The sequence below is a fragment of the Entelurus aequoreus genome, linkage group LG15 (assembly GCF_033978785.1).
Source record: "Entelurus aequoreus isolate RoL-2023_Sb linkage group LG15, RoL_Eaeq_v1.1, whole genome shotgun sequence".
Taxonomy (NCBI): domain Eukaryota; kingdom Metazoa; phylum Chordata; class Actinopteri; order Syngnathiformes; family Syngnathidae; genus Entelurus; species Entelurus aequoreus.
The window spans coordinates 2,995,758-3,067,846 of NC_084745.1; the positions used below are offsets into that span (position 1 = coordinate 2,995,758).

General features: G+C 38.7%; 2 protein-coding genes and 1 non-coding gene across 3 annotated transcripts in view; 1 reads left to right on the forward strand and 2 right to left on the reverse strand.

Annotated features, from left to right (window-relative positions):
- Positions 1-11,807: 11,807 nt before the first annotated feature.
- Positions 11,808-11,881, reverse strand: trnai-aau (transfer RNA isoleucine (anticodon AAU)). Its single transcript has one exon. It is a non-coding gene; the product is annotated as a tRNA-Ile (tRNA).
- Positions 11,882-13,037: 1,156 nt separating this feature from the next.
- On the reverse strand, positions 13,038-56,577 carry cul2 (cullin 2). The gene is made up of 21 exons (XM_062021905.1): positions 56,474-56,577; positions 47,873-48,011; positions 47,604-47,706; positions 47,433-47,527; positions 42,520-42,625; positions 42,357-42,439; positions 42,179-42,275; positions 38,540-38,650; positions 37,787-37,949; positions 37,551-37,675; positions 36,590-36,697; positions 36,433-36,492; positions 31,020-31,148; positions 30,789-30,875; positions 30,552-30,704; positions 24,912-24,989; positions 23,389-23,455; positions 17,529-17,731; positions 15,764-15,865; positions 13,795-13,911; positions 13,038-13,598 (listed from the first exon to the last, which is right to left on the reverse strand). The coding sequence occupies exons 2-21, from the start codon at positions 47,989-47,991 to the stop codon at positions 13,467-13,469; spliced, it is 2,238 nt and encodes a 745-aa protein (XP_061877889.1). The 5' UTR covers positions 47,992-48,011; positions 56,474-56,577; the 3' UTR covers positions 13,038-13,466.
- Positions 56,578-67,039: 10,462 nt separating this feature from the next.
- Positions 67,040-72,089, forward strand: part of LOC133630344 (cyclic AMP-responsive element-binding protein 1-like) — a 10,944-nt gene continuing 5,894 nt past the window's right edge. Inside the window, exon 1 of the mRNA XM_062021906.1 lies at positions 67,040-67,117. Coding sequence (XP_061877890.1) covers positions 67,087-67,117 — 31 coding nt within the window. The 5' untranslated portion in view covers positions 67,040-67,086. The remainder of the gene's footprint in view (positions 67,118-72,089) is intronic.

Sequence of the window (72,089 nt, forward strand, 5' to 3'; positions counted from 1 at the left end):
CAGTGTCAGAGCTTGGTCCGCATTGCCTGCAGTAAGTCGGACACGTTTCCAGTGAGCGTTGGACTCCGCCAAGGCTGCCCTTTGTCACCCATTCTGTTCATAACTTTTATGGACAGAATTTCCAGGCGCAGTCAAGGGGTTGAGGGGATCTGGTTTGGTGGCTGCAGGATTAGGTCTCTGCTTTTTGCAGATGAGGTGGTCCTGATGGCTTCATCCGGCCAGGATCTTCAGCTCTCACTGGATCGGTTCGCAGCTGAGTGTGAAGCGACTGGGATGAGAATCAGCACCTCCAAGTCCCAGTCCATGGTTCTCGCCCGGAAAAGGGTGGAGTGCCATCTCCGGGTTGCGGAGGAGATCTTGCCCCATGTGGAGGAGTTCAAGTACCTGGGAGTCTTGTTCACGAGTGAGGGAAGAGTGGATGGTGAGATCGACAGGCGGATCGGTGCGGCGTCTTCAGTAATGCGGACGCTGTATCGATCCGTTGTGGTGAAGAAGGAGCTGAGCCGGAAGGCAAAGCTCTCAATTTACCGCTCGATCTACGTTCCCATCCTCACCTATGGTCATGAGTTTTGGGTTATGACCGAAAGGATAAGATCACGGGTACAAGCGGCCCAAATGAGTTTCCTCCGCCGGGTGGCGGGTCTCTCCCTTAGAGATAGGGTGAGAAGCTCTGTCATCCGGGAGGAACTCAAAGTAAAGCCGCTGCTCCTCCACATGGAGAGGTGCCAGATGAGGTGGTTCGGGCATCTGGTCAGGATGCCACCCGAACACCTCCCTAGGGAGGTGTTTAGGGCACGTCCGACGGGTAGGAGGCCACAAGGAAGACCCAGGATACGTTGGCCTGGGAACGCCTCGGGATCCCCCGGGAAGAGCTGGACCAAGTGGCTGGGGAGAGGGAAGTCTGGGCTTCCCTGCTTAGGCTGCTTCCCCCGCGACCCGACCTCGGATAAGCGGAAGAAGATGGATGGATGGATGGATGGTATTTCAATTCAATTTTCTACAAAAGAGCTCTTAACTTAAAACCCTCCCGTTTTTAGCGGGAGACTCCCGGTATTCAGCGCCTCTCCCGATAACCTCCCGGCAGAAATTTTCTCCCAACAAACTCCCGGTATTCAGCCGGAGCTGGAGGCCACGCCCCCTCCAGCTCAATGTGGACCTGAGTGGGGACAGCCTGTTCTCACGTCCGCTTTCCCACAACATAAACAGCTTGCCTGCCCAATGACGTCATAACATCTACGGCTTTTAGAGAGTAGAGTGCACAACTGCGCACACAACAAGGAGACGAAGCAGAAGAACGGGGAAGTTACAGACATGGCGATGCCGTCGACGAGCAAGATGAAGAAATACGCTTGCAAGTTCCAAAACGAATGGAAACAATAATTTCAGTTCATCCAGGACAGTTCGAAGGGGAAGGGGTATGTAGTTATGTTGCCTGTACATTTAGTAGAACAGATTTCTCCATTGAACACGGTGGCCGAGTCATGAACGGAGGAGAAGTTAAACTGGACAATACTGCCATCTACTGGATAGCCGGAACACTGAAATTCAAGTATTTATTTTATTTATATGTATAATAATATATATATATATATATATATATATATATATATATATATATATATATATATATATATATATATATATATATATATATATATATATATATATATATATATAGCTAGAATTAACTGAAAGTCAAGTATTTCATACATATATGTATATATATATATATATATATATATATATATATATATATATATATATATATATATATATATATATATATATATATATATATATATATATATATATATATATATATATATATATATATATATGAAATACTTGAGTTGGTGAATTCTAGCTGTAAATATACTCCCCTATTAACCACGCCCTTAACCACGCCCCCCACCTCCCGGTATCGGAGGTCTCAAGGTTGGCAAGTATGTGTATCTCAAATCAACATCTCTCATTGAAATGAATTAAAACCATACTTGCCAACCCTCACGTTTTTAGCGGGAGAATCCCGGTATTCAGAGATTTTCTCCCGACAAACTCCCGGTATTCAGCCAGAGCTGGAGGCCACGCCCCCTCCAGCTCATTGCAGACCTGAGTGGGGACAGCCGTTCTCACGTCCGCTTTCTCAGCAGCTTGCCTGCCCAATGACGTCATAACATCTACGGCTTTTAGAGAGTAGAGTGCACAACAAGGAGAGAGAGTTCTTGGTTTCTTATGTGGGTTTATTGTTAGGCAGTTTCATTAACGTCCTCCCAGCGCGGTAACAACACACAACAACAGCAGTCACGTTTTCGTCTACCGTAAAGCAGTTCGTCTGCCGTAAACAGCAATGTTGTGACACTCTTAAACAGGACAATACTGCCACCTACTGGATAGCCTGCAGAACACTGAAATTCAAGTATGTCTTTTATTTATATGTATAATAAAATAAAAAATAAAATAAAATATAGCTAGAATTCACTGAAAGTCAAGTATTTCATACATATATATATATATATATATATATATATATATATATATACAAAACAAAACTTTTACATGTAACATGTTATAGGCTGACCATATTGTGAAATCCCCAAAAGAGGACACATACTGTATATGCGTGCCAAGGCGGGCAGCACACCAAGGCCAGGACTAGGTGAACATTTGCCAATGATACTCGAACTTGCTCTATAACAGTGGTTCTTAACCTTGTTGGAGGTACCGAACCCCACCAGTTTCATATGCGCATTCACCCAACCCTTCTTTAGTGAAAAATAAAATGTTGTTTTTTTTCAAATTCAAGACAAAGTTATATGTTTTTGGTAACACTTTAGTATGGGGAACATATTCTAAGTAACAAAGACTTAATTTGGAGTTATTTGGACACTAGGGGAACATATTCTAAGTAATAAAGACTTAATTTAGAGTTTTTTGGTTAGGGCCAGGCAGGGGCGCCGCTAGGGATTTTGGGCCCCATGAAAAGAATCTTTACAGGGCCCCCATTATTTTTTCTGTATTATAATTTCATCATCATTAGGGGCCTCTCTGGGCCCCCTTCCATCATGGGCCCCTAGAATCCGTCTCCTTTACCCCCCTCTTTTCGGCACCCCTGGGGCCAGGGTTAGAGGGTTAGGCTTATAATAAGGCCATGCCGAATAAGGCATTAATAAGTACTTAATAATGACTAGTTAAGAGCCAATATGTTACTATTTTGCAATATTTTCTCCTAAAATAATTACTTTTTCATGTAAAAGTGTTACTTTTTCATGTAAAATGGTGACATTTGTCATATAAAATTCAGACTTTTATCACAATATTGCAAATTTTTTTGGTGTTCTTGTAAAATAGTGAAATTTTGTGAGTAAAATTATGACCTTTGTCATAATTTTGCCAAGTGAAATTCCAATTATTATTATTATAATATTGCCAACATTTTTCAAGTTTTCTTATAAAATTGCAACTTTTGTCGAGTAAAATTACGACTCTTCATAAAATTGCCAAAATGTTAAGCTTTTCTTGTAAAATTGCGACTGTTATTGAGCAAAATTCCAACTTTTATCATAATATCGCACAAATGTTCCGTTTTTCTTGTAACATTTTGACTTGCGTTGAGTAAAATTACGACTTTTATTATAATACTGCCAAAATTGTAAGTTTTTCTTGTGAAATTCCAACTAATTCCAACTACCGCTTGTCCCTTTCGGGGTCACGGGGGGGCACTGGAGCCTATATCAGCTGCATTCGGACGGAAGGCGGGGTACACCCTGGACAAGTCGCCACCTCATCACAGGACCAACACAGATAGACAACATTCACACTCATATTCACACTTTAGGGACCATTTAGTGTTGCCAATCAACCTATTCCCAGGTGCATGTCTCTGGAGGTGGGAGGGGCCTATCCCCAGGTGCATGTCTTTGGAGGTGGGAGGGGCCTATCCCCAGGTGCATGTCTTTGGAGGTGGGAGGAAGCCGGAGTACCCGGAGGGAACCCACGCAGTCACGGGGAGAACATGCAAACTCCACACAGAAAGATCCTGAGCCCGGGATTAAACTCAGGACTACTCAGGACCTTCGTATTGTGAGGTGTGTCCATCCATCCATCCATTTTCTACCGCTTGTCCCTTTAATGGTTGCGGGGGGCAATGGAGCCTATCTCAGCTGCATTCGGACGGAAGGCGGGGTAAACCCTGGACAAGTCGCCACCTCATCACAGGGCCAACACAGATAGACAACATTCACACTCTAGGGCTAATTTAGTGTTGCCAATCAACCTATCCCCAGTGCATGTCTTTGGAGGTGGGAGGAAGCCGGCGTACCCGGAGGGAACCGGCACGGTCCCGGGGAGAACATGCAAACTCCACACAGAAAGATCCCGAGCGATATGCGTTACTAAAATGCTTTTTTCCCCAAGATGTCACCGCTGTAGTGGCTGCTGGTAGCTCTGTGCTCTTGTGTCATCCGTTTGTGTTCCTGATGTTTCCCTCTTGTTTTCATGTGGGTTTTTTTTTGCCTTTTGGTTGGGGGACCCTTTGGGACTGCGTGACAAGGGGTGGCACTTTCTTGACTTCTGCCATGCTTTTTTGTGGACTTCTGGATCTGCCTTCCGGGAGCCTTTTGGCCATGGAGAACAGCTGCTGGGTCTCTGCCACACCAGAGTCCATTTGGAGAGACTGGAGGAGATGCGGATGAAGAGACAGGGCTGCGGAGCTGGTGCCGAGCGCCGGGACGGACAAGCTTCACAGTGTCTTGGCTGAATGAGCAGGTATCGGACACCTCAGTCTCCTTAGACGTATCCTCGCTCATCCATGCGGACTGGACACTGGCCGAGAGTTGGTGGGCGGCCGAGGGGGGAGACGGATCTCTTGGTTGCTTTGTTGGATTTCTTGGTTGCTCCTGTCTCTGGCCATACAACCCCCACCCCAGCACACGATGGCGTGGAACACCGCAGAGGCCACCACAGTGTATATGTTTTTTGTTGTTTTACTTTTGTGACTGTGTGTAGAAGTGGCTGGTTGCATCCGCTCTGCTCTTTTAATGTCTTTAATGTCCTTTGTGTTCTTTGATGTTTCCCTCTCTTACACACATGTTTATGTGTGCTATGGCTATGAGGGTTTTTTTTCCCACGGCCTCAGTCTGGACCCCCTCTCCAGGGGCCCAGGCTTAGACAATGTTGTGATAATCCTGGTAGAGTGTGCATAAAGGACAACCCTTTGTTTCTTCCAAATACGTATTTAATATTTAACACAGAGCTGTGAACTCTATATGGCAATAGTGCTCATGTGAACATGAGAAATTAACCATGGAAGAAAATGTGTTTACATAAGATGTCTTTATCCTAAGAAATATCATGAATGATTACACATTTTTAGTAAAATCATTGTTTTGCTAAATGACAGATAGAATGTAATTTCTAGAAGGTCTGGAGGAAAGTCTGGTATCCATAATCCACTCTTACAACACTAATGTAATATTATTAAATTGTAACTTTGAATAAGCTCGGCTGCAGCTACAGTCTGAACCAGCTTGGAAGACGTAGAACATCAGCTTGCTGGTGTCACGGCGGGGTTTTCGCTTACTGCGGGGTCGTTCTCCCAGGAAGGCAAACGGACGACTCCGGACAGGACTTGCAGGTAGGAACATGATTTAATTTGAAGAAACAATCAACGAGATACAAAACAGAAAACAACCCGAAGACAAGTGTGCCTATCGCACGGGGAAGCTAAGGCAAAAACTTAGGACATGAAACTATAGACATCAACCTCACGAAACTGTGGCATGAAACAAACACGAAACTGTGGCATGAAACAACTAGCATTAACTATGGCATAGAACAAACACGAAACTGTGACATGAAACAACTAGCATTAACTATGGCATAGAACAAACACGAAACTGTGGCATGAAACAACTAGCATTAACTATGGCATAGAACAAACACGAAACTGTGGCATGAAACAACTAGCACTAACTATGGCATAGAACAAACACGAAACTGTGGCATGAAACAACTAGCATTAACTATGGCATAGAACAAACACGAAACTGTGGCATGAAACAACTAGCATTAACTATGGCATAGAACAAACATGAAACTGTGGCATAAAACAACTAGCATTAACTATGGCATAGAACAAACACGAAACTGTGGCATGAAACAACTAGCATTAACTATGGCATAGAACAAACACGAAACTGTGGCATGAAACAACTAGCATTAACTATGGCATAGAACAAACACGAAACTGTGGCATGAAACAACTAGCATTAACTATGGCATAGAACAAACACGAAACTGTGGCATGAAACAACTAGCATTAACTATGGCATAGAACAAACACGAAACTGTGGCATGAAACAACTAGCATTAACTATGGCATAGAACAAACATGAAACTGGCATGAAACAACTAGCATTAACTATGGCATAGAACAAACATGAAACAACTAGCATTAACTATGGCATAGAACAAACACAAAACTGTGGCATGAAACAACTAGCATTAACTATGGCATAGAACAAACATGAAACAACTAGCATTAACTATGGCATAGAACAAACACGAAACTGTGGCATGAAACAACTAGCATTAACTATGGCATAGAACAAACATGAAACAACTAGCATTAACTATGGCATAGAACAAACACGAAATTGTGGCATGAAACAACTAGCATTAAGTATGGCATAGAACAAACACGAAACTGGCATGAAACAACTAGCATTAACTATGGCATAGAACAAACACGAAACTGTGGCATGAAACCAATAATGACGCCAGGACGACTGACTGGCAAAGGCAGGCTTAAATAGTCCTCTGATTAGAAGCAGGTGCGCGTCCCGAACACCAGAGGCAGGTGAAAATCATAAGTAGCCATGGTAACTAAAACAAACTCAGGTATCAAACAGGAACTAAAAGAGTCCAAAACTAACAGAACATAACAAAAACATGATCCGGACCACGGATCATGACAACTGGGGAGCAAGGAGCCTGAGCTGGATCTAGTCCTCAAGAACCAGTCTTCTCCAGAAGAGCTTGACTCTGGTGGTGCGAGCAGTTATTACTTAGCCTGTACATCGGAGTTTAACCCTGTGGGTTATGACCGACAGGACGAGATCATGGGTGATCCAGGTGGTAATTTCACCACATATTAGTATAGTGTAGTACCAGGGTTTCCCTACATTAAATTGATGTAACAGCTTGGCACCGTGGCAAAATAAAAGCCGCCACACCTTACAAATGAGTGTCTTTTACGTAAAAACAGATTTAAGTAACACATTGCATAAATGCCATAGGTCAAGCGGCCGAAATGAGTTTCCTCCGTCGGGTGGTGGGTCTGTCCTGGGCATGACGTTAAAGTGCATCTGGCAGTGGAGGCTCCTCTATGGGGTCTTGGGGCAGGTGGGTCTGTCCTGGGCATGACGTTAAAGTGCATCTGGCAGTGGAGGCTCCTCTATGGGGTCTTGGGGCACTAGGAGGTTAACCCCTTTACTACTGTTACCCCAGGTGGCCCTTGGCAAAGGCCTAGTACCTGACTGCCCCCTAGCCAGGGATACGGTGAAAACCTCAACGGTGGAGCAGGCGGAAGACGGTAGATGGAAGAACTACCACAACGGCTGTGAGGATACATGCGGGCCCAGTTATGGGAAAATAACAACCCAAGACCTCAACGGTGGAATAGGCGGAGGATGATTGCTAACCCTATGGAGCGTCACAACGGCTGGTATGGCGGAAGAAGGCTGCAGCAGAAAAGGGTCACCAGTCGTCTTGGACTCCATGCCACTGGACCCTGACAAGGATTGTGTGGTGACTGTGCACCAGTCTCCCCACGTTAAATAAAGTCACGCACAGGCATCCTCCATAAAGGGATACCCCCCTACCAGGAGGACCGTCATACTCTCTTCGAGTGACCGCCAATGGTGTGTCTCTCCTTAGAGATAGGGTGAGAAGATCTGTCAATTGGGAGGAGCTCAGAGTAAACCTGCTGCTCCTCCACTTGGAGAGGAGCCAGATGAGGTGGTTCGGGCATCTGGTCAGGAAGCCCCCCCCCCCTCCGGACGCCTCGTTAGGGAGGTGTTTAGGGCACGTCTGACCGGTTAGAGGCAACGGGTAAGACCCAGGACATGTTGGTAAGACTATGTCTCCCGGCTGGCCTGGGAACGCCTCGGGATCCCCCGGGAGGAGCTGGACGAAGTGGCTGGGGAGAGGAAAGTCTGGGCTTCCCTGCTTAGGCTGCTGCCCCCGCAATCCCACCTCGGATAAGTGGAAGAGGATGGATGGATGGCATACACCAACGTTAACACTACACTTACCTTGAAAATGTCAACCTTGATGGGAACATTCCTCCAATGTGACAATATTTGTATTACATAAAGTTGATATCTCGTCATTAGTGCGAAATAATTCACAAAAACATAAAATTGCAGATTATGGTTGACATTATTTTCATCTCCAAACGTTAAATGCATCCATATGTCTACTCTTCTCGAACGTATCGCTTTTGGTATCAGGACGATCTCACTCATGGATGATGGGTATCAGAGTCTTTAGGACGATCCCTCATGAAAATCATGGAATCATTTGGTGAATTTTCCTCTCGTTGGTTGATTATGACTGTAATAACACCGGGAACATGTTGTATTCAAATAAACATGTTTATATAAGTCAATGCAACAATGTATCAAATTAATTACCATTATTTTTATAACGTTTAAAGAACATTCACACTTCTATTTGAGGCGTTATATCCCGCACTCTTACGGCTTCTAGGACGTAACGACGTAACTACGTACGTACGTAACATTACTCTCCTGCTGGCCCCACTGTGGACTGGACTCTCTCACTATTATGTTAGATCCACTATGGACTGGACTCTCACACTATTATGTTAGATCCACTATGGACTGGACTCTCACACTATTATGTTAGATCCACTATGGACTGGACTCTTACTATTATGTTAGATCCACTATGGACTGGACTCTCACACTATTATGTTAGATCCACTATGGACTGGACTCTCACACTATTATGTTAGATCCACTATGGACTGGACTCTCACACTATTATGTTAGATCCACTATGGACTGGACTCTCACACTATTATGTTAGATCCACTATGGACTGGACTCTCACACTATTATGTTAGATCCACTATGGACTGGACTCTCTCACTATTATGTTAGATCCACTATGGACTGGACTCTCACACTATTATGTTAGATCCACTATGGACTGGACTCTCACACTATTATGTTAGATCCACTATGGACTGGACTTTCTCACTATTATGTTAGATCCACTATGGACTGGACTTTCACACTATTATGTTAGATCCACTATGGACTGGACTCTCACACTATTATGTTAGATCCACTATGGACAGGACTCTCACTATTATGTTAGATCCACTATGGACTGGACTTTCACACTATTATGTTAGATCCACTATGGACAGGACTCTCACTATTATGTTAGATCTACTATGGACTGGACTCTCACACTATTATGTTAGATCCACTATGGACTGGACTCTCACACTATTATGTTAGATCCACTATGGACTGGACTCTCACACTATTATGTTAGATCCACTATGGACTGGACTCTCACACTATTATGTTAGATCCACTATGGACTGGACTCTCACACTATTATGTTAGATCCACTATGGACAGGACTCTCACTATTATGTTAGATCCACTATGGACTGGACTTTCACACTATTATGTTAGATCCACTATGGACAGGACTCTCACTATTATGTTAGATCTACTATGGACTGGACTCTCACACTATTATGTTAGATCCACTATGGACTGGACTCTCACACTATTATGTTAGATCCACTATGGACTGGACTCTCACACTATTATGTTAGATCCACTATGGACTGGACTCTCACACTATTATGTTAGATCCACTATGGACTGGACTCTCACACTATTATGTTAGATCCACTATGGACTGGACTCTCACACTATTATGTTAGATCCACTATGGACTGGACTCCCACAATATTATGTCAGACCCACTCGACGTCCGTTGCATCCGGTCTCCCCTAGAGGGGGGGGGGGGGGGGGTTACCCACATATGCGGTCCTCTCCAAGGTTTCTCATAGTCATTCACATTGTGTTTTAGTAGAGTCAAGACAGGATTGTACTGATCAGCACTGACACCTGCTGGCAATGACCTGAATGACACCTCTTGTCTTACTGAGGAGTCTTCACCTAAAATGCTTTGCTTAGTTGAGAATGTTTGGGGAGATTTGGCCCCAACTTTGAGATCGGTGTTAGAACACAGATTTACTGCTCAGGATTAGACGACTTTTTGTGTTTACATCCATTGTGTTGACAACAGGCTGATATTTAGAGAGTCAAGCAGCTGCACTGCATGATTAATGTCAGTAAAATAACCTAAACCTGGTTTCCTTTTCCCTCCATTTGAGGTGCAGAGTCAAACTAAAAGTGTATTTACTGCTGGACTTACTAATGATGCAGGGAGCTTTTATTACCACACTAACCTTTTTTTTGGACACTGAATGTATGTAACTTCATTTTTTGCGTTTGATTTTTTTTTATTTTTTTTTTAAACCAAATTGTGTTGACATTTTAAAAAATCAGTGTATAAAAATTCAGTGTAAAAAATGTCAATGTTTAAAAATTCAGTGTAAAAAAAATATTAAATTCATAAAAATTCAGTGTAAAAAATGTCAATGTTTAAAAATTCAGTGTAAAAAAAATATTAAATTCATAAAAATTCAGTGTAAAAAATGTCAATGTTTAAAAATTCAGTGTAAAAAAATGTAATGTATAAAAGTTCTGTGTAAAAAATTCAATGTATAAAAATTCTGTGTAAAAAAATTAAATGAATAAAAATTCAGAGTAAAACAAATTAAATGTATACAAATTCAGAGTAAAAAAATATATATGTCTAAAAATTCAGAGTAAAAAATTCTATGTGTAAAAAAATCTATGCATAAAAATTCATTGTAAAAAAATTCAATGTATACAAATTCAGAGTAAAAAAATTAAATGTATAAAAATTCTGTGTAGAAAAATTAAGTGTAAAAAATGTCAATGATTAGCAATTCAGTGTAAAAAAAATTAAACGTATAAAACTTCAGTGTGAAAAAAATTCAATGTATAAAAATGAAATGTAAAAAATTCAATGTATAAACATTCAGTGTAAAAAAATGTAATGTACACAAATTCAGAGTAAAAAAAATATGTATAGAAATTCAGAGTAAAAATTCAATGCATGAAATTCAGTGTAAAAAAATTAAATGTATAAAAATTCTGTGTATAAAAATTCAGTGTAAAAAATTAAATGTATAAAAATTCAGTGTAAAAAAATTCAATGCATAAAAATTCAGTGTAAAGAAATGTTATGTACACAAATTAAGAGTAAAAAAAATTCTATGTATAAAAATTCAGTGTAAAAAAAATTCAATGCATAAAAATTATGTGTAAAAAATTTAATGTACACAAATTCAGAGTAAAAAAAATTCAATGTATAAAAATTCAGTGTAAAAAATGTCAATGTTTAAAAATTCAGTGTAAAAAAATTCAATGCCAGGCCACGCCCCCTTATAAATACACAAATCATTATGAAAGTAGCCATTGATTGATTGATTGATCTTTTATTAGTAGATTGCACAGTACAGTACATATTCCGTAGAATTGACCACTAAATGGTAACACCCCAATAAGTTTTTAAACTTGATTAAGTCGGGGTCCACGTTAATCAATTCATGGTAAATAAAAAAAATAAAAAATTAAAAAAATTAAAAAAAATTAAAAAACAAGTGGCCCGTACGGGGATCGAACCCGCGACCTTGGCGTTATTAGCACCACGCTCTAACCAACTGAGCTAACCGGCCGTGTCAATGACTTCATCTCTGACCAATCAGGACTCAGTAGGAGGAGCTTCTTTTACGTCGTTACAACCAAATATGGTCAAGTGTGATTGGTAATCACGTCTCTGACGTCACTTTGTGTGTCGCTAAAGTCAGCAGAGCACGAGTCCGCTCACACAAATGTCAAAAAAAGGCCAAAAGAAATAAAAGGTGTCACTTTCCCCCCCCAGGAAGTTGTCAAGGACGACGCAACACGTGATTAGTCCCACAAGTACACCTCGACTGGAACTACTAAGGACGTTCGTGCAGTTTCACTTCTCAAGTATTTACTAGTATACAAGCTGCACGTTGTCGCACTCTGCTGGCCAACAAGAGAAGTGCAGTCACAATGTCCCTGCAGCGACTCTTTCTGGCCACTTGGTGGCAGCATAACAGTACTGTAACTTGTCTTACTAAATGTATTCTTTCTTTCTATTTTGGCAGGGAAAAATAAATGCACTCCATGTAATCGCAAATTATGTTCACTTAAAAATGGTCTAATTATGCAAAAATACATTGTCAAATATTCAAACAATGTTTTTAATAGAAATAAATACTAATAATAATGATTTCAAAGCAAATTATCCATCAAATTGTGAAATTTAAAAGTAGATTTCATGGTAAAATTGTGAAATTGACTTGTGGTTTTTACAGCATTTTTGTCCAAATGAAAAAAATATATATATATTTTTTAAACTGTAATAAACTGTGGTGCCGTTTTGGCATTTACAGTAATACACTGAAATATCTACACTTGTTGATTTGTGGTATAAAAAAAACAACAACAAAAAACTGTCAGCTCAGGTGACACATTTTTACTGTAAAAATGAAGTTTTTTCACCTACAGTAAAAAAAAATTATTAAATTTTACAGTAAAATTCTTGCTTTTTACCATAAAAACAGCAGTAGTGTTTTTCCATTTACAGTAACATACACTACATTTTGAGGTGAAATTATCGCAATTTACCATATATTATTTTACTTTTTTAAAAATCTAATAAAATGCTTTTAAAAATGGTGTAATAATAGTATTCACTGTTAGAAGCGGCCCTCTGGGGCCAAACATATGTGGCCCTCAGTGAAAACCACTTTGACACCTATGATATCAAATGTGCATTTAATTGTAAATAAAAGTCTTGAGGGATTTCATTTCATTTATTTGACAAGCATTTCATTATTTGTACATCTGAAAGTAGATACAATAGTCAGTATAGCAGTTTTTATTACAATATTATTCCTATCCAGAACATTAAAAAAACACACACAAGAACTGCAAATGTGAGAAAAGAAAGGCTGTTTTTAACATGAACGTGCCACTCGATGCCCCGCTGTACGGTCCTTTCCGGTCACAAACACCTCGGCGTCCCGCTGGAGTCGTCCGCCGCCGCTGATGTTGTCACGACTACGAGTCTGACGGACGGGGAGTGTGTGGGCTCAGCTGTCGTCCGGTTCAGGCCAGACCGCGACAGTCCAAAGAAAGGGATGCCAGAGTCTTGTTGTGTTATTGTTTATTTTGTCTTTTAAAAGCCGCATGGTCCGAGGTCACACGGGGGACGGGGGTGGGGGGGTCTTAGGCCACGTAGCTGTACTCGTCCGCCGAGGTCTGACTGCGCTCGATGTACTGCTTGTCGATCAGGACCTCGATGCACTTCTTGATCATACTGATACTGGGGTTGAACCTGGCTTTGGACTGATTGATCACCTGCAGGAGGACAGTTATTGGACACATGCTGGCTGGGGTTCAACACTTTGCAATGCAGTCTGCTGAAAATGATGGAAAGTCGAGGTCAAAGTTGGAATTGCCACAAAACACATTTTCACTAATTCGACACTAATGTTGCGTTATGTTTCCTGGTCATGTGACCTGACGGATGGTGGCTGAGAAGAGAGACACCCACCTCCTGTATGAGGGCGTTGTGTCGCAGCACCTTGCGGGCCTTCATGATCCTCACTATAGCAGCTTGTAAATACATTTTGCGGTCTTCGTCCACAGCACTTCTAGTCTGCTCCATTTCCTACCGAGCAGAGACACGTGTGAGGGTCAACCAGGGTAATAATGGTAGGTTCACGTACAACTAGGGATGATACTCGAAACCGGTTTTCCCGGTTGTTTGATAAGAAAAGAACCGATTCCTCGGACTCGAATCCCTTTTTGAGAACCGGTACCCGTTATGGAGACCACTATAGTAAAGGAAAAGAGTTGATTCTTTATTCGAATCCCGTCCCGACCACAAATGCTCCGTGGGACATCACAAGAAATGACGTCACGTAGCTCAGTCATTAGGCGCAGATAGTGAAAGCAGGAAAACAATGGACGGGAAAAAGCGCTCCAAGGTGTAATAAAGTTCAAAACAAAAGCTATAATCCATCGAATAACTTTACTGAGAGATTTGAGCAGGGTAAAACACATGACCAACACTTTTACCACCAACCGGAAACATAGCAACCAGGCTAGCAACGCACCTCCTTTACGGCAGCTGTCACAACCTTCTTAAAGCAACCGCAGCACATACATATATATACAACACTGCAGCACATACATATATATACAACACTGCAGCACATACATATATATACAACATATCTCCCTTTTTTAACTTTTGTTTTTCTTTCCTTGTAAACGTTACAAAATCACACTGTAGATGTGTTGTCTGTCTAATTATAAATAATGCAGACGAGGCGTGTTGGCTGACTTCTTGACGTTTACTTTCACAGCGTGGCAACATGCAACACTTTTCGGGGCTACCGCGCATGCTCGTAACTCCCGTTGCATGCTGGGTAGTGTAGTTGTTATATTCCCTCGCTCATAACATTTTTCCCCCTATAAAGAAATAATGTTAACTCAATAAAGTGTATTTCTTTTTTTAGCTTTAACTTTTCATTTTTTAGCATTGTAACCACATTTGCAAACAACTTTTCTCTTCATAGAATTTTCTTTCAATAAAGAAATAAAGTGCAAAAATGTCAAAGCATCATAACAAACAGTTATGTTCCAATAGCAGCAGAAGTGCACTTTTTGGAGAGCTGTATTATTTTCAGTTTTGTGCCCAAGGGACTGATTTTATTCAACACTATATTATTATTTATACACCTATAGTGATCACAGAGACAGCTTGTTTTTGTGTTACTGTATATATTTGTTTCTCTGAAAAATCCCACTTAATATACTTTGGGTAACAACAGTCAATATTTATTTATTTTATTGTATTTTTTTAGGTGGGTAACAGTCAATATTGATTTATTTATTAGATTTTATTTTTTTATTACATAATAAAAGTGAGCTTTTGTTAAACCAAATATTGTGTGTTTTTTTCCATATACGACAACCTATCTGGACTCCATAAGAGAAATCGATAAGGAATCGGTTCGATAAGAGGATTCGATAATAGGCTCGAACTTGATAATTCCTTATCAAACATCATCCCTACGTACAACACTTGTCATCAATTAGTATTCAGGTTGTAACATGAGGGTCAACCAGGGTAATAATGGTAGGTTCACGTACAACACTTGTCATTAATTAGTATTCAGGTTGCTAACAGGAAACAGAATGTACATTTTTGTTCACATTGAATGAAGTAGAATTTAGTTTCCGTGAATTTCCACTGAATAATGTTCATTTGTGTCATGTCACTTGACATGTCTACATTATTGCATGCATGTTGGACATATTTCAGTAGATAGGTTGACTTCGGGAGGGACAGGCGGTAGAAAATGGATGCATGAATTATTCCTAGGAACCTGGTGTGCACATTACTGTATATTTAGTCAAGCAAATATTTGTCATGTGCAGTTATAATAAAACATAACTCCATGACCTTAGAAGATGAACCAGGCAGGACTGTGGGTGTAAGGTGAGTGTCTGACCTGTGGTGTGTCCTTCTGCATGGACGTGGTGATCTTGAACTTTGTCCTTTTACTGACAAAAGTCATATTTAGTGAAAAGGTGGATTCCGCTTCAATCTCCTCCTGCGAGCCAGAGGGAGGAGATAATCAATCAATCAATCAATCAATGTTTATTTATATAGCCCTAAATCACAAGTGTCTCAAAGGGCTGCACAAGCCACAACGACATCCTCGGTACAGAGCCCACATACGGTAAGACACATGAAACATGCAAAGCAGTAATTATAGTCTGCAAATGATGTGTGCATTTATCGGCCGATAATATCGGCCAATCCCTTCCCACAGGAAATGCCCTGTGGTACAGCAATGTTATGCCCATTTGATTGTAGACTCTTACTGACACCTTGTGGCGATGTGAAAATACTACGCGTCATTAGTTTGGGCACTGCTTACATTCTGTTTTAACATGTTCGATCTACACTTCTGTGAAAATATACATAGTTTCGTTGTACTTTTGCAATGACAATAAAGCCCTATCCTATCCTATCATATCCAAAAATGTAATAAGCAATTATTCTTCTGTTCTTTGACACTTTACCTAATTTTAGGTGATAGTATACATTTTTGTATCAATCCAATACCAAGTAGTTACAGGATCATACATTTAAAGTCATCCTGTGTCCAGGGACGTATTTCTTGACTTTATAAACATTAAAAAAAATACTTTATGACAATACAAATTATTGTTATAATCATTTGAGTATCAACTATATACAACTTTTGTATTTGGTATTGTTACAGTCGATATTTGTATAGGTCCACCTATTGGTTTACATTCAAGAGAGCTAGCTTGCTGTTAACAGTTAGCTAGTGCATTGTCCTACGGTGTGTAGAATAGAATAGAATATATCTTTATTGTCATTGTACATTGTACATTGTACAACAAAATTGCAAGCAAACTAATTTAGTGCAAATGCATAATGACACATAAAAAACATAAGTACGTGGTACTCAGATAAATAGATAAAAATAATACATAAAATACCAAGCACACCGCTGACATGCACAGTCATTATTTTTTATGCCTTGTGTTCAGCGACACTATTGCCCTGCGATGAGGTGGCGACTTGTCCAGGGTGTACCCCGCCTTCCGCCCGAATGCAGCTGAGATAGGCTCCAGCCCCCCCCCCGCGACCCCGAAAGGGACAAGCGGCAGAAAATGGATGGATGGATGGACTTCCGGGTTGGCGACGTCAGTTCAGTTCATGAGACAATTGAGAAGTAGACAAGTTGTGTTAGCTCTTACAAGCCTTGGAAAAGATAAGTCTGTAAGTAAACTGTTTAACTTTGTTTATGTAACCCAATATTAAGGTGGAAAGTGGTTACATTTGAGAGTAAGATGTTTAATGAAAAACGATTTTTGTGCAATGGATGTTATGAGGACTTAAAATGGCTGCCAGTTGTATATTTCCACCAATCGAAGTAAACAAACAATTGTCCCCACACTAAAAGTATACGGCGAAGGAGAAAACTATCCGACTGAAGGTTAAGTTTAGAGAGAAATGCACCAAGCAAACGGCACACATTTGGTGGAATGGCCCTCAAACACGCTCGCTTTTTCTTTGGCTTTTGGAAAAGCATCCGAATGAGAAGTTTGACAATGCGGTCGTACTCATGCCTGACTGGGAGTTAGTATCTTCCTGAAGGAGCACTCAACGTTCTTCCAGGTCTGATTCCAGACTTCATACAAGTCCTATTTCTACAAGTCCTATATATGACATCTGACCTTTTCCGAGTTGTGGTTGAGCATCTTCACGTCCAGCAGAGACTTGATGGTCTTCTGCAGCTCCTTCTCGTTCATCTGGGTACCGTCCTGCAGCTCCTTGTAGGAGGCCATCAGGCTGTTGTTGAAGGTGAGGAGCACCGCCATCTGGTAGGTGGACACCATGGCCACGTAGGGCTTGGACAAGTAGTTCATCTTGACTTCACCTTTGGCAGACACATGGCACATACACTTTGCATTATTAGGGGTTTAACTGCAGATAAATGGGACATACAGTCGTGCTCATAAGTTGACATACCCTGGGAGAATTTACGATTTCTTGGCCATTCTTCAGAGAATATGAATGATAACACAAAAACCTTTCTTCCACTCATGCTTAATGGTTGTGTGAAGCTATTTATTGGCAAACAACTGTTTACTCTTTTTAAATCAAAATGACAAAAGAAAGTACCCAAATGACCCTGATCAAAAGTGTACATACCCCAGTGACTTTGATCTGATAACATGCACAAAAGTTGACACAAACAGGTTTGAATGGCTAATCAAGGTTCCAATCCTCACCTGTGACATGTTTGTTGTTAATTAATGTGTTTGTATGAAAGGTCAGTGAGTTTCTGGGCTTCTGACAGACCATTGCATCTTTCATCCAGTGCTGCACACATCTTTCTGCATTCTGAGTCATGGGGAAGGCAAAAATAATTGTCAAAGGATCTGCGAGAAAAGGTCATTGAAGTGCATAAAACAGGAAAGGGGTATAAAAAGATATCCAAGGAATTGAGAATGCCAATCAGCAGTGTTGAAACGCTGATTAAGAAGTGGAAAATGAGGGATTCGGGTAGACCAGCAAAGATGTCAGCCACAACTGCCAGGAAAATTGTTGGAGATGCAAAGAAAAATCCACAAATAACTTCAGCTGAAATACAGGACTCTCTGAAAAATTGAGAATGCCAATCAGCAGTGTTCAAACGCTGATTAAGAAGTGGAAAATGAGGGATTCGGGTAGACCGGCAAAGATTTCAGCCACAACTGCCAGGAAAATTGTTGGAGACGCAAAGAAATATCCACAAATAACTTCAGCTGAAATACAGGACTCTCTGAACAATTGTGGTGTGGCTGTTTCAAGATGCACAATAAGGAGGCACTTGAAGAAAAATGGGCTGCCCCGTCGAGTCACCAGAAGAAAGCCATTTCTGCGCAAATGTCACAAAGTATCCCGCTTACATTACGCCGAACAGCACAGAGACAAGCCTCAAAACTTCTGGAACAAAGTCATTTGGAGTGATGAGACCAAAATTGAACTTTTTGGCCAGTCGACCATGCAGCCCATTTTTCTTCAAGTGCCTCCTTATTGTGCATCTTGAAACAGCCACACCACAATTGTTCAGAGAGTCCTGTATTTCAGCTGAAGTTATTTGTGGATATTTCTTTGCGTCTCCAACAATTTTCCTGGCAGTTGTGGCTGAAATCTTTGCCGGTCTACCCGAATCCCTCATTTTCCACTTCTTAATCAGCGTTTGAACACTGCTGATTGGCATTCTCAATTCCTTGGATATCTTTTTATACCCCTTTCCTGTTTTATGCACTTCAATGACCTTTTCTCGCAGATCCTTTGACAATTATTTTGCCTTCCCCATGACTCAGAATGCAGAAACATGTGTGCAGCACTGGATGAAAGATGCAATGGTCTGTCAGAAGCACAGAAACTCACTGACCTTTTATACAAACACATTAATTAACAACAAACATGTCACAGGTGAGGATTGGAACCTTGATTAGCCATTCAAACCTGTTTGTGTCAACTTTTGTGCATGTTATCAGATCAAAGTCAGTGGGGTATGTCAACTTTTGAACAGGGTCATTTGGGTACTTTCTTTTGTCATTTTGATTTAAAAAGAGTAAACACAGTTGTTTGCCAATAAATAGCTTCATACAACCATTAAGCATGAGTGGAAGAAAGGTTTTTGTGTTATCATTCATATTCTCTGAAGAATGGCCAAGAAATCATCAATTGGGTATGTCAACTTATGAGCACGACTGTACACACACTGCATTATTAGGGGTTTAAGGCTATGCATAAAAGGCTCGTGTTGTGTTGGGTGGTTGTTTTAAGGACAAGGTCCCCCAACTTTTATTGAGCCAAGTATAGAAAAACCTCTCGGCACACAACCAAGCGTGTAATGACTTATCCCAGGGTTTCCCCTGCGTGTAATTGATGGTGGTGCACCGTCACAGCAAGATAAACACCGCTCCAAAATATTTACATTTATTTTTTAACATGAAAACAAATTTAAGTAACATATTGTATGGATGGATATCCTGTATATAGTCCATTATTTACATACTATTGGCCATAATAAGTTTGGAAAAACATCTTAAATATCACAAAAAACGTTCCTCTATGCCAGGGATGTCAAAGTGTTTATTAAAGGGCCACATGGCAGTTATGGCTGCCTTTAGAGGGCTGCTTGTAACAGTGAATAATGTTTGAATTTGCCTCTGGGTTTAATTTTTTACAAAATTTTATGGTAAATGGAAAAAAGTACCACTGTTTTTTGAGAGTTTTTGTACGGAAAAAGCTGGCAGCTTAGTTGGCAGAATTGTTGTGTTAAATGTACATTGATATTTACTAGAGATGTCCGATAATATCGGTCTGCCGATATTATCGGCCGATAAATGCGTTAAAATGTAATATCGGAAATTATCGGTATCGTTTTTTTTATTGTCAGTATCGGTATTTTTTTAATTTTATTTTTTTTAATTAAATCCACATAAAAAACACAAGATACACTTACAATTAGTGCACCAACCAAAAAACCTCCCTCCCCCATTTACACTCATTCACACAAAAGGGTTGTTTCTTTCTGTTATTAAAGGGAAACTTCGGTTTTTTTCAACCTGGGCCCTGTTTTCATAATTTTTTCTGTATATGTGAGTGCTGGATAAAACATTTTTTGAGGTCGCGCCAGTATTGAGCAGGGCAGGCAGCCTCCAGCCCAGCTAACGCTCGTACACAGGGCAACTGGCTCTCGTCAAAATTCGGCCTATAAACATGCATTTTTTTCACACTGACAGGCTCAGATAGTTACAATGAGTGTCCGACAACATACTAGAAAGGAGAAATTAACGTATGTCTCTACCTTTAGCTGGAGATCGCTGTGTGTTGTGAGCTGTGTCCAAATCTCACCACGCTACAAATCTCGTTCCGAAATCTCGCGATAACTCGCGACAAAACACCGGTGGAAAAACAGTTACCTGACTGAGGTGAAGAGAGATGACTGAAGTGATTTTCTGCCTCCACTATAAAACTAAAATAACAGTCTTCGGTAATCCAACAGAAAATCACTTCAGTCATCTCTCTTCACCTCAGTCAGGTAACTGTTTTTCCACCGGTGTTTTGTCGCGAGTTATCGCGAGATTTCGGAACGAGATTTGTAGCGTGGTGAGATTTGGACACAGCTCACAACACACAGCGATCTCCAGCTAAAGGTAGAGACATACGTTAATTTCTCCTTTCTAGTATGTTGTCGGACACTCATTGTAACTATCTGAGCCTGTCAGTGTGAAAAAAATGCATGTTTATAGGCCGAATTTTGACGAGAGCCAGTTGCCCTGTGTACGAGCGTTAGCTGGGCTGGAGGCTGCCTGCCCTGCTCAATACTGGCGCGACCTCAAAAAATGTTTTATCCAGAACTCACATATACAGAAAAAATTATGAAAACAGGGCCCAGGTTGAAAAAAACCGAAGTTTCCCTTTAATATTCTGCTTCCTACATTATATATCAATATATATCAATACAGTCTGCAAGGGATACAGTCCGTAAGCACACATGATTGTTCGTGCTGCTGGTCCACTAATAATACTAACCTTTAACAGTTACTTTTACAAATTTTCATTCATTACTAGTTTCTATGTAACTGTTTTTATATTGTTTTACTTTCTTTTTTATTCAAGAAAATGTTTTGAATTTATTTATCTTATTTTATTTGATTCATTTTTTTTAAAAAGTACCTTATCTTCACCATACCTGGTTGTCCAAATTAGGCATAATAATGTGTTAATTCCACGACTGTATATATCGGTTGATATCGGTATCGGTTGATATCGGTATCGGTAATTAAAGAGTTGGACAATATCGGCATATCGGATATCTGCAAAAAGCCATTATCGGACATCCCTAATATTTACAACATGATATTGTTCATGGAAAAACACTACAAGTTCTTTTCTTATTCTGGCAACTTAGCTGCCAGTTTTTCTACCGTAAAAACAAATGTAGCATCTTTCCATTTACAGTAATACACCGTTAAAAACTGGCAGCTCAGTCAACAGAATTTAACGCAAAAAAACAGTAGTGGTTATTTTCAATTTACAATAATATGCTGTGAAGAAGAACGTCAAATTTATTGTCATTTTTATTAATTTGATGGGTAGTTTGCTGTAAAATCATAACTCAAGCAGATATTTAAGTATTTATTTTTATTTAGACAAAAAATGTTTGGAAAGTATGATAATATACTGTAATATTTGTTGCAATATTGGATACTATTAAAGTTTAAAAGGTAAAAAGTAGGGATGTCCGATAATGGCTTTTTGCCGATATCCGATATTCCGATATTGTCCAACTCTTTAATTACCGATACCGATATCAACCGATACCGATATCAACCGATATATGCAGTCGTGGAATTAACACATTATTATGCCTAATTTGGACAACCAGGTATGGTGAAGATAAGGTACTTTTTTAAAAAATTAGTAAAATAAGATACATAAATTAAAAACATTTTCTTGAATAAAAAAGAAAGTACAACAATATAAAAACAGTTACATAGAAACTAGTAATGAATGAAAATTAGTAAAATTAACTGTTAAAGGTTAGTACTATTAGTGGAGCAGCAGCACGCACAATCATGTGTGCTTACGGACTGTATCCCTTGCAGACTGTATTGATATATATTGATATATAATGTAGGAAGCAGAATATTAATAACAGAAAGAAACAACCCTTTTGTGTGAATGAGTGTAAATGGGGGGAGGGAGGTTTTTTGGGTTGGTGCACGAATTGTAAGTGTATCTTGTGTTTTTTATGTTAATTTAATTTTAAAAAAAACAACAACAAAAAAAACGATACCGATAATAAAAAAAACGATACCGATAATTTCCGATATTACATTTTAACGCATATATCGGCCGATAATATCGGCAGGCCGATATTATCGGACATCTCTAGTAAAAACCAGCGGAAGCTGACAAGAGGACATGGTTAACGGTAAGCTCGCAACCCAAGAAACAAGTGCTTTATGAACTTTTAGAGGTCTCGATGGAACCACATCACAGCAGAAAGTAACCTGGTTGATACTAGAGTGATTCGATGGATATTTTCACAAAAGGTTTTTGTTCATGTTTACAAATTCAGGGAATAATTTCCTGGACACAGGAGGACTTTGAGGGCATAAAAACCAAATGATTAACAGAGAGTAGTTTTTGTTTGTTATTGTGTACCATTGACTTTATTTTGCTCCAACAATTGTAATAAAAGAAAATAAAGAATCGGGGGAAATTGTTGAACTGTATATATTCATTAAAACGTTTACAGTTAATACATGTATTGGTATCAGCTGATCTCACTCACGGATCGGCAGTGTAAAACCCTGATCGCACCATACCTACTTTCTTACCCTAACTTGTGAATAGTTTGAAGTTGTTGCAGCTTCTCAGCTACTTGTTGACATCTATGTTGGTTACCAGGTGACTGAATGGTCATGTCGTGGTTTGTACTAACTAAGCAATAAATACCATTTCTCATTTCTGGTTATGAGAACCACTGGCTGAGGGAAAAATGGTGCATGCATGTGAAGTTACCTGTGCAAAGGTAGTGCAGCCAGGTCAACTTCCTCCCACTGAAGTGCTGATTATAGAACAACTCAAACTGTAACGAAAGTGAAACTGATGTTACTAAAGAGTGCTGCTCCTTTGAAGTAGCAGTAGAGTGTAGAAACAAGTTGACTATATATGCGGAATTGTGTTTCATTGTATCTATTAAACCATATTGTATTTACAATCCACAAAGTACGTAAAAACACGGTTCAAACATCACAAAATGCCACAAATTCAGTCAGCCATTTTTAATATTCCGCTACGACTACCTTCGGCTATTTCCAAAGATTGAGTAGTAGTAGGGCTTCTTCACTCTGACCATATTATTAGATCGGTCATACTGGAAATAACGCAAAAATTAGAAAGAGATGTGCTATTTCTCATTCACAATCATTATATAAGACAAGAACACATGTTTTTATTTTTTTATGCATTCTAAGTCGTAAATAAATAACTTAATAAAAAGTCCGCTAACAATCATGGAGTCTGTGGGGGCTCTCTATTTTGCCCACAAAACTCTCTAAACAATACTCTATTTACATCTCGTCACCTGAATATTAACCACATATTAGTAATGTTGTTATTATAAGTGTGAACACACAAAAAGTACTTTTAGCATTGACAGTCGCGAGCTAACTATTTATTATGCTGCACTGGACTCAAGGAGAGACTTGAATGTAATTATAAAATGAAACTGAAGATGGCAGTAATGCAACATGTATGGATGCTAACTGCTGTAAAACTGTAAAGCAGAAGTTTATGCAGCATCGATTTCTTGTTTGATTTCTCTGCTACTGCTGCATCGTCAAAGTTATTCTCGATTATGAATCATGCCTCTCGTCTGGAGGATTTAGCCATGAATCTAGAAGTTGTTCACCTGTGACATTCAGTTTATACCCGGGACATGGAGATTACCACACACAACAGAAGAAAGTGTCAGCAGCAACTTTCTTAACCCTTAGTGTGGATTAACATGAATTATTCATCTAAGCAGGAAGATATGGACATCCTATCAGTGAGAGCAGACATCGTACAGTAAGCTATCGTTTTATTATGTTTGTATTTCTTGTTTAGCACTTAGTAATACTGCTACACGATGCTTAGTGTTTCAGGATCAGGATCTGTTTAGCAGAGCTTCTAAAACTTGTATCTCACCCTCCTTATCTTCAGGATCAACAATACCAGGTTCTGGATCATCATTAGTCCAAAAGTAGTCGTCATTAGCTCCCACAAAGTCTGATTGATTAGCATTATTGTTGGTGAGCAAGGGATCTGTGGTTCCTCCTCTACGTCACGCGACTGGCTAGCTCATTGTCTCTCAAAATGTCTGGGGAATCTCCGTGAGATGGATACTATTTTGATCATATCTATTTACTCTCAAACTCTGTAAGTCTTCCGTGTCATACATCATATATATATATATATATGATCATTGCTACAATATAGAGGCAACTTGTGTTCCCACTCTACTGCTACTTTAAAGTAGTTGCTCAATTGAACCACCTCACCATCTGCACACTCTTCTCCAGCTCTTGTGGGATGGCGAACGTGGAGGAGGGGACTTGTGTGAGTGGCCACGCTCCAGCCTGCAAACATACAGCATTTATTCCAGTCATGCTCAAACCGTGCTACGTGCAGCGCTACTGGTACGCAGGCTCCATCTAGTGCAGAGGTGGCAAAACTGGTTTTCACTGAGGGCCACATGGCAGTCATGGCTGCCCTCAGAGGGCCACATGTAACAGTGAGTAATAAATGAATATAAATGTATAAGGATTCGCCTCGTTATATTACTATGGAATTGCACATGCATTTGATCATAATATCATTTTTTTGCCTTCTCTGTAGACAGGCAGCTCGTTTATTTTAACGTATTTAAACGTACCGTATTTTTCGGATTATAAGTCGCAGTTTTTTTCATAGTTTGGCCGGGGGTGCGACTTATACTCAGGAGCGACTTATGTGTGAAAATAGTAACACGTTACCTTAAAATATCAAATAATATTATTTATCTCATTCACGTAAGAGACTAGGCGTATATCAGCAATCTCACACACACGTCAACCAATAAAAAGTTGGCGGGGGCGGGTCATGGCAGAAGTGCATTGTGGAAAAAAAGATGCTACCTGCTCCTTCCGTACCTATGAAAATTGATCATTTCAACATTGGCGGTAACTTATAAAAACTGAGAAGTGCGACTTATACTCTAGTGCAGGGGTCGGCAACCCGCGGCTCCGGAGCCACATGCGGCTCTTTGACCACTCTGATGCGGCTCAGCTGCATACTTGCCGACCCCCCGATTTTCCCAGGAGACTTATGGATCTCAGTGCCTCTCCTAGAATACTCCCAGGGCAAATATAATCCTATTTTCACTCTAATTACTAAATTAAGGGCGTGTCATAATTGCACTGCAGTAATTGTCCTCTATAGCATTTACAAACAGCGTGCCAGCCCGGCCACATGTTGTATGTAGCTTTTACTTGCACACGTAGGAGACAGCAAAGCATACTTAGTCATCAGCCACACAGCTTACACTGACGGTAGCCGTATAAAACAACTTTAACACTGTTACGTTACAAATATGCGCCACACTGTGAACCCACACCAAAAAAGAATGAAAAACACATTTCTGGAGAACATCCGCACCGTAACACAACATAACACAACACAACCAATACCCAGAATCCCATGCAGCCCTAACTCTTCCGGTCTAGATTATACACCCCCGCTACCACCAGACCCCCCCACGCATCAACCCTCCCCCCCCTCCGTGCGTCGGTTGAGCGGAAGAGTTAGGGCTGCATGGGATTCTGGGTATTTGTTGTGTTGTGTTTATGTTGTGTTACAGTGCAGATGTTCTCCAGAAATGTGTTTGTCATTCTTTTTTGGTGTGGGTTCAAAGTGTGGCGCATATTTGTAACGTAACAGTGTTAAAGTTGTTTTATACGGCTACCGTCAGTGTAAGCTGTGTGGCTGTTGAACTAGTACGCCTTGCTGTCACTTACGCGAGCAAGCTGAAGCTGCATTCTACATGTGGTCGAGCAGGTACACTGTTTGGGCAGGCTGTAGAGGGCGCCAAAAGCAGTGCCATCACGCCCTGATATTCGGGAGTCTCCCGGAAATAATGACAGGGTTGGCAAGTATGACGCTATCAAGCGCCATTCATTCAAAACTCGCGGGCCGCGCTAACATCAAATTTCCATATTAAGGTGCGTGCCGGTGCGTGTGTCTGAGACCCCTGGTTAACATAGCACAAAGCAATTTAAGCTTTGTATGCGGTGTTTTTCATTTTAAATTAAAAAAAATTTTTTGTGGCTCCCATTATTTTCTTTAATTTGTGAAACTTGCCAAAATGGCTCTTTGAGTGGTAAAGGTTGCCGACCCCTGCTCTAGTGCAACTTATATATGGTTTTTTTCCCTTCTTTATTATGCATTTTCGGCCGGTGCGATTTATACTCCGGAGCGATTTATAATCCGAAAAATACAGTAACCCATCATTTCAACGTATAATTTACGGTGTATTTTTTACAGCAAATTTGAAGTTTTTAACATTAAAATTCTGGCGACTGAGAGGCCATTTTTTCATATATACAGTTGTTGTTGTTTCATGGTGAATTACTGTACATGGAAAAACGGTACAACTGTTTTTTTACGACAAAATTCTGGCAGCAGAGCAGACAGTTTGGATTTTTATTTTTACTTGTCATTTTTACCGTGTACAATTAAATGTATAACTCACTTTAAAATTATAGGTCAATCAGATATTTATTTTATTTTAAAAAAGTATAATGTATGATAGTATATTATTTATTGCATTATTAGGAGACACGAATAATAACTCAGTTTTTATTATTACATATTAATACTACTTTCACACCTAAGTTCAAACCAATTTAACTAACATTACATTATTTTTCAAAATTCGTGCACATTTAATTAAATTATTCAATAACATGTAATATTTCTTACATTAGTAAATAGCATTTACCGGTAAGTTGAATATATATACAATTGCATGCAGTACAAGTATTTTTTCAGTCAAAACAGAAAGAAGGAAAACATTTAGTAAAAATAAGAAAATATAACGTATTTTTCGGACTATAAGTCGCAGTTTTTTTCATAGTTTGGCCGGGGGTGCGACTTATACTCAGGAGCGACTTATGTGTGAAATTATCAACACATTAGCGTAAAATATCAAATAATATTATTGATGTCATTCACGTAAGAGACTAGACGTATAAGATTTCATGGGATTTAGCGATTAGGAGTGACAGATTGTTTGGTAAACGTATAGCATGTTCTATATGTTATAGTTATTTGAATGACTCTTACCATAATATGTTACGTTAACATACCAGTTGGTTATTTATGCCTCATATAACGTACACTTATTCAGCCTGTTGTTCACTATTCTTTAGACATTTTAAATTGCCTTTCAAATGTCTATTCTTGCTGTTGGCTTTTATCAAATACATTTCCCCCAAAAATGCGACTTATACTCCAGTGCGACTTATATATGTTTTTTCCTTCTTTATTATGCATTTTCGGCTGGTGCGACTTATACTCTGGAGCAGGGCCGGCCCGTGGCGTAGGCCGTATAGGCAAATGCTAAGGGCGCCGTCCATCAGGGGGCGCCACGCCAGTGCCACAAATGTTGAAAAAAAAAAAAAAAAAAAGTTATTTTTATTTCTATATACAAAAAATAATCCCACGTTAATTAAAATGCAAAGTAAAGCCTATTTAATAGAAATATTATTTGTTACAACATTACGCCCCCCCGCACGGTGCGCACCCTCCCTTCCCGTATCATGACTCTTTTTGGACGTCACCCCATCAAAAAACTACACAAGATGTCAAAACGGCCAAAACTGTCAGGTGCCCAGGGAAGAAAAAAAGAGAAAAGAGAAGAGGAGAAACGAGAAAAAGACAGAGGTAGCAGGTAGGTAACGTTAGCCTACATGAAATTATTTGTCTGTTACAGAATGTGATAGTAACCTGGCTTTTTAGCATTAAGCTAATGCTACATGATTCGGCAATTGCTAATCAATAAATAGCTAGTTCTGTTTTAACGTCGGGTTAATATTGTGGAGGGGGCTAAATTGTTATGGAAAATAATAATGTAACGTTAGGTAATTACAGTACTCCCTGGTGTACAGTCATTTGTAAGTCATTCTAGTTAATGCAATATTAAAAAGCACAAATAGAGAACTCTGTAGGATCCCCTTTTTTTGTAATATAGTTGTTAAAGTCATACTGGTTTGATATCTTGTTTTGTGCAGTGCCTTATTTATATTGTATTTTTCATTTATTTTATGCAACTTGTTGACACGTTTTATTTTGTGTTTATGTATGTAAAAAATGTTGTATTTCATATATTCATTTTTTATTTTTTGTATTCATTTATTTATTCATATTTTTTTTCATCTTGTTAACTATCCTGATTGTTAATTTGCTTTCTTTAAGTTAAAAAAAAAGGTCAAAGACAAAGCTATTCGGTTTCTTGTGAGTATATACACTTCACTGCCGATGTGGGGGGGGGGGGGGGGGGGGGCGCCACCTAAAATCTTGCCTAGGGCGCCAGATTGGTTAGGGCCGGCCTGCTTTGGAGCGACTTATACTCCGAAAAATACGGTATATATGCAATCGCATGCAGTCAAAACAGTTTTTCAGTCAAAACAGAAAGAAGGAAAACATTTAATTAAAAAAAAAGATAATGTTCTCGACTTTTGCGGGCCACATCGGGCCAGATCTGGCCCCCGGGCCTTAAGTTTGACAATTGTAATCTAGTGGTACAGAGTTTTAGTTTCCTATATTTAAACACAGTGTCACTGTTCAAACTTTGTGTAATGTTACAGTGGCCAAAAATATGAAATATACCTCTTATATAAAACATCTGCTTAGTTTTTAATAGGGGTGTAACGGTACACAAACATTTCGGTTCGGTACGTACCTCGGTTTAGAGGTCACGGTTCGGTTCATTTTCGAAAACAACAAAATATACATTTTTGGGTTATTTATTGACCAAATTTGCAAAATCTTCCACCAAAAATATGTTTCTTAGTGTAATATTTGATGTGGAGTAATGGGAACCTTGGATGGGTCAATAATTCATAATAACATTGATTTTGATTTAATATTATGTTTTGAGCAATGACAGTTTGAAAGACTATGTCTCCCGGCTGGCCTGGGAACGCCTCGGGATCCCCCGGGAAGAGCTGGACGGAAAGTCTGGGCTTCCCTGCTTAGGCTGCTGCCCCCGCGACCCCACCTCGGATAAGCGGAAGAAGATGGATGGATGGATGGATGGACAGTTTGAAAGAAAGAAAAAACAGCTTTCTTTTATTAGTCAACATTGCAACTTTTTCTAAATTATTTATTTATTATATATATTATATATTATATATATTTTTATTACATATTATATATTTATTTATTATTTATTTCACTTTAGTTATGTTTTTGTTTATTTGAATAGTATTTTTAGAATGTGCCGTGGGCCTTTAAAACATTAGCTGTGGGCCGCAAATGGCCTCCGGGGCACACTTTTGACACCCCTGCTATAGATAATAACAAATTAAATGTGATAAATCTATGGATAAAAAGCAGAGCCTGGCGACGCATGCGCGTTTATCATAACTCTCTCTCTCTCTCTCTGTCTCTGCCCCTCCCTCACCAATTCTGCTGTTTGTTTTGTTTTTAACCCCTTGTTAACCCTGAACGTACATTGAAAATACACGCAACCCTAACTCAAAATGCCGGACATTTGAGGCATTTAAGAAACTCCGCCCTGACAGCTCCGCAAAAGAGGACATGTCCGGTGAAAAGAGGACGTATGGTCAGTCTATGCTAGCCCGTTAGCTGCTAGCATGCCGTGTGTTGTGCATTGTTTACACAACGTGCGTTACGCTACTTAATATGTCCGTGTGGAAATTCGTTCGGTACACCTCCGAACCGAACCGAAACCCCCGTACCGAAACGGTTCAATACATATACACGTACCGTTACACCCCTAGTTTTTAATGAATACTTAGGCCTACTGCGCTACTGCACTTGAATGTTGATCATTGTGGTGGCACTTGGAGAGTGTTTTCTGAGGTGGTACAAGTTTGAGAACCACTGGTTAGTACAGTAAACAGGATCTCCCTCCTCACCTGTAATACGTATATCTGGAAGTTGATACCCAGGTCCACCACGGTCTCCTGAGTCTTGATGAAATTGTTGAACTTGTTGATGAGGTCGGCGCTAACGCTCATGTCTGTGTACATTCTGTGGAGCTTGCTCGTGAATTCATAGCCACACGCTTGCTGTGGGAGTTCAGGAGGGACCGAGGTGGCTCGTTAACGGGGGAAATATAGCAGGCTATTCATAGAGGGACAATCAGGATGTACCTTTAGTTTGTTGATCATGGCTTCTTCCGAGTCCATGGACAAAGACAACCCATGTATTAGTCGCTTTGCTAGCATTCTGGCATAAAACTGGAAAAGGGACAAAAGAACTTCTGAAGAGGCTAATAATAGACATACAACTGTATTTTTATCACCACTTCAAGCTTCAAGTCAAGACTACAAACACGTGTCAGGAGGAATAGAGTGGCAACATGATGACGTTTCAGTTTGTACCTTTTGAAAGATGTCTTTGTCATCTATGTACTTGAACACGGTAATGAAGCTGGTCAGCTTGTCCTCCACCTCGTTCTCCGTCATTCCCTTTGCGGACTTCTTCAGCAGATTGTCACAGTACTTGGCCAGCTGCACAGACACCAGGAGACAAGTGACTACCAAACTTTATAATACACACCAGGGGTGTCCAGAGTGGACATTGTCATCCAACAGTCTCCAAAAGACCAGGAAATGTGGCCAGACGAGTCACTCCTTGCTTTTTATGACAAGACAATCTAAAAGATATAGTAATAAAGTCACTGAATAAGCAACAATGATCCTTCCTACTATGTTTTCTTATTCTCTGGCAGACCAGGAGTTACGATGCCATGTAAAAACTCAGTTCTCTTATGGCACCGGTGCCAACGTAAACATGGCTAAAGGCGTGGTTAAGAGGAGAGTATATTTACAGCTAGAATTCACCAAATCAAGTATTTCATATATATATATTATATATATATATATATATATATATATATATATATATATATATATATATATATATATATATATATATATATATATATATATATATATATGTATATATATGTATGAAATACTTGACTTTCAGTGTATTCTAGCTATATATATATTTTTATTTTTTATTTTATTATACATATAAATAAAAGACATACTTGAATTTCAGTGTTCTGCAGGCTATCCAGTAGGTGGCAGTATTGTCCTGTTTAAGGCGGGGCAGTATAGCTCGGTTGGTAGAGCGGCCGTGCCAGCAACCTGAGGGTTGCAGGTTCGATCCCCGCTTCCGTCATCCTAGTCACTGCCGTTGTGTCCTTGGGCAAGACACTTTACCCACCTGCTCCCAGTGCCACCCACACTGCTTTAAATGTAACTTAGATATTGGGTTTCACTATGTAAAGCGCTTTGAGTCACTTGAGAAAAAGCGCTATATAAATGTACTTCACTTCACTTCACTTCACTTCACTAAAAGACATACTTGAATTTCAGTGTTCTGCAGGCTATCCAGTAGGTGGCAGTTTTGTCCTGTTTAAGAGTGTCACAACATTGTTGTTTACGGCAGACGAACTGCTTTACGGTAGACAAAAACGTGACAGCTGTTGTTACCGCGCTGGGAGGACGTTAATGAAACTGCCTAACAATAAACCCACATAAGAAACCAAGAACTCTCTCTCCTTGTTGTGCACTCTACCCTCTAAAAGCCGTAGATGTTATGACGTCATCGGGCAGTCAAGCTGCTGGGAAAGCGGACGTGAGAACAGGCTGTCCCCACTCAGGTCCGCATTGAGCTGGAGGGGGCGTGGCCTCCAGCTCCGGCTGAATACCGGGAGTTTGTCGGGAGAAAATCTCTGCCGGGAGGTTATCGGGAGAGGCGCTGAATACCGGGATTCTCCCGCTAAAAACGGGAGGGTTGGCAAGTATGCTCTTGGTGATGCTATTGTTGCGTTGTAAGGGCTGGTCTCCTTACTGTTTAGTAAAAAACCCTTGGTATTGTATCATTCTGTGTCTGGGGTCCTTTTTAATGAACATATATGTCATCTAAAGAACTTGGGACTGATCAGTGTGTCTTATTCCCTGAGGAGGACTGATCGCACACAACACATTGTATTGAAAAAGACCTCAAAGGTGTGTTTGCCACATTTACACAGATGCCTAGACCAGGGGTCACCAACGCGGTGCCCGCGGGCACCAGGTAGCCCGTAAGGACCAGATGAGTAGCCCGCTGTTCTAAAAATAGCTCAAATAGCAGCACTTACCAGTGAGCTGCCTCTATTTTTTAAATTGTATTCATTTACTAGCAATCTGGTCTCGCTTTGCCCGACATTTTTAATTCTAAGAGAGACAAAACTCAAATAAAATTTGAAAATCCCAGAAAATATTTTAAAGACTTGGTCTTAACTTGTTTAAATAAATTCATTAATTGTTTTACTTTGCTTCTTATAACTTTCAGAAAGACAAATTTAGAGAAAAAATACAACCTTAAAAATGATTTTAGGATTTTTAAACACATATACCTTTTTACCTTTTAAATTCCTTCCTCTTCTCTCCTGACAATTTAAATCAATGTTCAAGTAAATGTATTTTTTTTATTGTAAAGAATAATAAATAAATTGTAATTGAATTCTTCATTTTAGCTTCTGTTTTTTCGACGAAGAATATTTGTGAAATATTTCTTATTATGATTAAAATTCAAAAAAATTATTCTGGCAAATCTAGAAAATCTGTAGAATCAAATTTAAATCTTATTTCAAAGTCTTTTGAATTTATTTTAAAATTTTTGTTCTGGAAAATCTAGAAGAAATAATGATTTGTCTTTGTTAGAAATATAGCTTGGTCCAATTTGTTATATATTCTAACAAAGTGCAGATTGGATTTTAACCTATTTAAAACATGTCATCAAAATTCTAAAATTAATCTTAATCAGGAAAAATTACTAATGATGTTCCATAAATTATTTTTTAAAGTTTTTGTCTTCTTTTTTTCGGTTGAATTTAGAATTTTAAAGATTCGAAATTGAAGATAAACTATGTTTCAAAATTTAATTGTCATTTTTTTTCGTGTTTTCTCCTCTTTTAAACCGTTCAATTAAGTGTAAATATCATTAATTATTAATAATAACATAGAGTTAAAGGTAAATTGAGCAAATTGGCTATTTCTGGCAATTTATTTAAGTGTGTATCAAACTGGTAGCTCTTCGCATTAATCAGTACCCAAGAAGTAGCTCTGGCTTTCAAAAAGGTTGGTGACCCCTGGAATAGACAGTGACGACTTTACAAAGTATTTTACACAGCATATCCTGCCTTCTCATACGTAACGATGTCATTATGTACGTACGTAACACACTGCATTATCTTTAGGTTTTGTTTGCTAGTAATAGCAATTTGGATAGCTAGTGTTAGCTGCCATTGAATGTATATTTTATCCTAACAACATGGCTGCAAATTGTTCGTTGCTTCTCTTGGACTGTTTTAACATGTGTGCACGCGCTTCCTGCGTGTACCAGTTGACAGCCGTAAACATCAATAATTTTATCCAAGCCGGTAAAAAAATGTATTACATAAACTTTGTAATTGTGAGGAAAAATAGACAATTGTCGAATGAATGTGTTCTGTTAAAGCACTAATGGTAACATAAGCTAGCCGGTGGTGTTCTTGTTGTATTTTTGCTTTGAAAAATGTTACTTTAAGGCTGTAATTGCTGCCAAAGGTGCATCAACAAAGTATTGAGCAAAAACTGTGAATACATGTGATTTTTTTTTTAAATTATTGATACATTTAAAAAATTACACAAAAAAACTTTTGTAGAACTTTGAGAACAAATTGAATGTACTCCATTTTGGAATGAGGCTATAACTCAGACCTGGGCATTCTGCGGCCCGCGGGCCGCATCCGGCCCTTTGTGCGTCCCTGTCCGGCCCGCTTGAGGCCAATTATAAATTACAAAATACATTTTAAAAAGTATCTATGTCGAGTGTGCAATACAACGGTGCTGCTTTTGTTTTGAAAATCGTTATTTGTATTACTTCCGTGTGGACGTATGCGTGTGCGTGATTGTGAGTGAATGTGATCAGCTGCAATCACAAAATAAAGTTGAAAAAACATCTATGTCATGCGCGCAATACAACTGCGCTGCTTTTATTTTGAAAAGTATTATTTATGGGCGTGTGTCCGTGTGTAACCTGTGAGTGAAGGTGCACATGCAGCGACAAGTGATGCACGGTTTACACCCGAGACGCTAAAAAGAGAAAATTTGATGAAGAATGGCGTGTTTTCAACAAGACATGGACTGCCAAGCAACGTTCCCTCGAAGGTGCGCGCCTGCGCAATTGCGCACTGCTCAAGCGTCCGCTGCGCGCAGCAAATATATGCCACGCACCAAATCAAATCCCATCTGAATTCTAAACAAAATAAACAGATTTATTCTATGTAATTTTGCAATGCAACTTTGAGTGACAGTGACAACAAGCGGCCCTAACGGTGTTCGTCAACACCGTTCAATTATTGTAACGTCTATCGAGATGCTTCGAGGACAGGAATTATATCGATCACTTTATTGAGCAAAACTGTTTAGATTTGGACATAACCACACCAAAAACATGAATAAAACACTTCTATCTCGAAAAACTAGTCATTTTCTGCCGTACAAACCAGGCCAAAACCAACTTGTCATCTGTCACCAACACGCATACCAATAAACCACTGGTGCGTTTATGGCCACACAAAAAGTCGGACAACTCAAACACCACACAAAGTTACACTATGACTCCTCAGTCATACGTGTGCTTATTTTACTGTCATTTATTATTAATGTTAATTTATTTATATTAGTCATGGAATGCTGTTACACACACTATGTTGAAGTATTACTATTATTATCAATTATTATTATTATTATTATTATTTATCTTACGGTATATATCAAAAATAATATTGAGCAAAATTTAATTGAAATATTGTCGATGTGGCCCTCCAGCAGTGCTCGGGTTGCTCATGCGGCCCCCGGTAAAAATTAATTGCCCACCCCTGCTATAACTAGAGAAGTCCGATAATGGCTTTTTTGCCGATATCCGATATTCCGATATTGTCCAACTCTTAATTACCGATTCCGATATCAACCGATACCGATATATACAGTCGTGGAATTAACACATTTTATGCCTAATTTTGTTGTGATGCCCCGCTGGATGCATTAAACAATCGAACAAGGTTTTCCAAAATAAATCAACTCAAGTTATGGGAAAAAAAATGCCAACATGGCACTGCCATTTTTATTATTGAAGTCACAAAGTGCTTTTTTTTTTTTTAACATGCCTCAAAACAGCAGCTTGGAATTTGGGACATGCTCGCCCTGAGAGAGCATGAGGAGGTTGAGGTGGGCGGGGTTGGGGGGGTGGGGTGGGGTTGAGGTGGGATTGGGGTAGGGAGTAGCGGGGGGGTGTATATTGTAGTGTCCCGGAAGAGTTAGTGCTGCAAGGGGTTCTGGGTATTTGTTCTGTTGTGTTTATGTTGCGTTACGGTGCGGATGTTCTCCCGAAGTGTGTTTGTCATTCTTGTTTGGTGTGGGTTTACATATTTGTAACAGTGTTAAAGTTGTTTATACGGCCACCCTCAGTGTGACCTGCATGGCTGTTGACCAAGTATGTCACTGGGTTTAAGGTTTATTGGCGCTTTGTACTTCTCCCTACGTCCGTTTTAAAAAGTCATACATTTTACTTTTTGAAACCGATACCGATAATTTCCGATGTCACATTCTAAAGCATTTATCGGCCGATAATATCGGCAGTCCGATAGTATCGGACATCCCGAGCTGTAACAAAACAAAATGTGGAAAAGGTGAAGCGCTTTGAATACATTCCGGATGCACCGTGCATGGTATTTGTGTGTGGGTTTGCACTGACCAGTTCTGGGGCTTTACAGATGGACTTGGGCTCCCTGAAGTTCACTACGGACGTCAAGGCCTTTGAAAAAAAAAAGTGTTGATAAAAATCAAAATAAAACCAGGCAACGGAGTACTTCTTAGTTCTACAGCTCCACATTTGACAGTTGACACGTCACCTTATCGAGCGCACTCATGAAGTGTTGGTCTCCATTCAGAACAGTGTTGATGAGCTGAACAAATTTACTGTGAACCTCCAGCACTGACTCCACAAACAGCGTTGGCATCTAGGAGAGGGCAAAAAGAAAAGAAGTCTGTTTAAGGGGTGATTGATTATCAGACGTGAGTCGTGTTTAGTGCAGCGTTTCCCAATAATGCAAGACTTGCACAAAACAGGGCCAAAAAGTTGTGTGCAGTCAGTGCTTTCCACGTGAAGTACAACTCTCAAACTGTCTTCTGGCAAACCACCATGTTTGTTGACTGTTCTATCATTATTTTCTGGATAAAATCCATCTGGCTCATGTTGGAAGCAGATCAGAATCATATCCATATTTAAGTGTTACTTCTTTCTAAACTCCTTTAGTCATATAAAGAATAGCTAGTATTCTTCCTTCTTTTGAGTCTCATAGCAAGGTGTCGGCCTTCTAGTTTGGAATGTGTCAGAGTAGAGATAACTCGGAGTAGTCTAAACAACGGGAGTGGGGGCGATGGACAGAGGGAGGATCACGGGACTTCCGTGGGTTTGGGGGAGACCGAGCTAGTGAGGGAACACTGGGGTGCTAGATTGGTCTCACGTTTGTCCTCTAAGCTTGGAGAATAAACCACAAAATACCAACTACTGCCTGTTGATTGAATAAAAACATCAGCTTATTGCCATAAAAAGAATCTGGGAGAGACTAGCCATTTGAATTCCCCATTGGAGGAATGCTGGTAGACGCAACACTCATCATGCTCCATCTTTCCTGTCTGCTATCATTTCGTCATCAAATCAATTAGTTCACGCCGTTGACGCATTGTTTTGCCGCTTTTGTTAAAGTTCTGCACGGCGCACCAATACAGGAGACCCTGACTCTGCCTCTATTTTGGCCATTTCATCTTAATATTGACATCATGGAGAAAAAGTAGTGTTGGAATACTTACGTTTTCCAGGGAGAGATTACTGGTGCCTCGAATGCCCTCGTTGTGGATATGGACCTGCAGCTCCTGGATCATGTGAGGCAAACCGTTGGACACAGCTCGCAACAGCGTGTACATGTTGGCCATGTCTGCAGGTAAAAACACACTAAGTCACTTCCTACGTGTTGAACAAATGCATTCACGTGTGTGCTCGGTTGGAAAAATGCAGTATGTATCAGGGAAGGAGGACAAAAGCTGACCGTCTCTTTTCTCCTGACGAATAATGTTCTGGCACTCTGCGTGGAGGAACTGCAGATGGTCCGCCACCATTCTCTGCTGGCATTCGTTGATGACTTTGGCATAGGAGCTTGGGTGCAGGTACTTCCGACATCGCATCTCTTCATCTTTTAACCGCCCTAAAACCTGGATGGAGAGAATCGAGTTAAGTTTCTGTCCCTGGTAGAGGTCCGTCCTCTAGACCAGTGTTTTTCAACCACTGTGCCGTGAGATACAGTCTGGTGTGCCGTGGGAGATTATTTAATTTCACCTATTTGGGTTAAAAGTATTTTTTGCAAAGCAGTAATTATAGTCTGCAAATGATGTGTTGTTGTTGAGTGTCGGTGCTGTCTAGAGCTCGGCAGAGTAACCGTGTAATACTCTTCCATATCAGTAGGTGGCAGCCGGGAGCTAATTTCTTTGCAGATGTCGGAAACAGCGGGAGACAGTGTGCAGGTAAAAAGGTGTCTAATGCTTAAACCAAAAATAAACAAAAGGTGAGTGCCCCTAAGAAAAGGCATTGAAGCTTAGGGAAGGCTATGCAGAACGAAACTAAAACTGAACTGTCTGCAAAGTAAACAAAAACAGAATGCTGGACGACAGCAAAGACAGATATAAACACAACACAGCATCTGGCAACCAGCAAATGCATCATTTTTTGGATTTTTCTGTGACCTTTGTGCACTACAAACACTAAAATAAAAGGTTACATGTCCCATACAAAAGCATCGTCTTACCTTCTCCATGTACTGTGAGCAGTTGGATTCTTGGAGTAAATTTGAAGCTTCCTGTTTGTAGTACTCTCCTGTTTTTGTCACAAACTCCCCTTCGAAGATTTCCTGATAAAACTGCGGCACAAGAACAGACTCATTTATAGGAACAATCAAAATAATGCCCAGAGGCCCGATTGAATACCACACACAGTGTTTTCCACAGGACTACAATCTATTTGTGGTGATGGAGGCTTGCAGGAAGGACGTCAGATTTGCATAATTGGCAATAATGCATTAGTAAAGAGTTAAAAAAAAACATCAAAAGCTAGTAAAATTGCATTTGTGTACAAATATCGGGGTCTTTTCTTAAGCAAGTATGAATTATGCAAGCGAGTAATCACATATGAATAATCCAAATTCCAAAATGTGAATATCTGATTAAAAAACATTTAATTTGACAGTCATAATATGTATATTAGGGAGGTAACGGTATTGTAGCCTATGTATATACTGGAGCCCGAATAGAAGTGTGTTCGTAATTCGTAGTAGATGAGAGGAATTGTTTTTTTTTGGACAGTTCCTGAAAAACTCATCAAAATCCATCCATAACTGTTTGAGTTATGTTGCTAACAAACACACATACAAACCTTGGCGAAAACAGAATTTATATTACCGCTGTAGAAGCACTTGCATTCACAGGAGGAGCTACACAATGTTTAGATAGCATTAATGACACAAAATGTGGATTGTTACAATCATAGTTTGATTGTCAAAGATGTTTGGTAATGCAATCTGTGATATTATGTCATATTCAGCCTGCTAAACATTCTTTAATTGAGGACTATCAACTAGAACATTTTATACACTTTATTTCAGTCTGCCAGAAAATATCCTATTCCTCAACGGATGTACTAACACTTATGTAGGTAAAATATCACATTACATATTGATATAATTTATATAGTACAAGGTTCACTTTACACGGCCTCGCTGTTACACAGATTTTTTTTGTGTGTGTAATTTTTTACAGTGTCCCATGCTTTCTTTTTTACAGCATATGAATGAATGCGCAAGGGCTGGTTTGACACATTTCAGAAACGCTTTGGACTTGCAAGTGTTTCTCTGCACAGAGAGGCCGCCTCTGCGGATACCGCTGGGGCAAAGGCATACGTAAACAAGTTTAAAGCCATCATTGAGGAAGGGGGATATAATCCTAAACACATTTTTAATATGGATGAGACAGGCTTATTTTGGAAACGCACCTTTATAATGCAGGACGAAGCCAAAAGCACAGAATTGAAAGGCCCCAAAAAAAGGTGTGACTCTTGTTATGTGTGGAAAAGCTGCAGGCTTTATTATAAAACCCGGGCTTATTTATAGGTCAAAAAATCCTACAGCCCTAAAAAACTGGTTTTGATCTTTGGTTTCATTCTTGAATACAGTAGTGTACTGTACTTATTTTTTTAAATCCACCAAGGTTTGAACTTTGACAGTGGTTAAATGAGAGAAATGTGACAAAGTGTTAATGCCTGTCTGAGAAAAGTTAATAAAGTGTGTGGTTAGGGGTTTTACAGACTTAAAAGATGTATAAGAAACAAAAAAAACATAATAAATAAAAAAAAAAACTACATGTAAATGAAAAAACATGCAGAGTAAATGAAAAAAAAAAACATCCTGTAAATGAAAAAACATATAGTGTAAACGAAAAATATATATAATGAACGAAAACATAAACAGTACAGGCCAAAAGTTTGGACACACATTCTTATTCAATGTGTTTTCTTTATTTTCATGACTATTTACATTGTAGATTGTCACATCAAAACTATGAATGAACACATGTGGAGTTATGTACTTGACAAAAAGAAGGTGAAATAACTGAAAACATGTTTTATATTCTAGTTTCCATGAGCTTCAAGAGGTAGTCACCTGAAATGGTTTTGACTTCACAGGTGTGCTTAAAGCTCATCCAGAGAATGCCAAGAGTGTGCAGAGCAGTAATCAGAGCAAAGGGTGGCTATTTTGAAGAAACTAGAATATAAAACACGTTTTCAGTTATTTCACCTTCTTTTTGTCAAGTACATAACTCCACACGTGTTCATTCATAGTTTTGATGTGACAATCTACAATGTAAATAGTCATGAAAATAAAGAAAACGCATTGAATGAGAAGGTGTGTCCAAACTTTTGGCTTGTACTGTATAAAAAACGAAAAAAAAAAATTCTACTCCACGGATTTCACTTAAAGTGGGTATTTTTTGGAACGGAACCCCAGCGTTGAACGAGGGAACACTGTATATTGTCTATGTCAGGGGTCGGCAACCCAAAATGTTGAAAGAGCCATATTGGACCAAAAATACAAAAAAAGTCATCTGTCTGGAGCCGCAAAAAATTTCAAGACTTAAATAAGTGTTATAATGATGGCAACACGCCCTGACATGGGTAGGTTGTGAGTTCAAACCCCGGCTGAGTCATACCAAGGATTATAAAAATGGGAGCCATTACCTCCCTGCTTGGCACACAGCATCAAGGGTTGGAATTGGGGGTTAAATCACCAAAAATGATTCCCGGGCGGGGCCACCGCTGCTGCTCACTGCTCCCCTCACCTCCCAGGAGTTGATCAAGGGTGATGGGTCAAATGCAGAGAATAATTTAGCCACACCTAGTGTGTGTGTGACAATCATGGGTACTTTAACTTTAACATGATGTAAATATGCCTGATTAGCACTACATAACAAGTCAATAATATCAACATAGCTCACCTTTGTGCATTCACGCACAGTATAAAACCTTTGGTGGACAAAATGAAACAAAGGAGTGGCATAAAACACATCTTTCTGTGGTAGCGTCGGAGAAAGTTGGACATGTAAATAAACTGTTGAGTCACAGTCCACACAGCGGTGAGTTCAAGGGCCACAGAAATTAGTAGGACAAAACAGCGCTCGCCAGATACTCTCTTTAGTGAAGCAGAAACACAAACATATCAAACAGTTGTCTTTCTAACAATGAGGAAGGTTTGTGTCGTGTTTGTCCTCCTACACAAACCACATTACAACAAAAAATATATTTTTCACTCCGTTTTTTCCCATTTCCATACATTTTGTGAAAAAGCTCCATGGAGCCACCAGGGCGCTGCTCAAGAGCCACATGTGGCTCTAGAGCCGCGGGTTGCCGACCCCCGGTCTATGTCGTGCAATCCTAAGTTGTAGCAGTCAAAAAGAACGGGACAAGCGGTAGAAAATGGATGGAAAATGTATTTGTTAATTAAGTTAAAGCTAAAGAACCAAGGATTGTCACACTAGGTGTGGTGAAATTTGTCCTCTGCATTTGACCCACCCCCTTGATCACCCCCAAGGAGGTGAGGGGAGCAGTGGGCAGCAGCGGTGGCCACACCCAGGAAGCATTTTTGGTGATTTAACCCCCAATTCCAACCCTTGGTGTTGAGTGCCAAGCAGGGAGGTAATGGCTCCCATTTTTATAGTCTTTGGTATGACTCGGCCGGGGTTTGAACTCACTCTAACCACTAGGCCACTATGTTGTGGTGGGGGGCAACGATGAAACAAATGTTTGGTAAACACTGACGCATGCAGACATGTGAGAAAACAGTATCATGTGTTCAAACAAAGGATACATTTGTTGCATCATTGCACACTTCTGTCCTCACCTTTAGTGGAAACTTCTTCTTGTATTGCTCCACGTGAACAAAAGAGTTGATGACCCCATGAATGACTTTCTGGTTGGGGTTCTCACCACAGCGGTCACTGCAGGGGAAAGTCACTGATATTTGGTATGGGCTTGTGATTGCAATTATTTCCCTGGCCGGGTTTGTGTGAGGATCCTACTTTTTGATTTCATTCAGGAGCATTCTGATGAGAGTGGCTTGAAGAGGCTCGATCATTAACTTCCTCCACATGTCCAGTGCCAACTGTAGGGACAAATTAAAACACAAAATGAACATAGGAGCCAAAACTACAACCGACATGACCACAAATAATGTCAAAATACCTCCCCGATTTCCATGAGCGGCTCATTTGTGTCCACTCCTCCGTAGCCATACTGTAGGTCTGCCTCGGTAAGTTTGTTCTTCTTGATGAACTGAGTGTTGAGATACCTGGAGTGGGTGTGGTTAGGACAAACACACCTGAGTAGTTGTAGTCATAGTCATTAAAGCTGAACAACTCCAACAACCTTTTGGATGTTGTTTCAGTGGCCACTGGTTCACCACTACTACTACACAGGATGCTACAAATGACGTCAACAGAGAGTTGTGGTTACTCACTCTCAGGACAACACTCCTCTTAACGTTTTGGCAGATAATCACAATTCACACGCTCAACACTTTTGCCTATCCCCGTCGTGTTGAAATCAGGGATTTATGCTGCCGATTCCGATACTCCATGAGTGAGATTGGCCAATACCAGTACCGATACCAATCACTCACATGTAGAGATGTCCGATAAATGCTTTAAAATGTAATATCGGAAATTATCGGTATCGTTTTTTTTATTATTGGTATCGTTTTTTTTTTTTGTTTTTTTTTTTAAATCAACATAAAAAACACAAGATACACTTACAATTAGTGCACCAACCCAAAAAAACTCCCTCCCCCATTTACACTCATTCACACAAAAGGGTTGTTTATTTCTGTTATTAATAATATCTGTCTTCCTTTTTCTCTCTTTCTATCCCCTCCCGCTCCGGCCCGGCTGCACCAAATGATAATATAAATACATTTAATAAAGTCAAAATACAAGTAAGGCAACAAGAGAAGTATCCTACACTTCTCTTTTGTAAAGTAAATCTGAACCGCCGATATGGGCATCTACATCTGCTATATGATTTGCCCGAGAAGCTGGGCAGGACATTATTTAAAAAAAAAATTTTAAAAATGTAATATCGGAAATTATCGGTATCGGTTTTTTTTATTATCGGTATCGGTTTTTTTGTTGTTGTTTTTTTTTTGTTTTTTTTTTTTAAATCAACATAAAAAACACAAGATACACTTACAATTAGTGCACCAACCCAAAAAAACTCCCTCCCCCATTTACACTCATTCACACAAAAGGGTTGTTTCTTTCTGTTATTAATATTCTGCTTCCTACATTATATATCAATATATATCAATACAGTCTGCAAGGGATACAGTCCGTAAGCACACATGATTGTGCGTGCTGCTGGTCCACTAATAGTACTAACCTTTAACAGTTAATTTGACTCATTTTCATTCATTACTAGTTTCTATGTAACTGTTTTTATATTGTTTTACTTTCTTTTGTATTCAAGAAAATGTTTTTAATTTATTTATCTTATTTTTTATTTTTTTTTAAAAGGACCTTATCTTCACCATACATGGTTGTCCAAATTAGGCATAATAATGTGTTAATTCCACGACTGCATATATCGGTTGATATCGGTATCGGTTGATATCGGTATCGGTAATTAAAGAGTTGGACAATATCGGAATATCGGATATCGGCAAAAAGCCATTATCGGACATCCCTACTCACATGTATTAATTGTAGGGCTGCAACTAACGATTAATTTGATAATCGATTAATCTGTCGATTATTACTTCGATTAATCGATTAATAATCGGATAAAAGAGACAAACTACATTTCTATCCTTTCCAGTATTTTATTGAAAAAAAACAGCATACTGGCACCATACTTATTTTGATTATTGTTTCTCAGCTGTTTGTACATGTTGCAGTTTATAAATAAAGGTTTATTTTTTTTAAAAAATAAAAAAAATAAAAAATAAAAAATAAAAAAAATAAAAAAGCCTATGCGCATGCGCATAGCATAGATCCAACGAATCGATGACTAAATTAATCGGCAACTATTTTTATAATCGATTTTAATCAATTTAATCGATTAGTTGTTGCAGCCCTAATTAATTGTAAATGTATTTATGGTGAGAGCTATTGACAGTTTAACAATATCAACAATATTTAACCTAGTTCCTAGGGCTGGGTGATATGGCAAAAACAATGATCACGATTAGAGATGTCCGATAAAGGCTTTTTTGACGATATTCCGATATTGTCCAACTTTTAATTACCGATTCCGATATCAATCGATACCGATATATACAGTCGTGGAATTAACACATTATCATGCCTAATTTTGTTGTGATGCATTAAACAATGTAACAAGGTTTTACAAAATAAATCAACTCAAGTTATGGAAAAAAATGCCAACATGGCACTGCCATATTTATTATTGAACTCACAAAGTGCATTATTTTTTTTTAACATGCCTCAAAACAGCAGCTCGGAATTTGGGACATGCTCTCCCTGAGAGAGCATGAGGAGGTTGAGGTGGGCGGGGTTGGGGGGGGGCAGGGTGTAGCAGTGGGGGTATATTGTAGCGTCCCGGAATAGTTAGTGCTGCAAGTGGTTCGGGGTATTTGTTCTGTTGTGTTTATGTTGTGTTACGGTGCGGATGTTCTCCCGAAATGTGTTTGTCATTATTGTTTGGTGTGGGTTCACAGTGTGGCGCATATTTGTAACAGTGTTAAAGTTGTTTATACGGCTACCCTCAGTGTGACCTGTATGGCTGTTGACTTAAAGCCGTAGATATTATGTGATTGGGCCGGCACTTTAAGGTTTATTGATGCTCTGTACTACTCACTAAGTCCGTGTACCACTCCGTACAGCGGCGTTTTAAAAAGTCATACATTTTTACTTTTTGAAACTGATACCGATAATTTTTTAAAGCATTTATCGGACATCTCTAATCACGATTCATTTTTTCGATATCATTCGATCTTGATTAATATCATGATTTTTTTTTAATAAAGTTGGATTGTCCCATGCAGGATTATCGCGAGTACCGTTGCAACCTTGCTCTTTATTAGTGCAGTATCTTGTAACAGACATGTCCGCCATGTTTGATGGAGGTAACATATGCTAACAGCTGACAACTGTCATTTTGTTCATATATATATATATATATATATATATATATATATATATATATATATATATATATATATATATATATATATATACCGTAATTTCCGGACTATAAGCCGCACCTGACTATAAGCCGCACCAGCTAAATTTAGGGGAAAATACAGATTGCTCCATATATAAGCCGCACCCGACTATAAGCCGCAGGGTTTTGATGTGTAATTAGCGTAGTATATAGGGGTTCCTGCTACCACGGAGGGGATTGTCGGGACAGAGATGACTGTTTGGGAACGCAAAGCGTCCCATTTATTAACAATAAATCTTTCAATCATTAAATCAAACTTTCACATCTTTGACATAGCAAACAGCATTCGTGCAGAGTACAAATAATACAACGGTGCAAAGTAATACAAAGTGCTCGCTTGTACGTTATCAAAATAACTAGCCTACCGGTATATGAAAAGTCAGTCTTTAATCATTGTGTCATCGTCTTCCTCCTGCGTACTAAAACCACCGAAATCCTCTTCGTCGGTGTCGGAGAAGAACAGGCCGTAAATAAGCCGCACCCTTGTATAAGCCGCAGGGACCAGAACGAGGGGGAAAAGTAGCGGCTTATAGTCCGGAAATTACGGTATATATGATTGTGTTTACTAGAGGTGCAACGGTGCAGGTAACCCACGCTACGTTCTGTACCTCGGTTTCAGGGCCACGGTTTTGCTTCTTTTTCAGTACATTTTTGGGGCTAAACTTCCTCTTAATTATTTTGTTATTTTGCTAGTCATTATAAACGTCATTCCGCAGTGAACAAGTGGTGTCGTGAATACTATACAAATTAAAATAAAACATTTAAGTCAACACTTTCAAATGGTAAATGATTATTCTTTAATGACTTGTATACATTAGGGCTGCAACTAACGATTGATTTGATAATCGATTAATCTGTCGATTATTACTTCGATTAATCGATTAATAATCGGATAGAAGAGACCAACTACATTTCTATCCTTTCCAGTATTTTATTGAAAAAAAACACCATACTGGCACCATACTTATTTTGATTATTGTTTCTCAGCTGTTTGTACATGTTGCAGTTTATAAATAAAGGTTTATTTTAAAAATAAAAATTAAAAAAAAAAATTTTTTTTTTTTTTTAAAAGCCTCTGCGCATGCGCATAGCATAGATCCAACGGATCGATGACTAAATTAATCGGCAACTATTTTTATAATCGATTTTAATCGATTAGTTGTTGCAGCCCTAGTATACATCAGCGTTTCTTTCTTTCTTTTATGTAAACAATGTAAACAATGGGTGGATCTACACCTGACATCCACTGTAATGATACCAAGTACAAGAGCGTATCTAGCCGATACTACTGTGATTCCATCAATATTTGTTATCGTTACAAAATCTATTTTCTTTTTCTTTTTCTTATTCATATTATATTCATAAACTCAGGACACATGAGGATTTTGAATATGACCAATGTATGATCCTGTAACTACTTGGTTAAAGTGGGTAGGTACCTAAATGTGTGGTATCATCCAAAACTAATGTAAAGTATCAAAGAAGAGAAGAATAAGTGATTATAACATTTTAACAGAAGTGTAGATAGAACATGTTAAAACAGAAAATAAGAACATATTAACAGTAAATGAACAAGTAGATTAATAATCCGTTTTTACAGTTTGTCCCTCATAATGTAGAAAAAATAATAGAATGATAAATGACACAATATGTTACTGCAGACTAATTAGGAGTCTTTGTTTGTTTACAAGTTGTCTAATATGTTCACTATTTTATTTAAGGACTAAATTGCAATAACAAACATTTGTGTCATGTACCCTAAGATTTTTTGTTCAAATAAAGACAATAATTAAATTTTTTGTGGTCCCCTTCATTTAAAAAAGTATTGAAAAGTATCGAAATACATTTTGGTACCGGTACCAAAATATTGGTATGGAGACAACCCTCCTCTCTTCAATACACAAGTAAAAGAGCGGTACCTGTACAAGCAGTCCATGTAGTCAGCCCCTTTGCTGTATTCATCCCAGTATCTGTGGTACATTGCTAAAACCTTCTCCTCGGACTCCGAGACTTTCTAAAAAAAAAGGCAAGCGGGACGAATGTTAGAAAATCAACATGTGAATAAATGTGAAGACTTATGTTGAGCTTACCTTGTACAAATTCCGCACATGGTTCTCCAGAAAGACCTTTGTTTCGGTGTACAATCTCTCGCCTAAAGGCTCAGGGTATGCGACACACAAGGCATAAATATCACTGGGGTCAGAGTTGAGGAAACGCATGTATCGATATCCAATGATGGGAGAAAATATTCAATACGACCACTTTTTGCACAGTGCTCTCAATCGACTGGGTTAAAAGTGAGGTTCAAATACAAAACCCATCCACCATTAAAGTACCAAATTAATTTCGCACAGGATACGAGAAGCGGTCGTTCCAGGTGGCTCTCTCCACGTAGTCCAGCATCACCACAGCCTTGATCGTGGTTAGTAACTTGTTCCATGTCTCGTCGAAATCCACCACCCGTGGCTTCAAGGACATTGTGACGCCTCTCTCTTAGCCTGGGAAACAAAGTCCACTCCTTATTCAAAAACACACAACTTAGTGGCTGACTGACGTCGACGTAAGCGGTTGTCGACATATTTGAAACAAACCATCGCTCGCTTTTGCCAGAGAATGAGAAATAATAAATCATTATTTAACCATATAAAATAGATAGAAATAGAATGGAAAGTACTTTATTTATCCCTGGGGGAAATTCAGCACCACAGTTCGCTCACAATAAACAATAAACACTTAGGTATATTTTTACATGTGAATAATACAAATACAGTCTATTATACAGCATTATTCACATGTGAATAATGTAAATACAGTCTATTATACAGCACTATTCACATGTGAATAATATAAATACAGTCTATTATACAGCATTATTCACATGTGAATAATATAAATACAGTCTATTATACAGCATTATTCACATGTGAATAATATAAATACAGTCTATTATACAGTATTATTCACATGTGAATAATATAAATACAGTCTATTATACAGCATTATTCACATGTGAATAATATAAATACAATCTATTATACAGCATTATTTACATGTGAATAGTATAAATACAGTCTATTATACAGCATTATTCACGTGTGAATAATATAAATACAGTCTATTATAAAGCATTATTCACATGTGAATAATATAAATACAGTCTATTATACAGCATTATTCACATGTGAATAATATAAATACAGTCTATTATACAGCTTTATTCACATGTGAATAATATAAATACAGTCTATTATACAGCATTATTCACGTGTGAATAATATAAATACAGTCTATTATACAGCATTATTCACATGTGAATAATATAAATACAGTCTATTATACAGCATTATTCACATGTGAATAATATAAATACAGTCTATTATACAGCATTATTCACATGTGAATAATATAAATACAGTCTATTATACAGCATTATTCACATGTGAATAATATAAATACAGTCTATTATAGAGTATTATTCAAATGTGAATAATATAAATACAGTCTATTATACAGCATTATTCACATGTCCATCCATCCATCCATTTTCTACCGCTTGTCCCTTTTGGGGTCGCGGGGGCCTATCTCAGCTACAATCGAGCGGAAGGCGGGGTACACCCTGGACAAGTCGCCACCTTGTGCCACCTTTATATTATTCACATGTGAATAATATAAATACAGTCTATTATACAGCATTATTCACATGTGAATAATATAAATATATATATATATATATATATATACGTATATATATATATACATATATATATATATATATATATATATATATATATATATATGTATATATATATATATATGCATCATGTTGCATGCGTGCATGTGTGATGTATCATGTTGTATGCGTGCATGTGTGATGTATCATGTTGTATGCATGCATGTGTGATGCATCATGTTGTATGCGTGCATGTGTGATGCATCATGTTGTATGCATGCATGTGTGATGCATCATGTTGCATGCGTGCATGTGTGATGTATCATGTTGTATGCATGCATGTGTGATGCATCATGTTGTATGCGTGCATGTGTGATTCATCATGTTGTATGCATGCATGTGTGATGCATCATGTTGCATGCGTGCATGTGTGATGTATCATGTTGTATGCATGCAAGTGTGATGTATCATGTTGTATGCATGCAAGTGTGATGTATCATGTTGTATGCGTGCATGTGTGATGTATCATGTTGTATGCGTGCATGTTCCAAATAAACTCAAACTCAAACTCAGGACAGTAATCCAGCAGTAAGTTATCACAATCATTTCATTGCCTAGCTTTAGCCTGAATTCCTTGCGTTTGCAGCGTCTTTTCAAAAAAGTCGCAATGATTCGGAGCGTTTTTTTCCTCTCCCTTAGAACATTGTAACAGCTCATGATTACACCAATTCCTTCTCAGCATTTGAAGTCTTCTTTGGAGCGGTGACACACTGTGTTCAGATGAAGCCATTATTATTCTAAGACCCCCAGTGAGTCAGATGAAACCTTAGAATTTATGTGTCCTTCAAAAACACCAAACCTTATCTCTCTAAGGTGATTATGTCCATGATTGGTTTCGTCAGCTGGCATTTTTACACGCGAGTGTGGCGAAGCAGTGTTATTTTACCGCTGTGCTTCCACTTTGAAGGCCTGAGAATTGATACCATCCTCAATGGTAACAATTTTGTGTTAATATGTTAATAACTGTTCATTTGCTTCATCATAAAATACATATTTGTATTGAACATTTAACAACGAGCTTATAGTAACTATTAGGGCTGTGAATCTTTGGGTGTCCCACAATTCGATTCTATATCAATTCTTGGGGTCACAATTCGATTCAAAATCGATTTTTTTTTTTCAATTCAACACGATTCTCGATTCAAAAACGATTTTTTTTCCCAATTCAAAAGGATTGTCTATTCCAGGGGTCACCAACCTTTTTGAAAGCAAGAGCTACTTCTTGGGTAGTGATTAATGCGAAGGGCTACCAGTTTGATACACACTTCAATAAATTGCCAGAAATAGCCAATTTGCTCAATTTACCTTTAACTCTATGTTATTATTAATAATTAATGATATTTACACTTAATTGAATGGTTTAAAAGAGGAGAAAACACGAAAAAAAATGACTATTACATTTTGAAACATAGTTTATCTTCAGTTTCGACTCTTTAAAATTCAAAATTCAACCGAAAAAAAGAAGATAAAAAACTAGCTAATTCGAATCTTTTTGACAAAATATTAAAAAAAGAATTTATGGAACATCATTAGTCATTTTTTTTTATTAAGATTAATTTTAGAATTTTGATGACATGTTTTAAATAGGTTAAAATCCAATCTACACTTTGTTAGAATATATAACAAATTGGACCAAGCGATGAGGTGGCGACTTGTCCAGGGTGTACCCCGCCTTCCGCCCGATTGTAGCTGAGATAGGCTCCAGCGCCCACGCGACCCCAAAGGGAATAAGCGGTAGAAAATGGATGGATGGATGGATGGACCAAGCTATATTTCTAACAAAGACAAATCATTATTTCTTCTAGATTTTCCAGAACCAAAATTTTAAAAGAAATTCAAAAGACTTTGAAATAAGATTTAAATTTGATTCTACAGATTTTCTAGATTTGCCAGAATAATTTTTTTTAATTTTAATCATAATAAGTTTGAAGAAATATTTCACAAATATTCTTCGTCGAAAAAACAGAAGCTAAAATGAAGAATTAAATTAAAATGTATTTATTATTCTTTACAATAAAAAAAAAAAATTACTTGAACATTGATTTAAATTGTCAGGAAAGAAGAGGAAGGAATTTAAAAGGTAAAAAAGTATATGTGTTTAAAAATCCTAAAATTATTTTTAAGGTTGTATTTTTTCTCTAAAATTGTCTTTCTGAAAGTTATAAGAAGCAAAGTAAAAAAATTAATGAATTTATTCAAACAAGTGAAGACCAAGTCTTTAAAATATTTTCTTGGATTTTCAAATTCTATTTGAGTTTTGTCTCTCTTAGAATTAAAAATGTCGGGCAAAGCGAGACCAGCTTGCTAGTAAATAAATACAATTTAAAAAATAGATGCAGCTCACTGGTAAGTGCTGCTATTTGAGCTATTTTTAGAACAGGCCAGCGGGCTACTCATCTGGTCCTTACGGGCGACCTGGTGCCCGCGGGCACCGCGTTGGTGACCCCTGATCTATTCATTCAATACATAGATTTCATCAGGATGTACCCCAGTCTGCTGACATGCAAGCAGAGTAGTAGATTTTTGTGAAAAGCTTTTATAATTGTAAAGGACAATGTTTTATCAACTGATTGCAATAATGTACATTTGTTTGAACTATTAAATGAACCAAAAATATGACTTATTTTATCTTTGTGAAAATATTGGACACGGTGTGTTGTCAAGCTTATGAGATGCGATGCAAGTGTAAGCCACTGTGACTAGGGTTGGGTATCGTTTGAATTCGAACGATTCCGATTCTTTGTTTCGATTCCGATTCCTGACGATTCTCGATTCCGATTCTTTTAAGAGGCAGGGTCAAAAAAAAAAAAGTTTAGGATATTTTAAATGAGCTAGCTAACCTACAGTCTTTCTGAATGAAATAGTCTGACATTCTCCATCAATTTTAATTCTATTAACTTTTTATGAACTTTACTATAAATTCCTCACAGGGCTGTTTTCAACTAGAATATAAATATCAAATCTATGAACTTGAATATAAATATTATAAATTATGAATACATTTTCCCAGGGGTACACTTTCCTCAAGAGAGCTTTTTTTTTTAAAACCTCATGAAAACACATTTACACATAAGTGTATGATGCTGCAGGAAACCTCATGAAAACACATTTACACATAAGTGTATGATGCTGCAGGAAACCTCATGAAAACACATTTACACATAAGTGTATGATGCTGCAGGAAACCTCATGAAAACACATTTACACATAAGTGTATGATGCTGCAGGAAACCTCATGAAAACACATTTACACATCAGTGTATGATGCTGCAGGAAACCTCATGAAAACACATTTACACATAAGTGTATGATGCTGCAGGAAACCTCATGAAAACACATTTACACATAAGTGTATGATGCTGCAGGAAACCTCATGAAAACACATTTACACATAAGCGTATGATGCTGCAGGAAACCTCATGAAAACACATTTACACATAAGTGTATGATGCTGCAGGAAACCTCATGAAAACACATTTACACACACAAGTGTATGATGCTGCAGGAAACCTCATGAAAACACATTTACACATAAGTGTATGATGCTGCAGGAAACCTCATGAAAACACATTTACACATAAGTGTATGATTACCGTGCTCCCACTGATGGGCTAACCTGGTGCAGAAAAGCAAATAAACAATAAGAAACAACTTGCAAAACCCAGTCCAGATTAGCAGCAGGTACAGTATAAAATCAGAGACAGTTCTTGTTTAGGAAAATGACCATACCCGCCTTCTCAGGCAGGATGCGTGAGCGTTCCGGACAGATAGTGTCTCCTGCTGTGGAAAATACACCATGCAGCAGGGTCGTCAGACATAAGTATCGGTGGAACGTCCTGGTACATCTGCAGCTCTCTCTCCACTCGTTTCTTGATGGACATGGAGCTCTGTTATTTCGCGGTTATTTCTTTTTTTTTTGTAAAGTAAAGCCACACTTTCGACCGCCGACGCCCGCTATCCATGCTTGAGCTTGACTGACTCGCTCGGCTATGCTAACACTTCCGGCGGTGGGCGCTTCTTCGTTGGTGTTCAGCGGCTTCTTCTTCCGGTTCGGCGGACATATTTTTTTCCGGTCGGCGGACTGGGTATCGAAAATAGGAATCGAAATTTAAACTTTTGAACGATTCCGGGAGAATCGGAAAGTTCCAATACTCGATACTCGATACCCAACTCTACACACTTGGCATTGGACCGATGCCCAAGTTGTGGGTCACATGAAGTTATAACCCCCACCGGGCCTTTTGAATACCTCCCTAATTCTGATGTCTCAAGGTTGGCAAGTACGCCCCAAATCCTCCACACGACACCTGCGCTAACCTCCTCCAACCTCCGAGGACAAAGCTCCGAACTACGAACTACGCCGCTCCCAGTCTGTGGAACGCTCTCCCTGACCCCCTGAGGGCACCACAGACTGTGCATGCTTTTAAAAAAGGGCGTAATAACCCTTCTTTTTAAAAAAGCCTTTTTTTTTTTTAGATGTATGTGTGCTAGTTCTAGCTTTTATTTTTTACTATTTATTTGATTTGTTGGGGGCAGTTGTGGTTTTAGCGTTGTTGTTGTTGTTTTGTCTTTGTTTTTTAAATGCACTGTAGTACTTTGAGGTTGTTTGCTTAATGTAAAATGCTTTTAATAATAATAATAATAATAACTGGGATTTATATAGCGCTTTTCTAAGTACCCAAAGTCGCTTTACATGTTAGCTTTTACAAATCTATTATTATTATTATTATATCAGACAACCCTACAGAAATAGAAGTGACCCATTCCCAACCGTGGGCTGTATTAAACAAAAACAAAAACATTGCACAATCATCATGCGGCTACTACCCACTTTTTAACCGCCGCCGTACGTTAATAGCACCTGACGCGTGGACGTATTGTAGTCATGTCAGGGAAGGGGCAGTCAAGTTAAAGTTAACGGCGAGCGGAATGTCAGTCCCCAAAATAGGACGGCTAGCGACAAGCTAACTAGTAGCATGCTAGCAAGATACTACTAGTCAGCATGCTAACTGGTTAGCATGCTACTTCTTCCATGATCCTCCACACGACACCTGCGCTAACCTCCTCCAACCTCCGAGGACAAAGCTCTGAACGCTCTCCCTGACCCGCTGAGGGCACCACAGACTGTGCATGCTTTTAAAAAAGGGCTTAAAAACCCTTCTTTTTAAAAAAGCCTTTTTTTTTAGATATATGTGTGCTAGTTCTAGCTATTATTTTTTTTACTATTTATTTGACTTGTTGGGGGCAGCTATTTGTGGTTTTAGCGTTGTTGTTGTTGTTGTTTTGTCTTTGTTTTTTAAATGCACTGTAGCACTTTGAGGTTGTTTGCTCCATGTAAAGTGCTTTTACAAATCTATTATTATTATTATATAAGACAACCCTACAGAAATAGAAGTGACCCATTCCCAACCGTGGGCTGTATTAAAGAAAAACAAAAACATTGCACAATCATCATGCAGCTTTACCTGCTGCTACCAGGAATTGATTAACGTGGACCCCGACTTAAACAAGTTGAAAAACGTATTCGGGTGTTACCATTCAGTGGTCAATTGTACGGAATATGTACTGTACTGTCTACTAATAAAAGTTTCAATCAATCAATTAATCAAACCCACTTCTTAACCAACGCCGTATGCTAATACAGTGGTTGTTAACCTTGTTGGAGGTACCGAACCCCACCAGTTTCATATGCGCATTCACCCAACTCTTCTTTAGTGAAAAAATATATATACTTTTTTTTTCCAAAGTTATATGTTTTTGGTAACACTTTAGTATGGGGAACATATTCTAAGTAATAAAGACTTAATTTAGAGTTATTTGGTTAGGGTTAGGGTTATAATAAGGCTATGCCGAATAAGGCATTAATAAGTACTTAATAATGACTAGTTATTAATAGTTAATGACTAGCCAATATGTTACTAATTTGCATGTTAATAAGCATCTAATTAATGGTGAATATGTTCCCCATACTAAAGTGTTACCATGTTTTTTTACTGGTGCATAAAATGAAGCGTGCATGAACATCACCTTGTTCAAACAACACAACCAACACAGTGCATAAACTCACAACAAACTACACACCCGCAAACCAGTCAGCTGTTGCCGTATCTGTAATACGCGGATAGGGAGAAGTTTGTATTTACACGATGAGTCGGGTGTGTCTTGACCTCCGCCGAACCCCTGAGGCCGACTCACCGAACCCCTAGGGTTCCATCGAACCCAGGTTAAGAACCACTGCGCTAATAGGACCTGACGCGTAGACGTATTGTAGTCATGTCAGGGAAGGGGCAGTCAAGTTAAAGTTACCGGCGAGCGGAATGTCAGTCCCAAAAATAGGACGTCTAGCGACGAGCTAGCTAGTAGCATGCTAGCCAGACGTTACTAGTTAGCATGCTACTTCTTCCATAATCCTCCACACGACACCTGCGCTAACCTCCTCCAACCTCCAAGGACAAAGCTCCGAACTACGAGAGACCGAGGCTTTCTGCTCCGCCGCTGCCAGTCTGTGGAACGCTCTCCCTGACCACCCGAGGGCACCACAGACTGTGCATGCTTTTAAAAAAGGACTTAAAAACCCTTCTTTTTAAAAAAGCCTTTTTTTATTTTTTTAGATATATGTGTGCTAGTTCTAGCTATTAGGCTGTTCTAGTTTTTATTTTTTTAACTATTTATTTTACTTGTCGGGGGCAGCTATGTGTGGTTTTAGCGTTGTTGTTGTTTTGTCTTTGTTTTTTAAATGGCACTGTAGCACTTTGAGGTTGTTTGCTCAATGTAAAGTGCTTTACAAATAAAATCTATTATTATTATTATTATTATACAGTAGTGACCCATTCACAACCGTGGGCTGTATTAAAGAATAACAAAAACATTGCACAATCATCATGCAGCTATCCCGGCTACTACCCACTTCTTAACCGCCGCTGTATGTTAATAGGACGTATTGTAGTCATGTCAGGGAAGGGGCAGTCAAGTTAAAGTTACCGGCGAGCGGAATGTCAGTCCCAAAAATAGGACGAGCTAACTAGTTAGCATGCTAGTTAGCATGCTAACTAGCTACTTCCTCCATAATGCTGAGCGGTAGATGCTAGCAGGCTAGCCAGCTAGCAGCTACCGCTAGCAAACTGTCATCTTCCTGGCAACGTCCCGAGTTTAAGCACTGACAGCCCGGTCAAACCCGGCGCTGAGGCTCCGCACGACATGTCCGAGGACACACGGGTGAATTGTACCTACCACTGTACAGTCAATCCCGGCTATGGAAGTGAAGTTTGTACGCTGTCAGAGGCTGGATGTGTCTGCTCTTCCCTGCCTCCTGGAATATTCTATTGCCTTCCATCGGAGGGGGGGAATCAGGAAAGTATTACTAATTAATATTACTTTTTTAAGGCAAGTCACGCATTTCAACATCATTTAAATATTACTATCGTGTCTTTAAATTATCTAAAATGCACTAAAATATCAAATAAATGTTGTTTTGAGACGTTCGTGGGAACATTGTATTAATGGTATCGCCCAGAACTACAGGAAGCGAAAGGGGACAAGTGAGTCAAAAATAAAACAGAGTTTTAGTTTCGAAATCAATCATTAGTTTAAAACAGTGTTTTTCAACCTTTTTTGAGCCAAGGCGCATTGGCTCAAGAAAATAAATCATTAAAAAAATTAAACTCAGCAGCCGATATTGACAGTAAAAAATCGTTCTTGCAATTGTTGGATATGACTTATAACCATAGACATCTTATAAGTAGACGCGGCATTGGCTGCTGTGACGCGAGAAATTGGGCCGCCATCTTGAAGTGGTGATGACGAGCCGGCGAGAAAACAAAGATGCTAAACTGACAGTTGACAGGTAGAAAACAAAGATGCTAAACTGACAGATGACAGGTAGAAAACAAAGATGCTAAACTGACAGATGACAGGTAGAAAACAAAGATGCTAAACTGACAGTTGACAGGTAGAAAACAAAGATGCTAAACTGACAGTTGACAGGTAGAAAACAAAGATGCTAAACTGACAGATGACAGGTAGAAAACAAAGATGCTAAAGTGACAGTTGACAGGTAGAAAACAAAGATGCTAAACTGACAGATGACAGGTAGAAAACAAAGATGCTAAACTGACAGTTGACAGGTAGAAAACAAAGATGCTAAACTGACAGACAGTTGACAGGTAGAAAACAAAGATGCTAAAATGACAGTCGACAGGTAGAAAACAAAGGTGCTAAACTGACAGTTGACAGGTAGAAAACAAAGATGCTAAACTGACAGTTGACAGGTAGAAAACAAAGATGCTAAACTGACAGTTGACAGGTAGAAAACAAAGATGCTAAACTGACAGTCGACAGGTAGAAAACAAAGGTGCTAAACTGACAGTCGACAGGTAGAAAACAAAGGTGCTAAACTGACAGTTGACAGGTAGAAAACAAAGATGCTAAACTGACAGTTGACAGGTAGAAAACAAAGATGCTAAACTGACAGTTGACAGGTAGAAAACAAAGATGCTAAACTGACAGTTGACAGGTAGAAAACAAAGATGCTAAACTGACAGTTGACAGGTAGAAAACAAAGATGCTAAACTGACAGTTGACAGGTAGAAAACAAAGATGCTAAACTGACAGTTGACAGGTAGAAAACAAAGGTGCTAAACTGACAGTCGACAGGTAGAAAACAAAGGTGCTAAACTGACAGTTGACAGGTAGAAAACAAAGATGCTAAACTGACAGTTGACAGGTAGAAAACAAAGATGCTAAACTGACAGTTGACAGGTAGAAAACAAAGATGCTAAACTGACAGTTGACAGGTAGAAAACAAAGATGCTAAACTGACAGTTGACAGGTAGAAAACAAAGATGCTAAACTGACAGTTGACAGGTAGAAAACAAAGATGCTAAACTGACAGTTGACAGGTAGAAAACAGAGGTGCTAAACTGACAGTTGACAGGTAGAAAACAAAGATGCTAAACTGACAGTTGACAGGTAGAAAACAAAGATGCTAAACTGACAGTTGACAGGTAGAAAACAAAGATGCTAAACTGACAGTTGACAGGTAGAAAACAAAGATGCTAAACTGACAGTCGACAGGTAGAAAACAAAGATGCTAAACTGACAGTCGACAGGTAGAAAACAAAGATGCTAAACTGACAGTTGACAGGTAGAAAACAAAGATGCTAAACTGACAGTCGACAGGTAGAAAACAAAGATGCTAAACTGACAGTTGACAGGTAGAAAACAAAGATGCTAAACTGACAGTTGACAGGTAGAAAACAAAGATGCTAAACTGACAGTTGACAGGTAGAAAACAAAGATGCTAAACTGATAGTCGACAGGTAGAAAACAAAGATGCTAAACTGACAGTTGACAGGTAGAAAACAAAGATGCTAAACTGACAGTTGACAGGTAGAAAACAAAGATGCTAAACTGACAAGTTGTGGGAAAAAACAAAATATCCATTTTCTACCGCTTGTCCCTTTCAGGGTCGCGGAGGGTGTTGGAGCCTATCTCAGCTGTATTCGGGCGGAAGGCGGGGTACACCCTGGACAAGTCGCCACCTCATCGCAGAGGAGCCAATGCAGATATTTTAAAACTGGTGTAATGTGAGCCTTATATAAAATGTATAAATACTTTATAAACACACAAAAAAACTTTTTTATTTTTGCATTACATTGTGGGAAAAAATAAAATATTTATTTTCTACCGCTTGTCCCTTTTGAGGTCGCGGGGGGTGCTGGAGCCTATCTCAGCTGCATTCGGGCGGAAGGCGGGGTACACCCTGGACAAGTCGCCACCTCATCGCAGCGGAGCCAATGCAGAGATTTTAAAACTGGTGTAATGTGAGCCTTTTATAAAATGCATAAATACTTTATAAACAAAAAAAAAACTTTTTTTTTTGCATTACATTGTGGGAAAAAACAAAATATCAATTTTCTACCGCTTGTCCCTTTCGGGGTCGCGGGGGGTGCTGGAGCCTATCTCAGCTGCATTCGGGCGGAAGGCGGGGTACACCCTGGACAAGTCGCCACCTCATCACAGGGGAGCCAATGCAGATATTTTAAAACTGGTGTAATGTGAGCCTTTTATAAAATGTATAAATACTTTATAAACGGAAAAAAAATCTTTTTTTTTTTTTTTGCATTACATTTTGGGAATAAATAAAATATCCATTTTCTACCGCTTGTCCTTTTCGGGGTAGCGGAGGGTGCTGGTGCCTATCTTAGCTGCATTCGGGCAGAAGGGTACACCCTGGACAGGTCCCACCTCATCACAGGGGAGCCAATGCAGAGATTTTAAAACTGGTGTAATGTGAGCCTTTTATAAATTGTATAAATACTTTATAAACAAAAAAAACATTTTTTTTGCATTACATTGTGGGAAAAAACAAAATATCCATTTTCTACCGCTTGTCCCTTTCGGGGTCGCGGGGGGTGCTGGAGCCTATCTCAGCTGCATTCGGGCGGAAGGCGGCGTACACCTCGGACAAGTCGCCACCTCATCACAGGGTAGCCAATGCAGATATTTTAAAACTGGTGTAATGTGAGCCTTTTATAAAATGTATGAATACTTAATAAACAAAAAAAAAACTTTTTTTTTTTTACATTTTACATTTTGGGAAAAAATTAAATATACATTTTCTACCGCTTGTCCCTTTTGAGGTTGCGGGGGGTGCTGGAGCCTATCTCAGCTGCATTCGGGCGGAAGGCGGGGTACACCCTGGACAAGTCGCCACCTCATCGCAGGGGAGCCAATGCAGAGATTTTAAAACTGGTGTAATGTGAGCCTTTTATAAAATGTATGAATACTTAATAAACAAAAAAAAAACTTTTTTTTTTGCATTACATTGTGGGAAAAAACAAAATATCCATTTTCTACCGCTTGTCCCTTTCGGGGTCGCGGGGGGTGCTGGAGCCTATCTCAGCTGCATTCGGGCGGAAGGCGGTGTACACCCTGGACAAGTCGCCACCTCATCACAGGGGAGCCAATGCAGATATTTTAAAACTGGTGTAATGTGAGCCTTTTATAAAATGTATAAATACTTTATAAACAAACAAAAAAACTTTTTTCTTTTTGCATTACATTGTGGGAAAAAATAAAATATTTATTTTCTACCGCTTGTCCCTTTTGAGGTCGAGGGGGTGCTGGAGCCTATCTCAGCTGCATTCGGGCGGAAGGCGGGGTACACCCTGGACAAGTCGCCACCTCATCACAGGGGAGCCAATGCAGATATTTTAAAACTGGTGTAATGTGAGCCTTTTATAAAATGTATAAATACTTTATAAACAAAAAAACAATTTAATTTTTTTTTGCATTACATTTTGGAAAAAAATTAAATATAAATTTTCTACCGCTTGTCCCTTTTGGGGTCGCGGGGGGTGCTGGAGCCTATCTCAGCTGCATTTGGGCGGAAGGCGGGGTACACCCTGGACAAGTCGCCACCTCATCACAGGGGAGCCAATGCAGATATTTTAAAACTGGTGTAATGTGAGCCTTTTATAAAATGTATAAATACTTTATAAACAAAAAAAAATGTTTTTGCTTTTTTTGCATTACATTTTGGGAAAAAATAAAATATCCATCCATCCATCCATTTTCTACCGCTTGTCCCTTTCGGGGTCCCGGGGGGGTACTGGAGCCTATCTCAGCTGCATTTGGGTGGAAGGCGGGGTACACCCTGGACAAGTCACCATCTCATCGCAGGGGAGCCAATGCAGAGATTTTAAAACTGGTGTAATGTGAGCCTTTGATAAAATGTATAAATACTTAATAAACAAAAAAACAACTTTTTTTTTTTACATTTTACATTTTGGGAAAAAATTAATTATATATTTTCTACCGCTTGTCCCTTTCGGGGTCGCGGGGGGTGCTGGAGCCTATCTCAGCTGCATTCTGGCGGAAGGCGGGGTACACCCTGGACAAGTCGCCACCTCATCACAGGGTAGCCAATGCAGATATTTTAAAACTGGTGTAATGTGAGCCTTTTATAAAATGTATAAATACTTTATAAACAAAAAAACTATTTTTTTTTTTTTTTGCATTACATTTTGGAAAAAAATTAAATATACATTTTCTACCGCTTGTCCCTTTTGTGGTCGCGGGGGGTGCTGGAGCCTATCTCAGCTGCATTCGGGCAGAAGGCGGGGTACACCCTGGACAAGTCGCCACCTCATCACAGGGGAGCCAATGTAGATATTTTAAAACTGGTGTAATGTGAGCCTTTTATAAAATGTATAAATACTTTATAAACCAAAAAAAACTTCTTTTTTTTTTTTTGCATTACATTTTGGGACAAAATAAAATATAATAGTTGTAATTTAAATAGTTAATTATTTTTAGGTTTATTCTAGATTTTTTATTTTTTTTTAAATACCAAATAATTCATTCCAATAATTCCGGCCTTTAAAATGCATGTTTTTAACTTATTCTTTTAAACAGCTTAATTTGCAATTTTATCAAACCCAAATAGGTGGAATTAGATCACCTCCCACGGCACACCAGACTGTATCTCACGGCACACTAGTGTGCCGCGGCACAGTGGTTGAAAAACACTGGTTTAACTGATGTGCTACTTAGTACAATATTATATAATATAAAAGGGACAAGCGGTAGAAAATGGATGGATGGATGGATGGATGGATAAATAAATACATAAAATAACCAACTGCAGGAGCAATATTCATACATTTATATCAGGGGTGTCCAAACTTCTTCAGCAAGGGCCACTTTGATACCTTTTGTCCATGAATGATACTAAAACCAATACAGTATATATGCTAAACTATCTGAACACAACAGCCATATCTCAAGTGTGTGTTATTGATACCAAGCTACGTCATTTTTGTCCTTAATGAGGCATTTATCAAGCATAAAAATGTCTAAATGAACTAAAAATACAACTACTATCGTTGTTTTGGAATCGAGACCAAACCAATCCAACTCTGATTGGCTAAGCCTCAAGCAACATTACTATTAGCATGGTAACTTTTTTTTGTCAATTTTGCAGCCAAACTCCTCGGACTCATACGACTAGGTATTTGACACATGCTAACTGTTAGCATGCTAACGTTAACGTGCTAACTTTTTTTCCCCTTCAATTTTGCAGCCAAACAACACCGAATACATGCTCCGTGTTATCATGCTAACTTTTTCAGCCACACCTCAGAGTCATGTGTAACTTGGTACCTGACACATGTTACCTGTTAGCATGCTAACCTTAGCATTCCAGCATGCTAACTTGTTTAGCCAATTTTACAAGCAAACACCTCAGAGTCCTTCATCTTAGTAGTACCTCATACATGCTAACTTTGCTGGCCAATTTTACATAGCCATATGACTTGGTACTTGACACATGCTAACTGTTAGCATGCTAATGTTAGCATTTAAGTTTGTTTTGCGCATTTCAGCATTCACATGCACCTTCTCTTAAAATTGCATATTACATTTTTTTGTGTGTAGTTGGTAATATTTTTATTTTGTCTTTAGATAAAGAGCAAGTTTTGTATTCACTAACTCTAATACTGTTTTTTTTGTTTGTTTTTTTTTTTACTGGAGGACGTAGTAGCGCTTTTAGGCCAGCAGAGGGAGCCAGCTGCTTACATTAAAGAGAGTCTGTCACACGCCCCCTAGTGGACTTAAGTGAAATAACATGCTCATATCTCTATTGATTTGTATAAATATTAAGTTGCTATCATCAGCATTCTTAGATGAATACTAATTAGCTACACGACTGCTCCTGTTTATGGCACTCGTGCGCTTCTTTTGGTACTCCTCCCCCTTTCATAGAGGGATAAAGTTATTTCAGTTTTATATGCCCAGGTTCCAAAGGGCTCTGTTACAGACTGTCCCAGGACATGTTTGAATACTGAACCACAGCTCCCCAGTGCTGGCAGCACTCATGCAGTTTTAGACAATGACACTACCACCATTTTTTCAGTTTTATTCGACATGCCCAGGTTCCCAAAGGGCTCTGTTACAGACTGTCCCAGGACATGTTTGAATACTGAACCACAGCTCCCTAGTGCTGGTAGCACTCATGCAGCTTTTGGGAATCATATTATCCTAATTTTTCAGTTTTATTTGACATGCCCAGGTTCCAAAGGGCTCTGTTACAGACTGTCCCAGGACATGTTTGAATACTGAACCGTAGCTCCCTCGTGCTGGCGGCACTCATTCAGTCTCTAACAATGACACCACCACACATTTTTCAGTTTTATTCGACATGCCCAGGTTCCAAAGTACTCTGTGACAGACTGTCCCAGGACATGTTTAAATACTGAACCACAGCTCCCTAATGCTGGCAGCACTCATGCAGTTTCTGACAATCCCATTACCCCCATTTTTCAGTTGTATTTGACAAGCCCAGGTTCCAGAGGGCTCTATTACAGACTGTCCCAGGACATGTTTGACTACTGAACCACAGCTCCCAAATGCTGGCAGCACTCATGCAGTTTTAGTCAAAGACACTACCACCATTTTTCAGTTTTCTTTGACATGCCCAGGTTCCAAAGGGCTCTGTTACAGACTGTCCCAGGACATGTTTGACTACTGAACCACAGCTCCCTAATGCTGGCAGCACTCATGCAGTTTTAGTCAAAGACACTACCACCATTTTTCAGTTTTCTTTGACATGCCCAGGTTCCAAAGGGCTCTGTTACAGACTGTCCCAGGACATGTTTGAATACTGAACCGTAGCTCCCTCGTGCTGGCAGCACTCATTCAGTCTCTAACAATGACAACGCCACACATTTTTCAGTTTTATTCGACATGCCCAGGTTCCAAAGTACTCTGGGACAGACTGTCCCAGGACATGTTTAAATACTTAACCACAGCTCCCTAATGCTGGCAGCACTCATGCAGTTTCTGACAAGCCCATTACCCCCATTTTTTCAGTTGTATTTGACAAGCCCAGGTTCCAGAGGGCTCTGTTACAGACTGTCCCAGGACATGTTTAAATACTGAACCGTAGCTCTCCAGTGCTGGCAGCACTCATGCAGTTTTAGACAATGCTATTACCACCATTTTTCGGTTGTATTCGACATGCCCAGGTTCCAAAGGGCTCTGTTACAGACTGTCCCAGGACATGTTTGAATACTGAACCGTAGCTCCCCAGTGCTGGCAGCACTCATGCAGTTTTAGACAATGACACTACCACCCTTTTTCAGTTTTATTTGACATGCCCAGGTTCCAAAAGGCTTTGTTACAGACTGTTACAGTACATGTTTAAACACTGAACCTTAGCTCCCTCGTGCTGGCAGCACTCATTCAGTCCCTAACAATGACACCACCACACATTTTTCAGTTTTATTCGACATGCCCAGGTTCCAAAGTACTCTGTGACAGACTGTCCCAGGACATGTTTAAATACTGAACCACAGCTCCCTAATGCTGGCAGCACTCATGCAGTTTCTGAAAATCTCATTACCCCCATTTTTTCAGTTGTATTTGACATGCCCAGGTTCCAGAGGGCTCTATTACAGACTGTCCCAGGACATGTTTGACTACTGAACCACAGCTCCCTAATGCTGGCAGCACTCATGCAGTTTTAGTCAAAGACACTACCACCATTTTTCAGTTTTCTTTTACATGCCCAGGTTCCAAAGGGCTCTGTTACAGACTGTCCCAGGACATGTTTGAATACTGAACCGTAGCTCCCTCGTGCTGGCAGCACTCATTCAGTCTCTAACAATGACACCACCACACATTTTTCAGTTTTATTCGACATGCCCAGGTTCCAAAGTACTCTGTGACAGACTGTCCCAGGACATGTTTAAATACTGAACCACAGCTCCCAAATGCCGGCAGCACTCATGCAGTTTCTGACAAGCCCATTACCCCAAATTTTGCAGTTGTATTCGACATGCCCAGGTTCCAAAGGGCTCTGTTAAAGACTGTCCCAAGACATGTTTAAATACTGAACCGTAGCTCTCCAGTGCTGGCAGCACTCATGCAGTTTTAGACAATGCTATTACCACCATTTTTCGGTTATATTTGAAATGCCCAGGTTCCAAAGGGCTCTGTTACAGACTGTCCCAGGACATGTTTAAATACTGAACTGTAGCTCCTTCGTGCTGGCAGCACTCGTGCAGTTTCAGACAAAGACACTACCACCATTTCCCAGTTTTATTTGACATGCCCAGGTTCCAAAAGGCTCTGTTACAGACTGTCACAGTACATGTTTAAATACTGAACCGTAGCTCGCTAGTGCTGGCAACACTCATGCAGTCCCTAACAATGACACCACCACACATTTTCAGTTTTATTTGACATGCCCAGGTTCCAAAGGGCTCTGTTACAGTACAGGTTTGAATACTAAACTGTAACTCCCCAGTGCTGGCAGCACTCATGCAGTTATAGTCTACGATACTACCACCATTTTTCAGTTTTATTTGACATGCCCAGGTTTCAAAGTACTCTGTTACAGACTGTCCCAGGACATGTTTGAATACTGAACCGTAGCTCCCTCGTGCTGGCAGCATTCGTGCAGTACGACCGTGTTAAACCACAATGACGTCACTCACGTGTGTTGCCAGCTATTTAGACAAAACATGCTGCGGGCTGAGTAGTTTCCAGGGGATGGTAAGTCCACACGGTTGCACACTGACTACTCTGAAGGTCAGCCAAGCTGGATTTCTACGGTACTGTCCCTTTAAGAGATATGTGTCGTCGTCTTCTGCCCTTGTGAAGTCGCTAGCATTAGCCGCCAGCTTTTTATTGGACAGCGATAGCTCCCAAAGCTACGAAGAATGGGCTTTCTGCTCCGCCGCTCCCAGTCTGTGGAACGCTCTCCCTGACCACCTGAGGGCACCACAGACTGTGGATGCTTTTGAAAAAGGCTTAAAACCCCTTCTTTTTTAATCAAAAAACTTTTTTTTTTTTTCGATGTATACATACTAGTTTTAGCTATTTGGCTGTTCTAGTTTTTATTTATTTATTTTTTAAAATTATCTTTTTATTTTATTTTATTTATACACTGTAGCACTTTGAGGTTGTTTACTCAATGTAAAGTGCTTTTTACAAAAACAATCTATTATTATTATTAGGGATGTCCGATAATGGCTTTTTGCCGATATCCGATGTGCCGATATAGTCCAACTCTTTAATTACCGATACCGATATCAACCGATACCGATATCAACCGATATATACAGTCGTGGAATTAACACATTATTATGCCTAATTTGGACAACCAGGTATGGTGAAGATAAGGTACTTTTTAAAAAAAAAAAAATCAAATAAAATAAGATAAATAAATTAAAAACATTTTCTTGAATAAAAAAGAAAGTACAACAATATAAAAACAGTTACATAGAAACTAGTAATTAATGAAAATGTGTAAAATTAACTGTTAAAGGTTAGTACTATTAGTGGAGCAGCAGCACGCACAATCATGTGTGCTTACGGACTGTATCCCTTGCAGACTGTATTGATATATATTGATATATAATGTAGGAAGCAGAATATTAATAACAGAAAGAAACAACCCTTTTGTGTGAATGAGTGTAAATGGGGGAGGGAGGTTTTTTGGGTTGGTGCACTAATTGTAAGTGTATCTTGTGTTTTTTATGTGGATTTAATAAAAAAAACAAAAAAAAAACGATACTGATAATAAAAAAACGATACCGATAATTCCCGATATTACATTTTAATCTCTAATTATTATAATAAATGAGTTTATTTAATAAAGAAAAGAGGACGTGTGTGTTTATTGATATGCAACAACAAACACACTCTCCCTGACTCACTGACTCGGGAACAGACTGGTGATGTCATAGTGATGTCATCGCTTCCAATTGTCACTTCCACTCACTGCTGGCATTCTCAGAGAGGAGGCTGGGTGAAGATCCTCTGGAAGTAGGACAAGTATGGCAGTGACCGGGGACGAGTCAGAAACAGGTACGTTCCTCTTTTTATTCCTCATGCAAGTAAGACTTGTTTGGTTTATTCCAAGTCAACATTGTGGATGTTTTATGTTCTCTGGATGCCAGCCATAAGAATGCAAACGTCTCCCTATTTGAAGACAAGAAAACATTATTGGTTGTTATTAGTTTGACTTCAGTTGCGGGGGGGAAACCTTCATTGACCACATATCTACTCATCGTGTCGATAACAACACAGGTTGGTCTGCTGATAATAGTTCTCATAATCTCTGACTGAGGCGACAGGAGGAGGACTCAAAGACATTCCTAAGGAAAGCGGGAACACTTTGAAGAATGTTCCGAGAGAACAAAGTTGGCACAAAGTGTTCGGTTTAAAACGATGACGCTCTATGACAAACATTGGAAGGGCTTAGAGAGAAGAACAATCAAGCACGGATGATACTTTCATGGCGCTCTATGACAAACATTGGAAGGACTTAGAGAGAAGAACAATCAAGCACGGATGATACTTTCATGGCGCTCTATGACAAACATTGGAAGGGCTTAGAGAGAAGAACAATCAAGCACGGATGATACTTTCATGGCGCTCTATGACAAACATTGGAAGGGCTTAGAGAGAAGAACAATCAAGCATGGATGATACTTTCATGGCGCTCTATGACAAACATTGGAAGGACTTAGAGAGAAGAACAATCAAGCACGGATGACACTTTCATGGCGCTCTATGACAAACATTGGAAGGGCTTGGAGAGAAGAACAATCAAGCACGGATGATACTTTCATGGCGCTCTATGACAAACATTGGAAGGGCTTAGAGAGAAGAACAATCAAGCACGGATGACACTTTCATGGCGCTCTACGACAAACATTGGAAGGGCTTAGAGAGAAGAACAATCAAGCACGGATGACACTTTCATGGCGCTCTATGACAAACATTGGAAGGGCTTGGAGAGAAGAACAATTAAGCACGGATGATACTTTCATGGCGCTCTATGACAAACATTGGAAGGGCTTAGAGAGAAGAACAATCAAGCACGGATGACACTTTCATGGCGCTCTACGACAAACATTGGAAGGGCTTAGAGAGAAGAACAATCAAGCACGGATGATACTTTCATGGCGCTCTATGACAAACATTGGAAGGGCTTAGAGAGAAGAACAATCAAGCACGGATGACGCTTTCATGGCGCTCTATGACAAACATTGGAAGGGCTTAGAGAGAAGAACAATCAAGCACGGATGATACTTTCATGGCGCTCTATGACAAACATTGGAAGGACTTAGAGAGAAGAACAATCAAGCACGGATGACACTTTCATGGCGCTCTATGACAAACATTGGAAGGACTTAGAGAGAAGAACAATCAAGCACGGATGATACTTTCATGGCGCTCTATGACAAACATTGAGAGAAGAACAATCAAGCATGGATGACAAAGGGATTGAAAAATGCTTGCAAGAAGAAGAACAGATGACAGTATGGAGGACATTTGTGACACAAACATCAGGAAATAAGTACAAATATTTCAGTGTATAATAGGGTTGTCCCCATACCAATATTTTGGGTACCGGTACTTTTCTAAATGAAAGAAAACCACAAAAATTTCATTATTGGCTTTATTTTAACAAAAATGTTTAGTGTACATGAAACTTATGTTTATTATTGTCATTTAGTCCTTAAATAAAATAGTGAACATACTAGACAACTTGTCTTTTAGTAGTAAGTAAACAAACAAAGACTCCTAATTAGTCTATGCAGTAACATATTGTGTCATTTATACACCTATTATTTTGTACACATTATGAGGGACAAACTGTAAAAAAGTGATTATTAATCTACTTGTTCATTTACTATTAATATGTTCTTATTTTCGGTTTTAACATGTTCTATCTACACTTCTGTTAAAATGTAATAATCACTTATTCTTCTCTTCTTTGATACTTTACATCAGTTTTGGATGATACTACACATTTATGTATCGATCCGATACCAAGTAGTTACAGGATCATACATTGGTCATATTCAAAGTCCTCATGTGTCCAGGGACGTATTTACTGACTTTATAAACATAATATGGATTTCAAAAAAAAGGAAAAAATATTTTGTGACAGTAAAAAAAATTGATGTTATCATAGTAGTATCGACTAGATACACTGTTGTACTTGGTATTATTACAGTGGATGTCAGGTGTAGATCCACCCATGGCGTTTGTGCTATTGTATCCTCCTACGGTGTGTAGTGAAGCATGTTTAGCTATTCCTCATCCTCCAGTGATAACATTACTTGTAAGAAACATACTTTATTTGTCACCATGGAGGCCAGGATTAGTGATTCAGAAGTAGCTAAAACACTGTGGATTCTGTTCATAACTTTTATGGACAGAATTTCTAGGCGCAGTCAGGGCGTTGACTATGGATATGGATGGATGGATGGATGGATCATCTTATTACAAACAACTATTTATTCATGAGAACTTTATTGATCATTTATGTGTTTCATTGGTTATACATGGAGGACAGGAAGTGAACACGTGGATTAGAAAAGGTGCTTGTTGCAGATGTTGTGTTGATGTGGTGTAGCATGTTGCAACTTCATGCATGTTGTAAATCAAGGAACAGTAGAACCATACCCAAGGAAGAGTAGACTCATACCCACATTCTCCTTCTGTGGAATGCTCTGCCCACGCCCGGCAGCTGACGTCACTGATAGAGACCCCCCACAGTGCTGACGTCACTCGGCAGCCCTGCCGGGATTCTATTCCGTCTTGCAGAATTAATTATCTGTGTGAGGAGGGGAAGGGAGTTCTGGATTCACTTTATTCTGCCTCTAAAACACATCCAAAAACCTTCACCGGAGGTGGAATATACACACTAAGTGCATATGTCATACAATAGAAAACAGAACAATGGAAAATAAATATAAATATAGAAAATAGTGCAATAAGCGACCAAGAAGGAATAAAATTGTCGTATTTCCTATGAATAGATAGAATAGAATAGAATAGAAAGTACTTTATTGATCCCTGGGGGAAATTCAGCACCACAGTTTGCTCACAATAGACAATAAACACTTAGACATTATTCACATGTGAATAACATAAATACAGTCTATTATACAGCATTATTCACATGTGAATAATATAAATACAGTCTATTATACAGCATTATTCACATGTGAATAATATAAATACAGTCTATTATACAGCATTATTCACATGTGAATAATATAAATACAGTCTATTATACAGCATTATTCACATGTGAAAAATATAAATACAGTCTATTATACAGCATTATTCACATGTGAATAACATAAATACAGTCTATTATACAGCATTATTCACATGTGAATAACATAAATACAGTCTATTATACAGCATTATTCACATGTGAATAATATAAATACAGTCTATTATACAGCATTATTCACATGTGAATAATATAAATACAGTCTATTATACAGCATTATTCACATGTGAATAATATAAATACAGTCTATTATACAGCATTATTCACATGTGAAAAATATAAATACAGTCTATTATACAGCATTATTCACATGTGAATAACATAAATACAGTCTATTATACAGCATTATTCACATGTGAATAACATAAATACAGTCTATTATACAGCATTATTCACATGTGAATAACATAAATACAGTCTATTATACAGAATTATTCACATGTGAATAATATAAATACAGTCTATTATACAGCATTATTCACATGTGAATAATATAAATACAGTCTATTATACAGCATTGTTCACATGTGAATAATATAAATACAGTCTATTATACAGCATTGTTCACATGTGAATAATATAAATACAGTCTATTATACAGCATTATTCACATGTGAATAATATAAATACAGTCTATTATACAGCATTATTCACATGTGAATAATATAAATACAGTCTATTATACAGCATTATTCACATGTGAATAATATAAATACAGTCTATTATACAGCATTATTCACATGTAAAAAATATAAATACAGTCTATTATACAGCATTATTCACATGTGAATAACATAAATACAGTCTATTATACAGCATTATTCACATGTGAATAATATAAATACAGTCTATTATACAGCATTATTCACATGTGAATAATATAAATACAGTCTATTATACAGCATTATTCACATGTGAATAATATAAATACAGTCTATTATACAGCATTATTCACATGTGAATAATATAAATACAGTCTATTATACAGCATTATTCACATGTGAATAATATAAATACAGTCTATTATACAGCATTATTCACATGTGAATAATATAAATACAGTCTATTATACAGCATTATTCACATGTGAAAAATATAAATACAGTCTATTATACAGCATTATTCACATGTGAATAACATAAATACAGTCTATTATACAGCATTATTCACATGTGAATAACATAAATACAGTCTATTATACATAATTATTCACATGTGAATAATATAAATACAGTCTATTATACAGCATTATTCACATGTGAATAATATAAATACAGTCTATTATACAGCATTATTCACATGTGAATAATATAAATACAGTCTATTATACAGCATTGTTCACATGTGAATAATATAAATACAGTCTATTATACAGCATTATTCACATGTGAATAATATAAATACAGTCTATTATACAGCATTATTCACATGTGAATAATATAAATACAGTCTATTATACAGCATTATTCACATGTGAATATTATAAATACAGTCTATTATAGGCAAGGCAAGGCAAGGCAACTTTATTTGTATAGCGCTTTTCATACACAAGGCAGACTCAAAGTGCTTCACAGACAACAAAGTGAAATGAAAGAAAATAAAAGCAAAATTAAAATGCAGACAATAAAAATAAAAACAGTGCAGACGTTAAAAGTTAAAAGATTAAAAGATTTAGCTGAAAGCTAAGGTGAACATAAAAGTCTTCAGTCTAGTTTTAAAAGTAGTGAGAGTTGGGGAGAG

Bases quoted from the DNA above. Each gene is read 5' to 3' on its own strand.
- cul2 (XM_062021905.1), bottom strand. From the start codon at position 47,991: ATGTCCTTGAAGCCACGGGTGGTGGATTTCGACGAGACATGGAACAAG. The intron at 30,705-30,788 runs GTACATCCTGAT...GAACTCCCACAG, and splicing joins CCATGATCAACAAACTAAAG to CAAGCGTGTGGCTATGAATT. The intron at 17,732-23,388 runs GTAACTTCACAT...TGTCTGCCAAAG, and splicing joins GCTGCACTACCTTTGCACAG to GTGAAGTCAAGATGAACTAC.